At 39.0% G+C, this 72,089-nt stretch overlaps 1 protein-coding gene across 1 annotated transcript; it reads left to right on the top strand.

Annotated features, from left to right (window-relative positions):
• The first annotated feature begins 31,016 nt into the window (after positions 1 to 31,016).
• On the top strand, positions 31,017 to 63,313 carry LOC121979776 (phosphoinositide phosphatase SAC6-like). Its single transcript, XM_042531768.1, has 21 exons — positions 31,017 to 31,170; positions 31,939 to 32,022; positions 34,063 to 34,190; positions 34,283 to 34,374; positions 36,552 to 36,609; positions 36,871 to 36,930; positions 37,015 to 37,048; positions 37,152 to 37,232; positions 37,420 to 37,526; positions 38,156 to 38,242; positions 38,415 to 38,492; positions 42,303 to 42,373; positions 42,500 to 42,598; positions 45,741 to 45,840; positions 47,091 to 47,199; positions 47,265 to 47,337; positions 52,428 to 52,521; positions 54,148 to 54,240; positions 54,778 to 54,844; positions 55,141 to 55,249; positions 63,274 to 63,313. Exons 1-21 carry the CDS (start codon positions 31,017 to 31,019, stop codon positions 63,311 to 63,313), a joined length of 1,818 nt encoding a protein of 605 aa, XP_042387702.1.
• Positions 63,314 to 72,089: the final 8,776 nt, after the last annotated feature.

Raw genomic sequence — 72,089 nt, 5'->3', positions numbered from 1 at the left:
TTAAGAAGCAAGTTAACTTGAGTGACTCGACTAACCAAGTTCAAGTCGGAACTTCAACTCAAGTTGCAAAACTTGAGGAAGAAAATTCCAAATTGAAAGGTCAAGTCGAGCGACTCAAGAAAACGTTGAAAAAGTTCGAACTGGGATCCAAGTGTCTAAATATGGTACTTGGACCGCAACGAGTAGTGTACAACAAATCAGGACTTGGATATAAACCAAATAAAACAAACAAACCATATTTGTCTTTAATAAGTCAAAATGTTAGAAGTCAAGTCCAAGCATGAGTCCAAATAAAATATTTAATCAAATCAATTAAACCAAATCTCTACTTGATCCCTAAAAGTCAGATTCATTACTTAGATAGACCATATCTAAGCTGTGACTCAGGGGGAACAATTAGAAAAACAGTTCAACCAACATGATTAATTAATCTTACACACTTAGGATTAGGTTTACTTTATATTTACAATGGTTAATTAAAAAGGTTTACCAAACCCTACAACATAGTATCAGAATGGATTTGGATGATAGTATGTTAAGGAAGCTTTGTCGAAGGCATGTCTAGGCTGAATCTTGTGTATTCTACCTGATGCACTAGACTTAGCAGATCTGACCGAAGCTACCCTAGTTAAACATGGGCTAGTTAGACCAAAACTTAGTATTAAGTTTTTTGGGCAGGACTATTTTGGAAAGTATTCAGCAAGTGGTCCACCATTGATATACAAGAAGGTCATATGTCTCGCCACTGAACTGAAAACTTATCCTTAGGAAGCTTGTTTGATTAACCCAAAGCTAAGTTTGAACCTAACATAGGTTCAATAACCTTTTTCAAATTTCAAACTTAAATTTAAACTTAATTAATTTCAAAATTAATTCAAACTTAATTAATTTCAAACTTAATTAATTCAAACTTAATTAATTTCAAACTAAATTCAAACTCAATTAATTCAAACTTAATTAATTTCAAACTAAATTTAAACTCAATTAATTTCAAACTTAATGAATTTCAAACTTAATTAATTCAAACTTAATTAATTTCAAACTTAATTAATCTCAAACTTAATTAATTCAGACTTAATTAATAAATTCAAACTTAATTAATTTCAAACTAAATTCAAACTTAATTAATTCAAACTTAATAAATTTCAAACTACATTATTATTTTAAAAAAACTTAATTAATTAAAAATTATCTTAAAAATTAATTAAAAATTATTTTAAAACTTAATTAAAAATTATCTTCAAACTTAATTAAAAATTATTTTAATTAAAAATTATTAAAAATTATTATTTTTAAAACTTAAACACTAAATAATATACAAACTTAATTAAACTAATTCAACCCTAGTATTATATTCAACAATATAACTAAAAAATTCTAAAAATTTACCCACTTAATTATATTCATCCTTTAACCAAACTTTGGTTTAAATCCTATGTTTTGTGTAGGAATCCAAAGCTCTGGATAAATGGATTTTAGACAGTGGCTGCTACAGACATATGACTGGGGATCAACACAAATTACCAATATGAAGTTCAAAAACCTAAGATTAGTTGCCTTTGGGAACAATGATAAACTAAAGGTAATTGGTACAGGTGAAATTTAATTACAATCTAATATATCAATTAAAAAGGTTTTACTTGTTGAACATTTTCATTATAATTTACTTAGTATAAGTCAATTATGTGATTCTGGATTTAAGGTCAAATTTCTTTCCTCTGAATGTTTAATAAATTACAATGATTCAACTAAAATATTACTAAAAGGATTTAGAAATAAAAATATATACTCAATTAATCTACTTAAAACATTACCAAAGTGTTTTTTAACACATCAAGAAGATACATGGTTGCGGCATAGGAGATAAGCTCACACCCATATTAGGAATTTACTAAAATTAAACAAAAATGGATTAGTTAAAGGTCTACCAAAATTATAAAATCTTGAAAATAAGTTTTGTAATTCTTGTCAAAAAGGAAAACAAATTAAATCAACTCATAAATTAACTAATCAAAATAGAACTAATAAAATACTTGAACCCTTACATCTAGATTTATTTGACTCTCATGGTATAACATCATTAAATGGAAGCCTCTACTGCTTAGTAATTATTGATGATTATTCGAAATACACTTGGGTTAAATTCTTATCTAATAAAACTAAAACTTTTGAGACATTTAAAAATTTCTACAAACAAATAGAAAATGAAATAGAAGTTAAAATTAAGAAAATTAGAAGTGATAATGAAGGGGAATTCACAAATCAATATTTTACTATTTTTTGCTTAGAAAATGGTTATCACCATGAATTTTCATGCCCAAAAACTCCACAACAAAATGACCTAGTAGAGCGCAAAAATAGAACTTCACAAGAAGCTACAAGAATAATGTTAAATGAATATAATTTACCTAAATATTTTTGGGCTGAAGCTATTAATACAGCTTGTTATGTCCAAAATAGAATTATAATTAACAAAAGTCAAAATAAAACATCTTACAAAGTTTATTTTAATAAAATTCCTAATGTAAAATATTTTAAAGTCTTTGGATGTAATGTGCATATTTTAAACCTTAAAGATTATTTAGAGAAATTTACTTCAAGGATTCAACAAGGAATTTTTCTTGGTTATTCATCTACAAGAAGAGCTTATAGGATTTATAACAAGACCACCTTGAAAATTGAAGAAACCATCAATGTAACTTTTGATGAAAATAATATCATTACTCAACTAGGTTCAACCAATCAAGAGGAAGAAGAACAATTAACACAAACCAAACAACTTGAAAATTCTAATCCATGAATTTTAAAATCAAACCCTAATCATCCGATTGACCAAATCATAGGTAATCCTGAATTAAGGGTTTAAACAAGATTCACTTTTAGAAATTTAAGTCAAATAGCACTAATATCGAAAATTGAACCTAAAACCATTAATGATGCATTGTTAGAGCCCGATTGGTTAATTGCGATGCAAGAAGAGTTAGGTCAATTTGAAAGAAATCAAGTTTGGGATCTAGTTCCTCCACCAAAAGGAAAGACAGACATTGATACCAAATGGGTGTTTCGAAATAAATTAGATGATCTCAGAGAAATCATACGGAATAATGCCCGACTAGTTGTCAAAGGATTTAGTCAAGTCGTAAGGATTAGATTACGATGAGACTTATGCCTCGGTAGCTAGACTTGAATCAATTAGAATGTTGCTAGCCTACGCAGCATATAAAGGGTTTAAATTATACCAAATGGATATTAAATCCGCTTTCTTAAATGGGCAAATTAAAGAAGAAGTTTACGTAAGTCAACCGCCTGGTTTTGAAGATCTCAAAAATCCAAACTATGTTTTTAAACTAAAAAAGACATTATATGGTTTGAAACAAGCACCTAGGACCTGGTATAAAAGATTGTCTAGCTTTCTAAAATCAAAAGGGTTTAAAGAATGTCAAATTGATCCTATACTTTTCATTAAAACCCTTAATTCTGACATTTTCATAGTCCAGATCTATGTAGATGATATAGTGTTTGGCTCAACCAACTCAAAATTCTTAAAAGAATTTGTGACTTTAATGGAAAATAAATTTGAAATGAGTTTGGTTGGTGAATTAAACTATTTTTTGGGCCTTCAAATCAAACAAACTAAAGATGGTAACTATGTACACCAAACTAAATACACAAAGGACCTACTTAGAAAATTTAGTATGTAACCCTCAAAAGAAATCAAAACACCTATGTCTAGTAACATTAATCTAGATAGTGACGAAAATGGTAAATCAGTTAACTTAAAATATTATCGAAGCATGATAGATAGCCTACTCTACTTAACTGCAAGCAGACCTGACATTTTATTTGCAGTAAGTATGTGTACACATTATCAAACTTGTGCTAAAGAGTCCCATTTATCTTTAGTTAAAAGAATTATTAAATATCTTAAAGGCACAATTAATGTAGGAATGTGGTATCCTAGAACATCACAATTCGACTTAGTTGGATATTCTGATTCGGATTATGCCGGATGTAAGTTAGACCGAAAGAGTACTAGTGGAGGATGTCAATTGCTAGGATCATCTTTAGTTAGTTGGTTTAGTCGTAAGGAATATTGTGTTGCCTTATCTACCACTGAAGCCGAATACATAGCAATGTGTGAATGCGTAGCTCAATTGCTATGGATGTCCCATACCTTAAAAGACTTTAATCTTGAATATAAGAATGTAAAAAACTTACATTGATAATATAAATTCTATAAATCTAACTAAAAATCTCGTACATCACTCTAGGACTAAACATATGGATGTTAAATATCATTTCATAAGGGATCATGTATCCAAAGGAAATATTGAATTTAACTATATTGAATCTAAATCAAACTTAGCTGATATTTTTACTAAACCTTTACCTGAAGTTAAATTTAGTAACTTAAGAAGATAATTAGGGATGTGTTTTATAGAGTAGGCTTCTTAACATGTTTTTTTAAATATACTACTTAGTAGTTTTTCAAAATTATTTTTGTAAAAACCCCTTTTAAAATTTTTGTTTTCAAAATCTTTCAAAATATTTTTATCTTTTTGGATTAGCCTAGGACTTACCTGAGAATTGCATGATCCTATAGATTTAGAAGCCAACATCTCACAAGCACAGTAGGATCCCTTGCTTGTGTATTGTGAAACTTAGAACGGTGTGAGATGCTTAGGACTTAGCCTAAGATTTTAGATGCTTATGTCAGTGCATCGCTATAAATCTGGGCTTTAAACAAAATACATGGATCAATTTAAATTAACTAGCTAGAAAAACCCTAGCTAGTTCTAAATGCTCATATTGATCAACTTTAGTCAATAGCTATTATCTTATGGTAGTTAGCATTGTACTAAGATTGGACATTTTATCATAAGGACATTTTTTTTAGTTTTTCAAACCATGCTTGGACTTTTAGGATATTATCAATTTTAGGGGGAGCTTCAAGCTAAAATTTTAAATTTTACCTTACAAATTTTCAACCTCTTTTCCTTTTTTAAAATCATTTTCAAAATTATTTTCATTACTTTTTGGAAACTTTTTCAAAATATTACTGTACTTTTCAACTTAGTGGCAATTTTTTTTCCAAATTTTACACTTCTCAAATTTTCCAGAATTTTCAAAAGTATTTTTCATTTTGATATAACTTGATAGAAATTTTTAAAATTCTTTAACTTTTCAAAGAATCTTTATATTTTTCAAAATTTTACTCTTCCTATATATTTTTCTCTTACTTCTATTTAAAAAAACAAAATAATAATAATAATAATAATAATAATAATAATAAATAAATAAATAAAAAAGATTTGCTCCACTTTAACTTTGCTAAATTTTTGTTATGTTTTCCACATCTTAACTTTTCAAATAATTTTTGAATTTTATACTTTTCGAAAGATTTATCTTTACTAAAACTTGTTACAATCTTCAAACATTATTAATTCAAAAATTGCCAAATTTTTAAACTTTATCTACTTTGTGAAATTTTAATTTTTCAAACTATTTCAAAATTAAACTGGGTTGTTAAATACTTAAACTTTCACTTTTTGCAATCAAAGGTTTAATTTCCTTTTTAACATTCTTACTTATTCATTGGTTTCTAAGTTTTCCCTTATTTTTAATGTGTATCAAAGGGGGAGAGATAGTAAATTCAGGGGGAGTTAGTTAACTCAAGGGGAGAGTTAAAATTGCTTGTTTATTTAATTTTTGCATATTTTAACTTAACTTTGAACTCAAGTTACCAAACATCAAAAATGGAGAGATTATTGGTACAGATTGCACCAGAATCAAACCTAAGTTTTGATATTGTCAAAGGTTCAAGTCAAGTCTTATTGTGATATAACAAGTTGACTGAGTGTGTAGGATGTTTACTCAATCGGGAAAGGCCTAGTTAGAGGCTAGGCAGGAGAAGTTTTGGCAGATCATGGAACCTAGGTGAAAGTCCAAGTGGGTCAAGAGGACCTGATGCTTGGCAGTGTGATCAAGAGGTCTGGAGGATCGAAGATCAAGAGAAAAGTCCTGGCGAACCGATCAAGGCTAAGTGAAAAGTTCAAACTAGATCTGGAGGATCAAAGTTTGGCAGATAGGTTGAGGTAAACAACTGGAGGAGCGACAGTGAGGTCGGATTCCTGAAGGGAATAACCTAAGCTCGCTGATCTAACTGAAGAAACCGAGAGGGTTTCCAAGTTAAGATCAAGACAGTTCTACTGTCTTATATTACTTATGCATTGTTATATTACTGTGCTAACATATGTTTTGCAGGATTATTGTCTAACATTGTTGTGTAGGTTTGGCTGGATCGGTCGATCGAATCGGAGGATTGGTCAACGGAATAAGACAAAATCAAAGCAGTGTTCAGATCATACTAGAACAGACCAGAGTCCGATCAAAGCTTGATCGATCGACCGAATAGTCAAATCGATCGACCGAACAGTCAGATCGATTGATCGAACCCTTATGACTCAGCACAGACCAGTTCAAGCAGCACCGATTAGAAGCAAAAGGAAATTGAGCTGATCGGTCGACCGAACCCATGGATCGATCGACCGAACAATCAACCATTAATGCAGCAATAAGTATGGATCTCGACAAATCTCGACAAACAGGGAAGGTACCTGTTCGGTCGACCGAACAAGGGGATCGGTCGATCGAACCCTTAATAAACATTAAATGTCGAAGATCGAATCAACATCAAATCTCAGCAAGTAAGGAAAGCAGCTGGTTCGGTCGACCGAACATAGATGATTCTTATAAAAAGAAACTCGAGGTCTGAGGCTGGATAACGCTTTCTGATTGACTCAAAGTTCTCCTCTACGTAAGCTACTCATGCTACAAGTCTTCTACAACTCTTCAAGCTACTCCGTTCGGAAGTACCGACCAAGCTTCAACTTTTATATTTGTCGGTATATTATTTTATCTTACATTGTATTCATTTATCAATAAGATAGTAGGTTGTTACTATCTTGCTCATCTGTACGCACTGCTTCTTTCCGAAGTTTTTGAAAAGAAGAGTTATAATGGATTGCCTATCGGTGCGGTCAAGGATCACCGGCCTTGGACTAGGAGTCGACCTAGGCTCCGAACCAAGTAACCGAACGAGTCTCTTTTTACTTTCCGCTGCACAACTTTGTTTTAATCTCTTAAAAGAAAAGTTTTAAAAAAGCGTGATATTCACCCCCCCCTCTTTCTCACTCATCCGATCCAACACATACAATTTGAATATTGTTTAATAGAAAAACTTGAAATCAATATAATTTATTTAAAATATAATAAACTCTATACAAAATATATTTCTCAAGATTCATAAAAAAAAGTGTAACATTGTACAAAATATGTTTCCTAAGTTTCCCCAAAAATATCATACCTACAAATGCAAAAAAAAAAAGTATGAAATAATCATTGAAAAAAATCTATAGCATTTTGAAAAGTAAAATCATCAATAAGGTCTTCAAAATCAAATTTTTCTAACACCTCATTTTCGATACATAAAATTGTCAAGTCATTTATATTCAAATCATTATCATCATTTTCTCTCAATTCTTCCTGCTCATTCATTGCATGATTATGATCATTATTTTCTCTCAATTTTTCCAGCTCATTGATTGCATGATCATTTAGTTCTTCTTGATTACTTGAATGTTGCTCATTTATTGTATGTGTTGGTACCCCAAGATAATTTTGATGTAATCAAACAAGCTAAGTTAGGTTCTGTTGTGTTTAATCCTGTATCTAAGTGTGCAAGAACTTAGGAGCACAGGATGTCGAGCAAAAGACACAGCTAGCGAGAAGGACGGCACGAGAGAGAGCCGACGAGCTCAGTGCATCTGAGGGATGAGGTGCTGCGGAAGAGTACGCGAGCGGACAAGAAGGATGCGCACGACGTTTCCAAGGGACGAGAAGTCGGAGCGGAAGCTTGTTCGAGGAGAAGTCTGGAAGTTGGGTTTGGGTGAGTCCTATTTCGGATAATCGAGATCACCCAAGCAAGAAGAACCGGAGTAGAAGACTCGGACCGAGGCGAGCGAAATCAGAGCAGAAGGCCCAGACTGAAAAAGTTAACTTGGTTGACTTTCCTAGTCCGGGCGCCCGGAATCGAATTCTATTCATATCGCATTTGACCGAGATCCATTGCAAAGGAGATAAAATTTGTCCCCCTCCAGGCGCCCCGAGCAGGGCTATATAAGCAGCCTTGCTCCCAAACCTAAACAACAACAAGAAATTGTGAAACAACACTTGTACACATCCACTGTTCTATTTTAGCTTTCTATTTATGTGCTTTCATTGTTGTAAAGAGGCTTCTCCACCTGAAGGAGATTCTTAGTGCACTTCAATTTCCTTGGATTAACAATCTCTCCGGTTGTAACCAAATAAAACTTCGGTGCCTCTGTCTTTTAGTTTCCTTATTCTTTCTTATGCAAGTGTTTATTTTATTTTAAGTTATAAGCCAAGAAAGGTTGTTTTTATCTTGATTTGTGCAGGGGCTATTCACCCCCCCTCTAACTGGCCACCAAGGGTGCTAACAAGTGGTATCAGAGCAAGGTTACTTCAGGAGGACTAATCGTTGAACGAAGCACATGAGATGGTCGGACCGAGCATCTACCCACCAAAATTCGAGGGTGAGTTCACGAGCTGAAAAAAGAGAATGGAGGTATTTTCCAAAACAGACTTCGATTTATTATTGATAATGGAATTTGGTTTTGAAGCGCCTAAGGGCAAGGAAAAGTACCAATGGACGAAGAAGGAACAAGCTAACTGTAGGATCAAAAAGAATTTAGATATCTCCACAATTGCATGATATTGTCCACTTTGGCCCTAAGCCCTCATGATTTTGCTCTTGGGCTCTCCCCAAAAGGCCTCATGCCAATGGAGATATCTTTTCTCTTATAAACCCATGATCTTTTCCATATGTTTTCAATGTGGGACTATGTTTGCAACCTTGCAACCCTAACAATCCCCCCCTCAAACAAAGGACCACGGGCTTTCCACGTCTGATCCTCGACCCACCAGGTCTTCCTGCCCTTCGGTCTACCCGACCTACTAGGACTTCCTGCCCCTCGGTCTACCCGACCTATTAGGACTTCCTTGCCTAGCCGCAACTAGGACTTCCTGCCCCTCGGTCCACTTGACCTACTAGGACTTTCTTGCCTAGCCGCAACTAGGACTTTCTGCCTGGTGTCTGGTGTAAAATATCGAAAAAATAGCGAATAATAATAAGGGAATTTTCCGAAATTTTTGGAAATTTTTCGGAAATTTTTCGGAGCTCGTATGGACGAGTTAATGGGGGTAAAAACGGGGCCCGGGAGAGCCTGTTTAGGTTACCCCATCTAAGAAAGGAAAAGTTTAATTATTTTTATTCTTTTCCATTTCTTTTCTTTCTCCCCCAATCGTCGTTTTCTTTCCCTCACTGTCGAACCCGAGCCCTAACCGCTCGAGACAGTTTCTCCTCCTTCTCCCCTTATTCTACCGTAACGCCAAACCTTCTTTCCCTTTTCGTCACCAAGCCCTTCTTCCAATCTCGCTGTTTTCTCTGCCTGAAGCCAGGCCGCCGACGGTGAGAGTCGTCTCTTCCTCTCTTCTAATCGGCGTGCCGATCACCGGCCACAGGAACCCTAGCGCCGGCCGCCGTCACCTGTGCCCTAGCACCGCCGGGTGTCGCACCTCAGCCCTAGTTCTCTGGCCGACTCCTCCTCCTCTTTGGGCTTGCGACACCGCCGATCCCTTGCTGCTGCCCTAGCGCTGACGCCTCATCCGACCCTCCACTTGGCTGTGCCCTAGATCATCACAGCGGAGAGTGTGGGTAGGCGACTGAGGTAGGTTGCTTGAACCCTATCCTTGCTCTTCTACCCTTTTTGCTTATCTCTCTTGTGCTTGGTCTCCTCCACAGAGAAGGCATCGATTCAGAGCAAGAGATCATTGGGTGTCGCTCCTCCTCAGCCAAGCGTCGAGCAATTTTCCCTCTGCCCTAGTTCACCACCACAACACTGTTCCGGCAGGGTAGGTTTTTGTTGTTGGTTGTCTTGGTTCCGGAAGCACCTCTTTGGCTGCAGATCAATAGCAGAGATCTGTGATTTAGGTAAGGGTTAGGGTAAGTGATTCATGTTGTTGATGAAATAGGATAATTGTGTTGTTGATCAGCAATTTCACCTTGCTGCAGCCACTGGATCCGACTATAACCTTCTCTAGCAGTGGGTAAGTATAGATTTAGGTGAGTTTTTGTGTTGAATCTATGATGGATTATGTTATAGTAAGTCCTAATTAGAAGGTGGAACGATTAGGGTTAATGAAGTTAACCCTAATTGATTAATTGGATTAGAATTTAGTTTGGCTAATTGTTGTATGATAGAATTAGCTAAACTAGACATTATGTTTGATACCACAGGACTTTGACGCAAGACGAGCATCTTGATGTCGGATTTGGACCTTTCTATTGGAGGCGGGTACTTTGACTTTATGTCATTTGATATGCATAGTAATGAATTTAACAAATAGCAATGGTTATGTTTTCTATCTATTTCGATTTGTCACTACCTAATCTAATACATGCTTGTTTGTTTACTTGTTTTGCACTACATGTTATTATTTACCTGATCATACATGCTTATAGGCGTAGTGATATAATTATGCTTCACTATGTTCAGGACCTAGGTTTTTATACCTTATCGGATATGTGTACCTTTGATTTGATTCATTGACTTGTGGTGCACATTATATATATTGTGTGTGTGTGTGTGTTGGTGCAATATCCTTTAGGTCAAGGTTGACCTGGTTGACCAATCTTGAGTCTTGGTTTGGGTTTCGATGTTTGACAATATATTGGGTTTAGATGATATGGACAATGCAGGTGCAGTTGTTCATTTGGGGAGATTGTTGATACAATTCCCGCTTGGTCGAGGTTGACCAGTTGAGATGTGAAGGAAAGTCAAGTAGGTCAAGGTTGACCGGATACCTGACTGGAAAGTCCTGGTGAGTGAAGCCAGGCAGAAGAAAGTCCTAGTGAGTGAAGCTAGGCAGAGGAAAGTCCTGGTGAGTGAAGCCAGGCAGAAGAAAGTCCTAGTGAGTGAAGGTAGGCAGAAGGAAAGTCCTGGTGAGTGAAGCCAGGCAGAAGGAAATCTTAGTGAGTGAAGCCAGGTGAAAATCCTAGTGAGTGAAGCTAGGTGAAAGTCCTGGTGAGTGAAGCCAGGCAGTTGGAAAGTCCTGGTGAGTGAAGCCAGGCAGTTGGAAAGTCCTAGTGAGTGAAGCTAGGTGAAAGTCCTGGTGAGTGAAGCCAGGCAGTTGGAAAGTCCTGGTGAGTGAAGCCAGGCAGTTGGAAAGTCCTAGTGAGTGAAGCTAGGTGAAAGTCCTAGTAAGTGAAGCTAGGTGAAAGTCCTAGTGAGTGAAGCTAGATGAAAGTCCTAGTGAGTGAAGCTAGGTGAAAGTCCTGGTGAGTGAAGCCAGGCAAGGGAAATCCAGATGGGTCAAGGTTGACCAGACATCTGGTGAAAGTCCAAGTAGGTCAAAGGGATTGACCGGACACTTGGCAAGAGGAGAAAAGTCCAAGTGGGTCAAAAGGATTGACCAGACACTTGGTGAGAGAATCCTAGCTGGTCAAGGGTGACCATATGCTAGGTTTTATGTACCAACAAGTCATAGTTGACTGGATGTTGGTTTAGGGGGCTTTGGATTTGGTTTGGGCAAAAACCAAGATCTGGATCAATCAGCCGATCGATTAGATCATGCCCAATCGATCGGTCGATCGATCGGGTGAGTCCCCACGACAAAGCTCCTCCCAATCGATCAGTGGATTGATTGGGGAGAAGCATCGCATGAACAGAACACCTCTGGATCGATCAGCCGATCGATCCAGAGCTCCCAATCGATCAGTGGATTGATTGGGAGGCGCGACTTCGTGCGATAAGCCCTGGATCGATCAACCGATCGATCCAGGAATTTTTCCAGAGCACAGAGGCGCTCTGGATCGATCAACCGATCGATCCAAAGCCTCCCCGATCGATTGGGAGCAATCCAATCGATCGGGATTCGACCGTTGGCATCGTTTATAGCTGCAGGCATTCGAGAACTTTGGCAGAACTTCACCGATTCATCTCTGATCTTCACCAGCGACTCCACAGCATCTCTTGAGGTTCAGATCGCCAGTTCTTGAGGGATCTTAGAGAGACATCCAAGTCAAGAGGCGAGAACACAACAAGAAGGAGAAGCTAGGGTTAGGGTTTTCGGTTGTAAAACCTGTAAGATTTCTTGTATTTGTTTTTCCCTTTGCTTTCTTCTTGTATTGAGAGATTGTAGAGCTTCTCCGCCTTTGGTAGTTACCATAAAGGAGTGTTATTCATAGTGGAGGGTGCGTGAGTGTGTGGATCCTTGGATTAGTCACCTCTTGTGAGGTGGATACCAAGTAAAATCCATTTGTTAGCGTTGTTGTATTTTGTTTCTTTGTATTTCCGCTGCACATCTTTGAAGAAACAAGCAACGTCAAGCACGAAGATCACACCGAGCTATTCACCCCCTGATAACCATGATTTTGGCTATATTATCTTGATTCATAATGCATGCTTTTGATGGTTTATTCATAGCTTAATCTCACATATACATTATATTTCATAATTGCATGTGACTTTGGACTTAATTATAATTTAGCCAATTATCATGGTATTTGATGCTAATCTTTGATTATTATTTTGTAGGCATCAAAATGGTCATGGACCCAATCAAATCAGACCGCATTTGGGCTCAAATCAAGGGCTTAATGAGGCGATCAAACCTTGGAGCATTATGAGCCGTCCATTGAAGATTGGAGAGATCTGAGCCATCCGTCAAGCATCTGGTCCATCCGACCTAATGAGGAGCAGATCTCGTCCATTGATGAATATCCAGAAGTTTTAATCCAGATCTGACCTCATCCAGCCGTTGATCAAGGCCCGGATTGTTCTGGACCGTCCGATCAGATAAGAAGGGGTTTAAATCCCGCGAGAAGCTACAGGAACACTTGGGCTCGGCGTGTTCGCGATTTTGCTACAGTGCCATCTTCTTCTTCCTTGCGGCGCCGTTGCTCCCATTCCTCAGATCAGATCCGGTTCGTCTTCTTCTTCACCGACAACGACTTCCAGCTACCGGCGTTCATCTTCCAGTGATCAGAGAGTGTTGAGAGAGGTTTCTCGGACGCGACTTAGGTTCTGCTCACTGCCGCGATCCTGTTGAGGGAGGTTTCCCGAACGGCGATCTTCGCCTCAACCAGAGCTTAGAGGGAGGTCTCCTGAGAGCTACTGGACCTTTTCCGATCGTCATTCCGCAGCGAGGTTAAGTAGATTTGATCAATTTACTTAGCTTTGCAAATCATAGAACCTTTGCTCTGTTTCTTCGGCCGATGAGGTTTCCAGATGGATGGAGCTTGAACGGAGGTTTCCGTTAGCTGTGAGTGCCCTATGGAAATAGCTGAAGCTCGGGAATTGTCTGTTGGGTGCTTGAAAGGAGGTTTCCGAGAGCACTTTTGTTTTGGAGGTTTCCTAGCAGATTGAAGAAGGTTGCTACGGTTTGGTTTGTGGAATGATTAGGGTTTAGATTTCTTTGTTTTGTTTTTGAATTGCTATTGAACTTGCTCAGATCCTCAGATCTGATTCATTTTTCTTGCTATTTCGTTTTGTTGAATTTCTTTCTCAAATCCAATTCTGAATTCCGCTTACAACTTTGTTATTGTTGAGTCTGCAATCTAAAATCTGTTTCAATTGTTTGTAGTTTAGTTAATTACTAACCTTTTTCTTTCAGTTTTGTTTAGTTAATTGTTTGTAGTTTTGTTCCGTTTACAAATTCTAGCTCAATACAATTGATCTTATGACTATAATCTAGCATGAATGTTTGATGTTAAACTTGAGCCCTAGAATATAATTTCTGTTCAATATTGATGTGTTGAGCTTGTGAGATTACCTGTTGCTGTGATTAAGCATTTGAGTTTAGTTTTTGAATTTGATTATAGATGTGAAATGAATGCTAATTTGGGTTCTATGAGTTTGATTGTTGATTGTATTTGTGTTTCTGAATTGTGGATGAATAAGAATCCAAATTTATTTGACACGAAGTTGTTGAGATGAGTGTATCATGTGAAGATGAGAATGAACCTTGTTTGATTTAATTCTTGATTATATAAGAATTTAGTTTGAGTTGTGAATCGAATGGAAGTGCTAGCTTGACCTTGTGGATGTGATAACTCAATTCGAATCAATTTTAGAATTTTCACACACTCACTAGTTATCCTTGGAAAAAAAAATACGACTTGGGACTCCTTACTACACGTGATTACTTTAATTACAATGAGTTCTAATCTTTATTAATTTGGAGCACCTCGTGACATGCAAAAAGGGCGACACCACCCCCCCCGCCCTCTAGCTACATTTTGGTCCCAACAATATGGATTGATTCATGATATGCCCATGCTTAGTGTCATGCACCATTCACATGATTGCATGTTGTGCGATTGTCGGCTCCGTTATTGTTGAGCACATCGCCAGTTACATGTATCTGCACACACGACCACTCATGGGTTAGTGGTATATTCAGGCAGGGTGTGTTGCAGCAGGTGCTCTGTCAAGGGATCCGTTGGTCCACTCATGGGTTAGTGTGACGCAGCGTTGTAGCAGGACAGGGATCCCTTCCCGTCATCGTGTACCGGGAGATGAGAGCATTGAGCTCCCCCATTTATGATTTGGGGTAAGGAGGATAGGTGTACTCCGACAGCATCCCATCCACTCGGTCACTCATCAGGAGTAGTGATGGCAGAGTGCACGGTTGTCACAGCCCTATCCACTCGGTCTCACCATCGTGTGTGAGACGGCTGACTGGAGAGTACGGGTGACCATGACATGTCATTGACATCATATGCATGATGCATTTATTGGTTGTGTTTGTGTTTGCTGCATTTATTGATTGTGTTTGTGTTTGCTGCATTTATTTGCTGCATTTGGATGGATGCATATGATTGACATGCATACAGGATTATGACATTCTCGGTCTGACGACCTTGTTATCCTTATACCTTGGTCCTGGTTAGTACAGTTTTCTCCTGTATTCCTCAGTTGCATTTATCTTTCTTGTATTAGGAAACTGTATGCATGATTAGGGCTAGTTGTTATATTCTTTATTATGCATATCAGTTGTTACCCGCTAAGTGTTGGACTCACACTCTCCTCCGTTGTTATTTTCAGGTTGATGTTGTCCAGAGAGTTCCAGTCGCTAGTCCCCTGCAGTCCACGAGGATGTTTATTTGTCTTTTGGTGTCTTTTACTAGACTATGTTGAGACTTCTCCTATTTTGATATACTTGGATCTTATATGGACATTGTCGATGAGTTTTTATTTGGATTTATTTTACTACATGCCTGCCTGGACGGCAGAAGAGGTAAGTTGATCTTATCGTCGGATTTGAGCTTTATGAGTGTAGTGGAGTAGGAATATATTTTGAGTTTTATGGGTGTAGTTGAGTGGGGTTGTTTTTGAGTCATATTATCACTGTTACAGTTTGTTAAATTATTAACTGCGTGGGTGATTGTTTATATTATTGTTATTGTTCCGGTCGTGTTGGTCGAGGTATATGTGGCCCAGAGGGCGATGTAGAAAGTTTTAGATTGTCCGCCGTACAGGGGAGATACCGCCGAAATTTCTTCTGGCAGGGACTACCTGGGGCGTGACATCTGGTCCTCTTGATCCGAACATAGGAGCCCCCACTTTCTTTGTTCGAGGTCAATATTGTACCCACATGGCTCAATCAGATCATAGCTCTTGTGCACAGTCTGCGGTTAAACCTTCTAGCAGTCCAGACTCTGATACCAATTATAGGATCGAAAAGAATTTAGATATCTCCACAATAGCATGATATTGTCTACTTTGAGCCTAAGCCCTCATGGTTTTGCTCTTGGGCTCTACCCAAAAGGCCTCATGCCAATGGAGATATCTTTTCTCTTATAAACCCATGATCTTTTCCATGTGTTTTCAATGTGGGACTATATTTTGCAACCTTGCAACCCTAACATCTTCGACCGGCGAGGCTTCCAAGATTGGAGCAGTATCCTAAGGTGATTCTGATGGTATAGGGGAGTTATTAGAGAGAGGAGCAGGACCTAGGATGCCATCTTTTCTGACAATATTAGGTGGTATTAAGAAGATGCCACCTGTAACTGGAGGAGAGATCGAAGAAGATACTGAAAAATGGAATAGAGCCTCATCAAAAATAGCATGTCGTGAAATATAAATTCGACCTGTTGGTATATGTAAGCAACGATAACCATGGTACAAATTGTTGTAACCAAGGAAAACACATTGTAGTGAATGAGAGTCAAGTTTGTGTTTAGAGTAGGGGCGTAACCATGGATAACATGCACAACCAAAAATTCGAAAGAAAGTGTAATTAGGAGTTTGATTATAAAGTTTTTCAAAAGGTCATTTATAATTGAGCAATGGAGTAGGGAGTCGATTTATGAGATATACAGCAGTGGTAACAACTTCATCCCAAAATTTACGTGGAACTGATGCATGATGAAGAAGAGCTAAGGCAGTTTCGACTATGTGTCTATGTTTTCTCTCAGCAGAGCCATTTTGTTCTGGAGTGTGAGGACAAGAGACTCGATGAACAATTCCACAAGGGACAAAATGACGATGGAGAGCTTGATATTCACCTCCCTAATCAGAATGAAAAGAAAGTATTTTACAATTAAAATATCGTTCAACTTGATTTTGAAATTTACAGAATATATCCAATAAATCATATTTTCTTTTCATAGGATAGAGCCAAGTATATTTACTAAAATGATCAATAAAGGTAACATAATATTGGAAACCTTGGTTAGATAAAACAGATGCAGGGCCCCAAACATCAGAATGAATTAATTGAAATGGGAAATTAGAAACATAATCGGATAAATAGAAAGGTAGCTTATGACTTTTAGATTCCATGCAGGCCTTACATGAATGAGATGGAGAGGAGGTAATGGAAGTAGGTAAACCATACCTGATCCGGCGGTAAGAACAGGGGACCCCCGTTCTGGGTAGTCAACGCCACGTGGAAGTCAAAGGGTCAGGTGGCCGACCGGAGATGAGTGGGTCGAAGGCCCGGACGGCTGACCGGTGTCTAACTGATGGCAAAAGGCACCCCAGCAGGAAGCTGGGCCCCGGCGCTCATGGTACAGGATCGTAGGGCCGAGCGGAGGGCACGCTCGGCCGAAACATGAGGTAGCATACTGCTAACAGTCTCCACAAAGTACATTACCGAGAATCTTCCAAGTAGACCACTATATGTTTCCGGTCGGGCGTAAGGCAGAGGCTGGCCGTCCGGACGCCCGGAGGCTGGCCGGCCGGACGGCTGGCCGGAAGCAAGGGGAAAAGGACAAGGGACATCTTTTTCTGACAGCGGGCATGTTCTACGTTTAGGCCATACTCCAAATCTTACGACAGGAGGTTTCGCTATCCCATCGAAGACATTCGTGGACTATAGCAGTATGGGGTCAGGTAAGCTCACTGACAGGCCCTTACTGGGGTATGGGCGGAGGACACGTGTACACCTCGGTATGTGTGCACTCGCTTTTCCACTGCCCTATATAAAGGCCCTCATCCTTCACCGGAGGTACGCGTTCTACAACATTTGGAGCCACTTCTTTACTATTCGCTTGCCTGACTTGAGCGTCAGAGGGTCGTCGCCGGGAACCCCTTCCCGACCCGACTTCTGTGCAGGTTCGCCAGAAATTCGTGCGACCAGTCGTAGATCTACGTCAGCAACCTGGAGAGCGCCACGTGCCCAGCGTCCGTTGATTCAGCTTTCGGACAGGATCAATTTGGCGCCGTCTGTGGGAACGCTCCTGCATCCGAACGGAAACAATGGACGAGGCTGGACGACAGCACACGGTGACGCTTTCCACGGAGGAACTTGACGCTCTGATCGAGTTGAGGGCCGCTAAGCTTGTGGAACAAAAACAGAAGGCACCAGCCGAGCGGCCTGAGCAGCAAGCAACATCAGCATCTGGTGGCCGAGCGGAAGTACCCCCAGCCACAGTTCCATTCCATCGAGCTCTCTTCCACACTCCTCCTAAAGCTGCAGCAGCTAATCGTGATAGAGGTTCTTCGTCAGAAGAAGTACCAATGCGGGATAACAGAAAAGGTAAAGCCCCCCGAGCGGATGCCTCGCCCGAGCGGGTCAATCGTCAATTCTCAGAGGCCATCTTGAGGGACCCTCTGCCAAAGTACTATGTGCCCCCGGCGATCGGTGAATACAATGGGACCACCAATCCGGATGATCATTTGGGTAAATTCGACAACACTGCTACCCTTCACCAATATACGGATGGGGTGAAGTGTCAAGTTTTTCTAACCACCCTCTCTGGATCGGCTCAACGGTGGTTTCGGAGGCTGTCGGACGAGTCTATCACAAGCTTCAAGGACTTCTGAACAGCCTTCCTTCACCATTTTGCAAGCAGTCGACGCTACCAGAAAACTAGCGTGAGCCTGTTCTCCATCAAACAAGAGCCAAGAGAGCCGCTCAGAGCTTATATCCAGCGGTTCAACCAGGTGGCCATCGACATTCCAACGGCCACCTCAGAGACAATGATGAACGCATTTACACAAGGCCTTGTGGACGGGGACTTCTTCCGAGCACTCATTCGGAAGCCGACCCGAGACTACGACCACATGCTACACCGGGCCAACGAATACATCAATGTGGAGGAAGCTCAAGCTGCCCGAAGAAAGGAAACTCCAACCGAGCGGGCTCCTCCGGCCGAGCGGAAGCCGCACACTGCTCATCAGCCGCCAAGAGGACCAAGGTCTGAAGCAATCCGCTCCCCCCATGCTAGGTCCCATGTCCAAGAAGTTTCAGCCGAGCGGCCCAAGCCAAAAAAGAAGTGGACCCCCATGTTCTGCTCATTCCACCGGACGGGCACGCACAATACCAGAGATTGTCGGAGTCTTCCCCTGATCGCCCATCCCGTTCCCCGGAGTGGGGGCCGTCGATCACCATCGTCCGACAGGCGACAGAGAACTCATGGAGCCGATCGGACTATATCTGATCGCCGACAGAGACAGACTCCCGAACGGTAGCATACTCTTAGGCGTGAAGACAATCCTCGGATGTCCAGGGAGCGGCCCAGACCGTCCACCCGGGAGGAAGAGAATAGAAACAACACTTCCCGTGGCGAGATCAACATCATAGCTGGTGGGCCTACTGGAGGAGACTCTAACCGAGCACGGAAGGCGAGCGTCCGGCAGCTCCAGATCCATGCAGTCGGCTGCAGCCAAGAGCGGGCGAGTGGACCCGAAATCAGTTTCGGGCCCGGGGACTTGGAAGGAGTTGAAGTGCCCCACGACGACGCTCTGCTCATCAAAGCGGTAATAGCCAACTACACTATTCACCGTGTTTTTATTGACACAGGAAGTTCGGTCAACATCATATTCAAAAGGGCGTTCGATCAACTACAAATTGACCGCGCCGAGCTGCTGCCCCTCTACGGGTTATGAAATTCAGCCGGTCGGACAAATCGTCTGGCTATCTCACTGGGAGAAGAGCTGCTGAGAGGCGGACGACAAACTTCATGGTGGTCGACTCTCCTTCATACAACGTCATTTTGGGACGGCCGGCTCAGTGAGTTCCGGGCGGCCGTAAGATTAAGTTTCCCGTCGAGGACAAAGTGGGAGAAATACGGGGGATCAACTAGCAACTCGGCGATGCTACGTCGAGATGGTCCAAGCAGAAAATTCCGCTCGGAAGTCGCCACGGATCGAGGTGAACGCTATCGAAAAGCCTCCCTCTCTGGTTTATGAAGAAAAAGGAAGTGCAAATTCACCCGACCCGCGGAGGCTACAACATTCGTGGCGTCCGACCCGGAGGCAAGAGGAAGTGATCAAATGCCTCTGGAGAAATTGTGATGTTTTAATGCAGTCGGCCTTGAGTTGCGGAATTTCACGGCATAGCGGCCTGACAGCTACATGTCCGATGGACACTCGGCGATGAGCGGAGAAAAGGGATTTGTTGAGCAGAATGTCATCATCTGGGGAGTAGAAGCTTTGGGGCCGCCATATCTGAGAGGTTCGGTTCCGGGGCGAGCGTAGTATTAGTTTCCAAGCCGGCAACAAGTGGAGAGTCTGCATAGATTTTGGGATTTCAACAAAGCTTGCCGAAAGACTTTTATCCCTTGCCTGGATCGATCAGTGGTGGACTCCACCACAGATGCGAATATATGTTATGTTTGAGGCTATCAGGTGCCGCTCGCCCATGAAGATCAAGAAAAAGTCATCACGGCCGACGGCACCTATTGCTATAATGTGATGCCGTTCGGATTGAAGAACGCGGGAGCCACATATCAGCGGCTGATGAACAAAGTGTTCAAGGAGCAGATCGGGCGAAATCTGGAAGTATACGTGGACGACATTCTCATCAAGTCCGTCCGAGCGGCCAATCTCTTCGACGACATGGAGGAAACTTTCCGAACGCTACGAAAATATGGAATCAAGCTAAATCCTTAGAAGTACCTGTTCGGAGCAAAAGGAGGACGTTTCTTGGGTTACATAGTGACCGAGCGGGGTATCGAAACAAATCCCGGCAAGGTGAAAGCTCTACAAGATATGCCGCCTCCAAGAAATCTGAGGGAGGTGCAGCGCTTGACCAGTCGGATAATTGCTCTGTCCAGGTTCATCTCCAAAACCGCTGACCGGAGCCTACCTTTCTTCAAAATCTTGCGCAAAGCCACTAAGTTTCACTGGGACGAAGATTGTGACCGGGCGTTCGAAGATTTGAAGACATATTTGAACTCTCTACCTATCTTCGACCGAGCAAGCAGTCGGCTCGGCATTAGTAAGGGCGAGTAGAGAAGAGCCTGTATATTTTCTGAGCCACATTTTAAAAGATGCTGAATCTCACTACACCGGACTCGAGAAGTTGGCCTTTGCTCTGGTCCTCGCCGCTCGGCGCCTCCGTCCATACTTCCTGGCGCACACCATTATTGTCAAAACTAATAGCCCGCTCAGACGAGTATTACTGAATCCAGAAGCCTCCGGACGGCTTATTAAGTGGACAACGGAGTTAAGTGAATTCGACATTCAATATCAACCCCGCTCGGCAACTAAAGTGCAGTCCTTGGCGGATTTTGTGACTGAGGTATAGAATCCAGAGCCGGAAGCTATGTGGAGAATATATGTGGACGGATCGTCCACTCGGCTCGGACGCGGGATTGGAGTACTGCTGCTCTCTCCCCAAGAAGAAAAGATGCACTTATCCGTCCGGCTGGATTATAAAGCTACAAACAATGAAGCAGAGTATGAAGCCCTCATAGCCGGCTTGCAGGCAGCTCGGCATGTGGGAGCCGGTCGGGTAATGCTCCATTCGGATTCGCAGTTGGCCGCTCAGCAGCTCTCTGGTACCTTTGAAGTTAACAATGCTCGGCTCAAGCTCTACGCTGAAGCCTTTGAGAAGCTTAAAGTCAATTTTAGAGAAGTCATTGTCCAAAAGATACCCAGAGCGGAAAATCAAGCGGTCGATGAGTTAGCCAAACTCGCGAGCTCAATAACGCCAGTCGCCATCCAGCAGCCAATTGAACAAGTATCTTTGGTGGCGCATGTCGACCGGATGGAAGGCCTCTCGTTTCAGAGCGACTGGCGGACACCCATCATGGAGTTTCTCCGCTCTGGTGCCACACCGTCCGATCGGGATGAAGCCCAGCTACTAAGGAGGAGAGCCGGTCGGTTCACACTCATTGGAGATCAATTATACAAGAAGGCTTTCTCCCGCCCACTGTTGAAATGCGTGAGCTCGGAAGACGCGGCGTACATCCTCCAAGAAGTGCACCAAGGATCGTGCGGAGGACATCCGGGCGGGCGATCACTGGCTAAAAAGATACTGCTGGCCGGATACTTCTGGCCAACTTTATAAGCAGACGCCGCTCGGACCGTCGCGACGTGCCTTTCTTGTCAAAGGTACCATAACTTCTCCCACCGACCGGCAGAAGAAATAAAAGCAGCCACTGTGTCCTGCCCCTTCGACCAATGGGGAATGGATATTGTGGGTCCATTCCCTATGGTGACCGGGCAGCGGAAATTTTTACTAGTGGCAGTCGATTATTTTTCCAAATGGGTGGAGGCCGAGCCGCTAGCCAAGATCACCGAGCAGATGGTCAAGAAGTTTATCTGGCAAAACATCATCTGTCGGTTCGGCATCCCCCGTCAACTTATTTCCGACAACGAGCGGCAATTCGCAGGAAAATTGCTCAAAGATTGGTGCAAAAGCTACGGCATCGAGCAACACTTCATGTTCGTGGCATATCCCCAAAGCAATGGTCAAGCCGAAGTAGCCAATCGGGAGATTCTTCACATTTTGCGGGCTCGGCTCGACCATATGGGAGGAAGCTGGGTGGATGAAGTGCCAGGCGTCTTATGGGCCATCCGAATGACCCCGAAGGAAGGACCTGGCGTCACGCCCTTCCATCTGGTGTATGGCGGCGAAGCGGTTATTCCTGTCGAAGTTGGCGTCGAGTCCGCTCGGATCCAAAATTATGATGATGACAACGCCGAGCGGAGGAACATGGAGCTGGATTTGGTCGAAGAAGAAAGAGCCAAGGCGTCCATCCGGCTGATGGCGTATCGTCAAAGAATGAAGTAGAATTACAACCGGCGCGTAATCCCCAGATCATTCCAGGTCGGCGATCTTGTCTGGAAGAAAGTGAAGCCGGTCGGCGACGTCGGTAAGCTAGAAGCTCCTTGGGCGGGCCCCTTCAAAATCATCGAAAAGCTCCGCTCGGGCGCTTATTATTTGGAGGATGAAGACGGGCGGCAACTGGATAGACCTTGGAGCGCGAATCATCTCCAGCCTTATCGAGCTGGGTGAAAGGTGCACTGATGTAACTGATTTTGTGTATATTCTAGTCGGCCATGTCCTTGTACTGCAGGAAGCAAAAATGATTCTGTGTCAAAGTTAGCCTTTAAGGCCGTCGAGCTCCGACGTTAAATATCGAGAGACGAGCCGGCGTCTATAAACCTTCCGAGCAGAAGACCGTCGAGCTCTGACGTTAAAATCGAGAGACGAGTCGGCGTTTATAAACCCTCCGAGCGGAAGACCGTCGAGCTCCGACGTTAAATATCGAGAGACGAGTCGACGTCTATAAACCTTCCGAGCGGAAGACCGTCGAGCTCCGACGTTAAATATCGAGAGACGAGCCGACGTCTATAAACCCTCCGAGCGGAAGACCGTCGAGCTCCTACGTTAAATATCGAGAGACAAGCCGGCGTCTATAAACCCTCCAAGCGGAAGACCGTCGAGCTCCGACGTTAAAAATGGAAAGACGAGCCGGTGTCTATAAACCCTCCGAGCGGAAGACCGTCGAGCTCTGACGTTAAATATCGAGAGACAAGTCGGCGTCTATAAACCCTCCGAGCGGAAGACCGTCGAGCTCCGACGTTAAATATCGAGAGACGAGCCGGTGTCTATAAACCTTCCGAGCGGAAGACCGTCGAGCTCCGACGTTAAAAATCGAGAGACGAGCCGGCGTCTATAAACCTTCCGATCGGAAGAGGCCAATAAAAAGAAGGCAATTGTCCAAGAAACTCGCCGTCAATATCGTTCGATTGTCTCTACGTTCCGCTCGGCCCAGTACCCAAAGGTACTTCATCAGTGTCTAACGAGCGATCTCTACTATCAAAGCGGAATGTTACGTATTCGAAATATTACATATTTAGCCGAACGGAAGGCAACGCCAAGTACTTCGTAAAAATCCTTTCAAATATCAGAGGTGTGATAATAGGCGAGCGGACAACACACATATTAACTAGCAAAAGGACAAAGTACGCGAAAAGAAAACATTGCATTAAAATTAAAACTTTAGGCCGAGCGGCCTAAGTACAAAAAAGGGTCATTTTTTGGCCTAGCGGCCTAACTACATATACAGACGTCTACTCAATGTAATCATAAAGGTCCTTGGGGATGTTGTCCAGGAGCGCCACTTGATCGCCGGCCGGAATAGTAGTGGACTCCGGAAGAAGACCTTTAGACTTCAGATACATGGTGGTGGCGGTTATAGCCAAGTCGAAGGCTGTGTACATCCGCTCGCAGATTTTCTCCGAGAATTCAGGCGAGCGGATGTAGCTCTGTCTTAGGGCAGCGACTCGACTCGGCTCGGCCTCTTGATATTCTTTGAGGGCCGCCTGGGAGGCAGTAAGGGCCTTATTCAGATTTTGAAGCTTGTTCGCGTCGGCCGAGCGGCCCGCCTTCTCTCTATCAAGCTGCTCCATCAGCTCCTTTACCTTCAGCTCTAGGCCCCGAGCCTCCACGTTCTTTTTCTCCAGATTGGAGATGGCCGTATTTTTTCGAGTGGTGGCCAGGGTTAATTTTGTGTCAAGCGACTTGACTTATCGCTCGGACTCGGCCAGGGCGTGGGCCTGATCGGCCGTCTTCTTCTGCTCGGCCGCCAGCAGACCTTGAGCTTTCTTCAGCTCCTTTTGCAGCTCAGAATATGAAGGGCCTTGAGGGCCGGACGGACCGACTGCCGCCTTCAGTTGCCTCAGTTCTTCATCTACTAAGGCCAGGCGGTTGGAGACAGCAATCTCCTCCACCCATCTCTGACAAAAGAAAGAAATTGTTATTGGCCGATCGGAAGGAATGCATACAAAACTCAGAGAAAATAAACTTACCCCTGTGGCCTGCTGCATATGACTGTTGGCCAAATTTCGGAGGGGGATGAGCGCGACGCGTGCCCGAGCGTCGGCCCACATCTCAGCTAGGGGGCCCTTCAGAGTGATGGTATGTTCGGGCGTTGTCGGTTGGTCGGCCTCTGGCAGCAGCTCTTCAGTTGGAAGATGAAGAGTGACTCGTATTGTGCGGCCATGACCTGGGGTCGTCCGACCGGCATCCGATAGAGGATCAGAGGCCGGCACCGAAAACTGAGAGTGGATGGTTGAACGCCTGACTGGTTGAGAGGGCGGAAGGGTGCTGACTGGAACAGCCTCAATAGGGGCCACCGGGTCGTCCCATTCCGAAGGAGTCCGATCGGACGAAATGGCTTCGACCTCCGGAGCCTTGCCGTGAGCACTTGCAGTGGCTCGGGCGGAGGGTTGAACAACAGACGTGGCTGAGCGGACTGGAGTCTCCACTCGGCGCCTTTTCGGGTGAGGCTGCTCTTCTTCCGGAGCTGAGCCGTCGCCCCGAGCGGAGGGTTCTTGGCTGATCGTTGCCCCAGCCGCTGGCTCGGGGAGCGAAGCCTGAGCGGCCGACTCCCCAGCGTGTGTCCCGCTCTCTTCTTCGTGTGAGCCGACCGGCTGGATACCAAGCGCTTCCATTTCTTTGGCTGCCGCGGCTTCGAGCATCGCCGCCTTTCTCTTCAGAATGCCGGCCATTACCGACTCCATGACGATGTCCGCTGCAAAGGAAAGGAGAAAAATCAGTTAGCAATCAAAGCAAACGCCCAAGTAAAATTCTTACCGAAGCCGCTCAGAAGAGGAGTCCGTATGGGACTCAGACCGAAAATGTACATCACTCCTTCGTGAAGAAGCTTATTGATGTCGAGCTGCAGACCGGCTAGCATATTTGCAGCATGGAGGTAGTCCGATCGGGTTTTGAACTTCTTCAACTCAAGAGTAGGGGGTAGGTCGACTTGCCACTTGGTCCGGAAATTAGCCTGATCGGGCATACGAATATAGAAAAAATATTCCTTCCAATGTTTATTGGAAGAAGGCAATTTGTTAAAGAAGACTAGCCCGGGCCGAGTTTGGAACATGAAGGTGCCCGGCTCGGACTGCTTGGGGTAATAGAAATAAAAAAAGACATCCGGTCGGAGGGGGATGTTGTGGATTTTAAACAGAACAACAACCCCACAGAGAAGGCGAAAAGTGTTGGGTACTAGACTGCCGAGCGGAACGCCGAAAAAGTTACAAACATCTATAATGAAAGGATGTACAGGGAAACGCAGACCGGCAGTAAACTGGTCGCGGAAGACACAGAAAGCTCTGCGCGGCGGCCTATGTGGCCGAGCGGAGGGACCGGCTAAAAGAAGTTCGAAGTCAGCGGGGATTTCAAAATTATCTGTCAGAACATCGAAGTCACGCTGGTCGAATCGTGTTTGCATGGTAATGTACCATGGGCCGAGCGACTGGTCTTCGGGATGAGAAGAACTAGCCATGGTCCGAGCGAGAGAAATCAAAAAGGCAAAAAGGCAGAAGAAAGACGACAGCAAGCGAAAAGAGTACCCTGGAAGCAAAAACTGGGGAAAGAAAAGCAAAGAGAGCACCGGAAACGAGAAAGAAAAGAGAATCCTACGAGAAAGAGGAGGATCGAAGGAAGAACACCTGAGATCGACGGAAGCAGAAGAATACGATCGCCGGAGCTTCAGAACGCGAGGGTTAACCAGGAGCACGCGAAGGAAGGAGTAAGGCGACGGAGGAGAAAACGAAGGTTTTATAGGGCGGAGGCCGGGCGGCCTCCACCGTTGGATCCAGGTCACGGGAATCAAAGCGTGCATCGCACCGTCCGTTTCGAACCGCTTCGATCCCATCAAAGCACCACGCCATCGCCGGCGTACGATGACGACAGTGCGCCATGTGGCATTCAGCCATTCGAAGCATTTAATGAGCGCATGCTCAGCCTTAATGTCAAAGATTGGCGCAGATTACGAGGAGGTTCAAGGAATGTGGCTGTTGACTAACCTTAAGGCCATCCCTGTGGTATGCCGAGCGGAGGATAATGGCACGAAGACGCCGCCCGGCTAGACTCGCAGTCCAGTCAGTCGGACTAATCGCCTCCTTCGACTAGACTTGAAGGGGAGGCAAGTGATCCGGCGGTAAGAACAGGGGACCCCCGTTCTGGGTAGTCAACGCCACGTGGAAGTCAAAGGGTCAGGTGGCCGATCGGAGATGAGTGGGTCGAAGGCCCGGACGGCTGACCGGTGTCTAACTGATGGCAAAAGGCGCCCCAGCAGGAAGCTGGGCCCCGGCGCTCATGGTACAGGATCGTAGGGCCGAGCGGAGGGCACGCTCGGCCGAAACATGAGGTAGCATACTGCTAACAGTCTCCACAAAGCACATTACCGAGAATCTTCCAAGTAGACCACTATATGTTTCCGGCCGGGCGTAAGGCAGAGGCTGGCCGTCCGGACTCCCGGAGGCTGGCCGACCGGACGGCTGGCCGACCGGACGGCTGGCCGACCGGACGGCTGGCCGACCGGACGGCTGGCCGGAAGCAAGGGGAAAAGGACAAGGGACATCTTTTTCTGACAGCGGACATGTTCTACGTTTAGGCCATACTCCAAATCTTACGACAGGAGGTTCCGCTGTCCCATCGAAGACATTCGTGGACTGTAGCAGTATGGGGTCAGGTAAGCTCACTGACAGGCCCTTACTGGGGTATGGGCGGAGGACACGTGTACACCTCGGTATGTGTGCACTCGCTTTTCCACTGCCCTATATAAAGACCCTCATCCTTCACCGGAGGTACGCGTTCTACAATATTTGGAGCCACTTCTTTACTGTTCTCTTGCCTGACTTGAGCGTCGGAGGGTCGTCGCCGGGAACCCCTTCCCGGCCCGACTTCTGTGCAGGTTCGCCAGAGATTCGTGCGACCAGTCGTAGATCTACGTCAGCAACCCGGAGAGCGCCACGTGCCCAGCGTCCGTTGATTCAGCTTTCGGACAGGATCAATACCTATTGATGATTGACTGGACAATATGAAGAGAAGGATGACCAAGTCGAGCATACCAAGCTGGTTTATTTGTGTGTTCACCAACAAAAGCTTTGATTGAAGAACTTTGAAGATAGTAGAAGCCATTTTTTATTCTCCCATGAAACACAATAGCATTTGTTCCTTTATCTTTTATAAGATAATGATTATGATGAAACTAAAAAATGACATTGTTATCAAGACAAAACTGACGGGTAGAAAGTAAACTTTTAGTGATAGATGGAACATGAAATACATTGCGCATGTGAAAAGTTCGATTAGATAAATGAATATATGTGTTTCCAAGATTAGCAATTTGCAAACCTGAGCCATCTCCTACTTGAACCGTATCTGAGCCATAATATGACATTACGTCTGTAAGGATATTATATTCCGATGTGACATGATGAGTTGCTCCAGTGTCAATATACCAATCAATAGACGAAAACTCTGAGGTCAAGTAGGCACAAATGAAAGAGCTTTAGGATATGCTTGTGAAATAGACGGTTGTCTTAAGGCTATAGAACCACCAATGAAATTTGAGGCAAATCTTTTAGGGTATAGATTTCTCGGATGACCAATGATGTGACAAATTTGACATTTTACCTGAGAGCAATCAAGTCTTTTAGGGCATAGATTTCCAGTATGACCTATGATGCGACAAATTTAACATCGGACTGAATTTTGTTTTTTGGCCTCCTTGATAGTGTTGAGTATTTGACATCTAAAGTAAAATAACTTATCTTGTAGAGAGACCGGATCGTCGGAAAGGGAGCCTTTCACCTGGAGAAACTCTCCTTGGAGGAAATAGAAGCGTTGGCTGGAGCAACCACTTGTTGTCGACGTCAAGGTTTGACCGGCGTTCGATGGGCAGCGGCGGTAGCACAAAAGGAGAAGCCCTTTTGTCGTCTTGTTTTGCGGTTTCAAAAAAAAAAAAAACTCCTCTTTTGTCTTGGGCGGCGGCAGAAAAACGAAGAGAAGATGATTTGTGAGGGAGAGAGAAGAAAAACAGAAGAGAGGAAAGAAAAGATTAATTAAAAGAAAAATAATAATAATAATAAGAGAATAGAAATAGAAACGTGATAATGTAAGCAATGAAAGGAGACAAACATGGTTATGGTGGGAGAATTAAGAGAAAGAGAAGGAACGAAGGATCATGACTTTGATACCATGTTAAAAGAAGAATAGAAAGAAGATAAAAATATGAGAGTAATAATTAATCTTATTGTTCATTTATACTTGCCCTCAAGATAATACAATATTAGGATTTAAACAAGTACTCGATCAATTAATCAATTAATAAATAACAGAATAATTTTAAAAATTATTTTGAAAATTATTCTAATAATTATAATAGAATTATTAGAATAATCCTAAAACTAATTTGATTTGATTTGATTTGATGATTTAATCCGATCAATTCTGATAATTTTTTTTTATCTCTTTTATCTCTTCCTCTTCTTTTTTCTGTTCTTATTAGTGAAAATATTGCAACGTCCAATAGTTGATTCTTTCAATATCCAGCTCTTCATTTTCATCCCTTCTTTACCATTTGTCGCCATCATCAAAGTTAGAATTAGGAATAAATTAATTAGTCACACCATGCTAATTAGTTATTCAGCTGGAGGGCCGCAGTAGGAAGTGAAGTACAGAAATTGATGCTTAGCTCTTTGTCTATCACAGTTCTACAAGTGAGCAGAACCTTCAGCGATAGTTTTCTGATAAATCTGTTTCAGTAACGCCTACTGAAAAGGAATTTGAGAGATATATTCAGAGGTACAATGTAACCCCCGTCAGATGCAGTAACTCCTACTGAAAAAGTATTGCCGGAGTTTTCAGAAATATTTGTATTTATTTTATTTCTTCATATATTTTTTTTAAAAAAAAATTCATGTCTTTATTAATTTATTTGATTATAACATAATTTAATGATCTTAATTTCAACTCTATGTTATTGATCAGTCCCTACCTTTTCGTTCATTTTTATATGTGTATAAAGTTTTAAACAAATCTAACTGAACCTGAATGCACTTCTATTTAACACATCATACCAATTCTATCCATCTAGAGCTATATATCTAGCTCCACCCAAATGACTCTGGAGAACATCACTTCCCATTCTATATTGCTATTATTTGTCTATTTTATTGTCTTTTAAAGGAAAATATTTTCTTTATATTTGTTTTGAACAATGAAATCATGTTGATCAAGGTAGACGCCTCAAATAAATATAAGCCTTGGCAATAAGGTAAATGCACTGAATAAGGGACCACTTGAGTGCATGGGACAAATAACAGAACAATGTAAAGGCGATTTATTCGCCCAACACCTCTATTAATTTGTCTCTATACAAATACTTATATAAATACGGAGAAGATAAATTATGAATGACTATTAACTATTAATATAAATGACTAATATATGAAAAAATATATTTAAACGTATTGAATTTTGACACTAATACCTCATGATAATAAATAACAGAACAATAGTAGTAAAAGGTGGAATCGGCCATCTCAATGATCTCACATGATCAACCTCACAATTATTTATGAGGAAATAAATTAGGAAGTTATAGTTGACCAATACGAAAGAAGATTTTTTTCTCAATTTTATCAAAATTCAAATCTTTACTTAAAATAATAACTCTGTTCTACACTAATCAACTGAATCTTATCCGGGCAACAAATAACAGAACAATAATTCATGAGTGGGTGGTTATATGGTATAATTTTCAAATATATATATATATATATATTTTGTCCAAAACCCTTCCGCTGACTATAAAATAAAAAGGTGATCCGACACTTGGCCATTCTCCACAGCTCCACTGCGAAGCGCACGCCCGCCCGCAGATCTCCTCTTCTTCTCTGGTCCTCTCCTACGCTTCTCCGCTCTGTCATCCCCCTCTTGCCGCCATCGCTTCCAGGTACAGGAAGACTCAATACTCTTAACTTGTTTAACTACGAACATGAACATACGTGTAAATTTCAAAATCTTATGCTAATTGTATGTTCTCTCCTCCTTTATTTTTATTGAGATCCATCATCATGCAAAAATTGGCATTTAGTCTTTTTTTTTAAATTGTTATCTCTTTGAAACTTTGAGGGCTCTATTCTCCTAATCCTCATTCTTTTGAAATATGTGAATGCTTTAAATTTGTACTTTCCACTGTTAATCTTCTTAGTTTCAGTTATAGGCATATTCTCATGCAAACTATTATTTCTACTTTGCTATTACAATCTTTGTTGGATGATTTTGTCATGCCATATATTTTACATTTTAATAACTCATATGCATGTTGATTTTTAAGATAGGCAGAAAATATTCATCCTTCCTTTCTATTTCCTAACAATACAGTGATGGATCACATTATTAAGGGTGATCAAGAAAGAATGCTATATGAACGGTTGGCGTTATGGCAATTCCCAGACAAGTATGTCCTTGAGGCAATTGATGTTGCTTCTAATTCTTGTTTGTCAATCAGTCGTTATGATGGATCAAGCAGCTTGATAGGTCTGTTCCCTGCCCCATTTGTTGTTGTCCAACCTAGTTTCTTATTTTCTATATTCAAATATGGTTTCTTAAATAACATAGATATGGATTAAGGACTTTCTAAATTTTGCTGATCTATTGTTTCTGCTTTTTGATTTTTTGATTAGTTGAGAATTAAAGTGGTGAGTGGTAGATTACAGGTCCACCAAAATTTACTTTCTACAATATGAAGGGACATTAATAACCTATTTTTTAAAGCTTAATGGTGTGTATGATCGATATATATGTGTTCCCAAATAGTTGGGACAATAGAACTTATTGAACCTTATTGCAAGCCTCCTTTGTTCAATGTCATTCTCTTCTTCCTAGGCTTAACCTACATGGCTGAGAAAAAGCTTTCATTGCAAACTGTCGATGATGCCGGTCTGAAGCTTGGATGATAAAGGTTGAGGGTTTGTGTTTGGTGGATAGTTAGCTTTAAAGAAACATTGGCAATTCTTCTATGAATGTCCCCATCAAACTATTGTGCTAATATAATTTAATTGAATATTTTGTACTTCAATACAACTTGAAAGGTTATATTGTTTGAAGATTGTTAGCTAGGTATACCTCTTATGAAGTCATAACGTTTCACTAATTAGGTCATCAGTTGAACATCCTGAAGTCATTTCTCTACCTTGTTAGCTAACTTGTTTAAAGAAAATTTGGCTTTGAGTTCTAGAGAATTACTACCTTTAAGCTATCAGGAAAAAGTTTCATCTAATTTTATTTGTTTTGTATTATGTACAGCTAAATTTCCAAAATGCAGTACAACATGCCCTCCAAGTGTTTGCACTATTTTTGGTGTGATTGGCATGCTTAAACTTTTAGTAGGTATGTGCATTTTGTTCCTAACATTGTGTTATTAGGTGTTATTTTGTTGTGTTGTCTTGCTGATTGTTGAACCCATTTTAAAAGACTGGTGAGATCAGGATTTTAGTGCTTGTTTCAAGAATGATTGGTGAAGAAATCTATTTAGTTTGTTGCAATTGCTCTACCTGCATGAGACTGATCAATTCTTTGACCAGTAAATGAAGGTCCAAGGGTCATAAAGGTTTGAAAATATATGATCACAAGCCTATATACATAACATAGGTGAACTTATGATCAATGAGACTTTTATCTGGCTTTGTTAAATGGCTTTTTATTTGGTTTGGGAAAGACATTATATGTGTTATACTATGTATAGGACTCAATATAGACTCTAAAACCAAAGGTTTCAATGTTGAACTAAATCTACTTCATATGACTCATAATACCTTAATCACTCCCCATGTAGTTAGAAGTAGATACTATCTATGTCTATCTTGTGGCGTAAAGAACAAAGGTCTTATAATGGTCAGATGAAACACATCTTTCTATAGATAGGAATAGGATTTAGAATTCTAGTGACTGTTTCAGGTGGAGCACAACTTGTTGGACACAAACAATTTTGTGTATGCAACCTGGATCTATGTATTTTATTCACAACTTGATCAAAGTTCATAATTGGATGGATAATCGCCCGGGGAAATGGTGCAGTGGTTAGGCCCTCCAAGTGGTTAACCAAGTATCTAATGGTCAAATCTCAACTGCGGCGCGCTATAGAGATTTTCCTTCAGTGGGACGACAACCTTAAGAACGCTAACTGCTTGGATGGATCTTCGCGAGCGCTTCTCGATTTACCTTGGTAGCCGGTGGAAAACTTCCGTGGGGTTGGATAGGTCACCTCCAGGATTAGTCATACCTATATTACACACACAAAAAAAAAATGGATGGATAATCTATTAGCCTTCAGCTGATACTTTGTCAAATTGCTTCAGCAACTTGATATGGTTTCTGACACAGAATACTAATGTCAATTCTTCCATTTCTTCCCATGTCATGGTGGCAAACTAGCAATTGCTATCTTTCATGAAAGACGAGGTGAAATCTCTAACTGAGTTGAAATTTTATTCATTATCTGGGAGATGGTTTTAGTGTTCTGATTATATGCTTCTTTCTAAGTTCTCTTCTTTCTTCATTTTGTTAAGAGATGATTGTTGATCATTTTCTTGTAGGTTTTGTGCTATTCCTCATTTGTGTTTTAAGATTGGATTAAGTTGTACTCTGTGCTTAAGTTGGGCTCTGCTGTTTTCAGATGATACTTTCTTTTTAGATATTCTTTCACTCTAGTTTCAGAAAAATTGAATGCATTATATATATATATATATATATATATATATATATATATATATATATATATATATATATATATATATATATATATATATATATTTTGACACTACCTTGTAGCTTTTGAGGATAACAAAATAAGTGAGAGAATAATTAATATGGTTCAACAGAACATCTCTACTAGTCACAATTTTAGATATCTTAGATATTTTATTCAAAAATGAGGTATATATGAAAATATCATTAATAGGATAAAAAGTTGGTGATCAATATAGAGAGAACCTTCTAGAGTCTTCTATGGCCATTTAAGCCTCATATAAAAAATGAAATATTTTGCATTATGTGGTATGACCATTTATACTTTATGGTCAAGTATTTGTTAGTTCGGAAAGAGCATATATAAAAAAATAGTTAGCAGAGTTGTTAATGCTAAGATGGATTAATGATTTATTAGAAAACAACAAAAATATACTATTCAGAAGAAATTTGGTGTAGTTCAATGATAAAATTAGAGACAATATGTTAAAATGGTATGTAGGGAGACTAAAGAGATCTTCATTTAATATATATTATTAAAAAAAAATTGAATGTTACTAGTAGTATAGTTTTATATTATGTTTAATGAAGGATAAGATTCTCAAACAAGTAGGATTTATCTTGTTATACTTTCTAGCTTCTAATAGTATGATTTTGTTACTAACTAATATATTGATGCCATAGGATCATATTTGTTGGTCATTACAAAGCGTGAATGTGTTGGATCTTACTTAGGACATGCCATTTACAAGGTCTCAGGCATGCAGATTCTTCAATGCAATAATTGTCTGAATAATTCCTCTGCTGAGCAGGTTTGGTTTGGAGGTGTTTATCATATTTTTAGATTCATTGATAATATTTATTTATTTATAGCAACTTATTTGGTTAAAATATTTGTTGACAGAAAAAAATAGAAGCTGAGTTTTCTATTCTTCTAGATACTGCACAAGGAACGCCAGGCTTATACTTCTCTTATGATGTCCATTTAACACTCTGGTAAGTTTTTTTTCTGATTTTATCTTTGCCAAAATTCTTTCCTTTTGATACCATAAAAAGAATTTGCATCCAACTAATAAAGCTTCTCTATTAGCCACTTTTCATCGTGGCTTAGTTTCAGTTCGGTGTTAATTTGGTTCAGTTTAAATCAAAATTTTAATTAATAAAAATCACACACAAAATGCATACTAACTAATACACTATTAAATAATATATTATTAAATTAGTAGCTACTAATTATTATACTCTTTACTAATCATGCTAGCATTAACACAATAGTTTGATAAATTCATACATAAAATATTTTGCATGTGTTTTATGTTGGATGACAATCTAATGCAACCCTCTTTCTTTAGTTGGGCTTGGGACCGATTATGCCGGAGTTTATTCACCATAGACGGGGTTCTACTAATCATCCTAAAAAATAAAAAATATAGACAATAATCAAATACACACTAAATCATTTACTATTTACAATTATTACTAGAGCTATTGTGGGTTATAGTATATATATATTTATACTTGCATAATTATTAATTGGTTTAGTTTGGTTTTATGACATAAATTGAACCGAGCCTCAAGATGTTGCCTACTATGCAACACCAAAACAAACCTAAAATTCAAAAAATTGAATGTTTTTGATCTAATTCAGTCTAGTTTGATTTGGTTTATTGGTTTTAGACTAAATATACTTCATATTGCTTTATAATAATTACTAATGTGAAATTCTCTACGTCAAAAATCTCATTTATATAGGATCGAAAAGCGCTAGGAGGGTGAATAGCGCTCTTGGCTAATTCGTTCGTTTCGAGTAAAACAAGCAGCGAAAAAATAAACAATGCAAACACCAAGAATTTACTTGGTTCGGAGCCTATGGCGACTCCTATCCAAGGCCCGCACGTAAGAGTACTTTCGATGGGCAATCACTATAGCTTCGGAAATATTACAAAAAGAGTACAACAATTAAAGTGCTACTATGTATTATACCGACAGTAAAGAAATATGAAATTAAGAACTTCTGGTCGTCGGAGTAGTGTTAGGACTTCGCTGGATCGATTTGTTAGCAGCACACAGAAGAAGTATTACAAGTATTGATTATGGTTTGGCATCTGCTCAGACCAGCCTTATATAGGATGTTGAAGGCGCCTTCCAACTCCATGGAAGGCGCTCCAACTCAGATCCTATCCCTTCCGCGTCCGAGATGATAGCTTCCGCGGTCTGCACTGCTTATCCACCCGAAGGCGCCTTCAAGCTCCATGGAAGGTGCCTTCCATCAGCTATCCAAGGCGCCTTCGGCACACTTGGAAGGCGCTTTCTGCCCTGCTTCCTGCGCAGTTGCAGCTAAGGCACCCAAGGCGCCTCAAACAGCCCGAAGGCGCCTCAGACACTGTTCATCCGAGAAAAACATGCTCAATTCGCTTCCTACAAAATACGTTAGTCCAAGAAATCAATCATACCCTGCAAAACAAAGTTAGCACAATAAAATACAAATAATATAAGTATTTGACAGTCATCGGACTGTCCGATTCTGACTTCGGATTTCTCGAAAACTCTAGGTCGAACCGATGTTTACTGTTTCCTCACCGGGGAGCGCGTCCTCACCTACTCCTCTTAGGAGAGTTTACCTGTTGTCAAATTGATCCTCCAGACCAACTGGACTTTCTGCCTAAGGTTACCACCCCTAGGACCTAGGGTTACCATCCCCTAGGGTTTTCCTCGGCCTAGGGTTACCGTCCCTTAGGATCTAGGGTTACCGCCCGCTAAGACCTAGGGTTACCACCCCCTAGGGTTTTCCACTTGTCTAACCTCAATTAGGACTTTCCATCACCTAGGGTTACCACCCCCTAGGACTTAGGGTTACCACCCCTAGGGTTTTCCACCTGCCTAGAATCCACTAGGACTTTTGCCTAAGAACACTTAGAACTTTCTTGCAAGCTCATTCAAACTTGTTAGATCACAAATAACCTTAACTTTGAACCTTTTGCCATTATCAAAACTCAGTTCGATCGTCTGATGCTTCCCGTACCAACAATTTATACTACTAACCCATTTTTAACTATGCATTTAGTGAAATAATCTTAACTCTTTTTTTTATACATTTGTGGTTTAAACATAGAAGCTTCAAAATTTCTTTGTTCTCTATTTTCTAATGTCCATAATGATAATTTGTGTTTCAGCTTTCAGAAGTTATATCAGATGTCAGTTGAGAGAAAAATCCAACCCCTTTGGCGAGAGGTTCAATTTTTTGACTCCTAACATATAAGTGAAATTGCTTGTACCTTTTAGTAGTTTGTAGTAATTTGGAAGGGTTTTGATTAAGAGTTAATGTTTAATTGTTAGAAAGTTTGAAATTTATTGACGGTCTTTTGAGGCTTGTATGTTGTATTTGGTTAAATGAAAAAAAAATTGCATTCTTTCTATTTTTTTTCCCTTTTTTTGAACATGCCATATTTTCCCCTTTTAGGAGGGGATGCTTTAATCAAAGCTATCTTGCAGGCAAATCTTAGATTTGTTTGGAATAGCTATATGTTGGAAGCACTCATTGATAAAGAAAATGTGAGATGTGATTCTCTGAAATTGTTTCATTGAGTTAGCAAGAGCTTTCAGATCAATGTTAATGTGTTGACTTTCATTTTGCAGCTAGATTCTTACATGCTACCCATCATCCAAGGAAGTATCCTGATATTGTCTTTTGCTTGTTTACATGTTTTGTAATCTTGTTTTGCAAGTTTAAAGTAATTTATTTGGTCATTGCAATAGCCTTAACTGGATATCAGGTTTCCAAACTTTTCAAGCTACTATAGGTTCACAAATTATTAATGTTACCTTAATTGCGCGTAGATGCATGATGAGAGCAGGTTTCTGTTCATTATAAAATCCGTTTGCTTTTTTAGTTATGTTATTTATTTGAAGTGTAACTGACTAAGTAGAAGGAAATCGAAGTACAGATCATAACATGATATTTAATATGTTTCATTCATTCTAATTTTAGTCTCTTGTTTTTCAAGAAATTCTTATACCATTGAATTTGTGTTTTGCTTAAAGGTACTCGGATGTGGAGAAGAGGAGCTGATTCACAAGGCAACGTTGCAAATTTTGTTGAATCAGAACAGATTTTGCAAACTAATGGATTTATAGCATCCTTTGTCCAAGTATTACTTTCTTTTCCTCTTTGTCTTTATAATGTTAGATTGAATTTGATTATTTCATGTCTACCAAAACTTGTTTGCTAGGTTTGTTTGTCTGTGGTTGTAGCTTGGTTGATTATAGAAAACTTTGAAAATTATCTTATGCTTTTATAGGATGTACTTATGTACATAGTGAATTGAGATGCTTCTAAGCATTATCAAGAATTTAGATTGCTCTTCTACTTAAATGTATCTGTGGTCAAAATGCAGAACTGGATAGATATTTTGCTGTGCTAAACCACTTGACTATACTGAAAACAATTGTTTACATTAAATAGGGTATTTTTAGTGTTTAATAAAAGCAAGAAAACAATCTATGAGGTTCTAAGACATACCATTGCTAAAGCAGGTGACTTTCTCTTTCTAATGTATGATAGGATAATGAAGCATTAACAACATGTAGGTTAAGTGTCTATCAAAAGAGCTGGCTTTCACCCCGATTCAACATTCTTTATATTATCAAATTTATTTAAGCATCTTGTTACTTTATTGTCTTTTCTATGGGTGGTTAAAGCGTTTTAGGAAATGATATATAAGGGTATGTTTTATAACAAGCCTTTTTGAAAGAGGATTTATTATGTCAATGCTTGCAGGTTTGTGGATCCATGCCATTTTTGTGGGAACAGATTGTTGACTTGACATACAAACCTAAATTTGAGATTGTTAGGCCCGATGATGCGGTAAAATTCATCTATTATGTGTCTCTCTTAAACAGGCTCTCTTGTGTAGTGCAATATTTCTCTCATTATCCTCTTTTTCTTTGACAGTCTTGAGTGGTGCAAAGACATTTATTAGATTTAAGGAGAACATATGATGCAATATTTCTCTCATTATCCTCTTTTTCTTTGACAGTCTCAAGTGATGGAAAGACATTTACTAGATTTAAAGAGAACATATGGTTCAGTTGTAGCGGTTGACATTGCAAATAAAGTAATTATTAGTGCAATATCTTTCATTCTATTGTAAATTATGTCTATGCATAGTATTTACTTTTGTAAATATGATGTTGTGGCCTACCTTAATTCAATGATTTTTTTTAATAAACTTTAGTGGCATTGCTCATCTATATTGGAGTGACCGTTCTGTACCAACCAGTATGCATCCTAGGGATTATATCAGAATGTGTCTTTAGTGAAAATTTTGTGATCATCAATGGAAAGTAGTATTTTCCTTAGCCTCCTTATTAAAGAGAGGTTTTTACATAGAACTATTGTTTGGTCTCCACTTGTTTGCTCTATATGCATATGTGTTTGAACTATTTGTACAACGTTAGTAGGTATATGTTTTATGGTCACAATTATATTTTGTTCACATATATTCATAGATATTCTTTCTATTAGATAAGTTTACTATGAATAATATGTGAAAATGAGAGATCCATTATTTTAGTGAATCAACTTAAATAGATTTTTGCCTGTGAAAAAAGGAAAATAATCTAACTTGGTTATGTCTTTGTCTCCGTGTGTGAATGAGTCTGTATGAGTTTTTATGTGCATTGAAATTATATTTGAGATTAATCCAAGTCCCAAATACTATGCTAATGTTCTCAAGAAAACTTGATTTTTGAATTTCAAGGATACTTATGGGAAATGAACTTTCTTAGTACAATAAATAAGGTGGGCGAAGTTAATTGAAAGGAGCCTTTTGATTTATCCAATTAATATGAAAGTTAGATAACAACAACAACAACTAAGCCTTATCTTACTAGGTGGGGTTGGTTATATGGATTCTTCTTCGCCATTAGCTACTATCTTCTAATATATCATTATTTATATTTAAATATATTTTATTTTATTTAATTATTGTTAATGAGTCTTTTTTGGTCTTCTGCTTTCTCATTTAATGTGCACATTTATTATATTTTCACATTATGGAGCATTTATTAATCATCTAAGTATATCTCTATATCATCTTAAATGTGTCTCCCGACGTTTTTCCTCAATAGGTGTGACCCCGACTTTCTCTCTAATATTTTCATTTCTTATCCTATTCATCCTTGTTTGTTCGCATATCTACCTTAACATTCTCATCTCAATTCTCATCTTCAGCTCATGTGTTCAAGTCATAGTCCAACATTCAGCTCTATATAACATAGCAAGTTTAACTATCATTTTATAAAACTTAAAGAAGTCTTAGAGATACTTTACGATCACAAAGAACACTCTTCTCTATTACAACCATTTTGCTTGTATTCTATGTAAGATATCTCTCAAGCCCTCCATCCTTTTGCAAAAATAATCCTAAATACTTACAACTCGTCTTCTTATATATTTTAACAATTGTCTCATTACATATAATATTGCTAAACTTAAATTTCATATAAAACCTTTCACTTCTAAAATATGAAAGTTAGTTGCCCAAACATAAAAATTATTTGAATTACATTGTGTATGAGAATATCCTAGGTTACACAATTTGTTTATAGAGCAAGATGATGAAGTATGTAAGTAAAAGTGAAATATTTGAAAGAAAAAAATGAAATATTTGGGGATCCCACAAGAAGCGGTGCTCCTCCGACTTTCTGATTATAGCCCCCTACTTGACTCTCTGGTCCGCCGGATCAATGCTTGGCCAAAAAAGACTCTATCATATGCTGGCAAGGCACAACTAATCACGTCAGTCTTATAGGGGGTTGAGTGCTTCTAGCTATCCATCCTTCCTTTGGCCCTTGGCATTGTTGATCATATCTACAACATTTGCAGGTCTTTTATGTGGACATCTAAGCATCCTCCAGTATTATGGGTAGATATGTGTAGACTGAAGGATGAAGGAGGCTTGGGATTTAGAGACTTGTGAGCTTGGAATTTAGCCCTCTTGGCTAAAGTACTTTGGAGGATACATGCTAAAGGAAAATACACTTTGGATAAAGTGGGTCCATTACATTTACTTGAGGCGTGCGGATTTATGGACCTGGTAGGTAGCGAACATAGATTACCCTCTAGTCAAACGGTTGCTGCAGATATGGAATCTCATATTATTAGTTGTTGGGTCAATAGAGGCGGCTGGACAGAAGCTAGCATAATGATTTTCTTAGGATGGTGGGGTGGCTCAAGCATATGATTTCTTTATGCAATCTAGTCCTAAGAAGTCATGGGTCGGACAGTGTGAAAGACATATGTACAGCCGAATTATACAGTGTGAAAGACATCTCCCTTTGGATGTTGTCACTGAAGAGGCTACCCACAAGAGATAGAGTGGAGTACCTGGAGGATCGACAGTGCACCTTTTGTCGATAGGGTGTTGGAGTCACAAGAGCATATATTCTTCAAGTGCCCCCTATAGCGGAATTATGGAAGAGGATGAAAGCTTGGCTGCAAATGGGACGGGAGATGTCCACATACTGATGGATGATGAGGGTCTTTAGGAGATATTATCGTGAGAGTAGAATGTTGACAAAGGCTCGTCATCTTGCTGTGTCTTCTATGGTACACCATGTATGGAGGGCTAGAAATAAAAGTTTATTTAGTGAGTGCTAGTTAGATTGTGAGAAGATTTTTAGGAGTGTGTAAATTCATGTATATGGGTCCATGGGAGTATACTCTGATCGGACTCTTTATTAGACATAAGTCACTCCTAATGGCCAATTCTTATACTCTTGGTTAGAACTATAAAATTTACTTATAAAAAAAGTGAAATATTTGAGAAAATACGTAAATACCACAAACAATTAGAACCATACATACATAGTCCTAAAATCTACATAAATGCAAATTAACCCATCTTCTCATGGTCTTTCTAAGTCGATGTTGTTTTCTTCACACTCCCATGCAGATGTTGTTGATACACTCTTATCATGTCCTGCCATGGTGAATTGTCCTCTTGTAGATTTTTAACAATTGTGTAATAATATAGATGGATTCCTTTGAGTGCCTTGGGATAACCAGTAGGGCAAACTCAGAAGGAATAGGATTGTTCAGGAATGGAAATGCTAAGATGAGTGTACTAATAGGTTCCTTAATGCTATATCAAGATTAAGTCTACATCTTTCACACTTCCTCCTATTTTGACTTTAGAGCTAGTCTAGCAAGAAATAGTTTTGTTACAAAAGTTATATTCATATCTGTATAAACTCTTCTTGTCTGTGGTGATATATTCTTGTTTGATGCTGTTGTCTTTCAGTTGTAAACTATCCTAACTTTTTCCATTGTTATCTTATACTGGCTTAGTATCCAAGTAGTCATGCTTATACTGGCACCTATTAATTTTTCGAATTTAGCTGGAAAAAAGAACCTATAATGGTTTACCTGAACTTCATATGAAATAATATGGAGGTGCATAATTGACAACATATATCTTGATATGATAAGGATTATTTGACTTTTGTAAAGTGTTTTTTTTTTTTAATTTCATTTGTTTTTTCTTCCTTCTGAATGGGAGCTTTGGCGCAACAATAAGATTGCTGTCTTATGACCGGGAGGTCACAAGTTTGAATATTAGAAATAGCCTCTTGCAAAAGCAGGATAAGACTGCGTACAGTAGATCCTTCTTTGAAACCTGCATAAACGGGAGCTTCATGCACCGTGCTGCGCTTTTATTTGTTTTTAATTCCTTCTACTCACCGCTTGCATGTTAAATCATAATGTGACAACAGGTGTTGAATTGTCCAAGCAAGCTTTTAGTGAAAGTTGTTGCTTTTATTATTGTACATGTGTTACAATGCTATTTTTTTTTCATATAGAATAGACAAATTTAACTGTACAGATTCTAATCACGCTTTCTTACATTTGGCACAATTATCAGCATGGGAGTGAGGGATGTCTGAGTGAAATATTTGCAAATGTCATGCAATCCTTCCCAAATGATGTATTTAGGTACATACAATAGTAATACATGCCCATATTATTTTTGATATCAATATGTACTCGTTAGCTCGTGTGCAAAAAAGCATAATGATATAAAATTGATTTTTGTCTTTAGCTAATATCTGTCTTCTCAAGGTACATACATTTTGACTTCGACAAAATTTGTGGCCATATACAATTTGAGCGCCTTTCAATCCTTTATAGACAAATAGAAGATTTTCTGAATAAGCATGGGTATGTAGTTTCCTTTAATATCTTAATTTTTTATTTAGAATCAACTTGATCTTCATTTATGCAGACAATGTTTTACTTGTTTAGTATTTTATGGGAATTGGATAATTGAGTTAGTGGTGGAGATTTTTTACAAAATGGTTTAAGAATAGAAAGAAGTTCCACTTATAGTGGGCTCATGGCTACAAGAAAACTCAGAGTCACAAGGTTTCTTGAGTGGAGCACTTGCTTGTTACCTGAAACATCAGTTTAACCATATGGTATTTAGGGACAAAAGTTAGAGCCTTACTTCCTCCTTGAATAATAAATCGTGTCAAATGGTTAAAAACTTAAAACTGGATGTTCTATATTCTATTTAATTTACTTTAATAGTTTAATTTTATATATTTTTTGGGCTTGTGTGGATCCAACAAGATCAGGAAGAATCAAAATTAAAAATCATCAACATAAAACGTGCTATGCTATGATTGATTGCTCATTCAATCTTGAACATGCAACCAAGGGAAACATTCATTCTATTAACAATACCAATTAATGCCCAAATAATATAAACATATTATTCATTAGTTCGATCCAAAGGTAATCATCCAATGCTGTCAATTCTTAGCTTTCTCTTTATCCTGAAAAGCATGTTTTACTTGTATGAATGAGCAAAATATGAATGAAAAAAAGATAATACTCATCTTCTTTCCTTAATTTATCCAGTCACCAGTCTCATGTCAAACTTCTAAACTGGTATTTTCTTCTTACTCAGTTACTTCATTAGCTTGCATCGACCAGTTAGGTTGTTCCAACACCAACCTTGTTCCTCTGATCTATCCTATAAACTTCTCATTTTTGAGAAAGGTTAGGCATTCTATGATCTCGTGATCCTTGACATTGGAGGTCAACACAGTTAAGCTATTGAGGTGCCATTATCCTTGGATTAGAAACAATGTATCCATCTATTTATTTAGGCAGATGGAGAGCAGGGTGGATTACTTAACTAATCAATCTTTTTTATTTATTTACTTGGAATAGAAAGGAGGAAGGCGAAATTAAATTGTCAAAATACTAAAAGCCCCTCATAGCTACCCTTTTGTGTTTGGATTCTGCCCTCCTTTTATCGGTCAGATTAACATATCAACTAAACGATCAAAATTAGATCTAAAGTTGGAAAATGAAAACAGTAGATCTCCAAACACGATTGCTCTCCCTTGAATGGAAATGATATTGAATTAAGGTGTTGGGACAGCTAGTAGATCTCCAAACATGACTGCTGAAGAAACTTTTATTCCGCCTCAGGATGAGACTCATTAATACACTGCTATTACTTAGCCCAACTCTTTCGTTGTTACTGCAAATGATCACTTGTATCCTATGTGGTCCTTTCATTGTTTGGTTTCATTGCTTATATGGTACTCCATTCTAGAATCACACAATGTGGTTTGCATCTTGACTTTCTCAACATTGTTTCCTCACCTACAAGTTGTTGCTTCGCTGCTTGAGATAAAAATTCTTGTCGTTGCTTTGTTTCTTGTTGTTTTTCAGCTTGTTTCTCATCAAGTAATTCCTTAAAAATTTGAGGGACTTGTGAGTATTTTAGGCATCCGACGATGTTGAGATAGCCTTTTGCAAGTTGTTGTTTTGTTCATGTAAGATCTATGTCATGCAATATCATATTATAGTGGTTACACTTCCAATGGTGGTGGTTCTCACATCGTGTAGTGTTTTTCCATGTAGGATCAATAACATGATATTTCAACACCAAAGAAGAAATTTAAAAATTAAAAATATAAAATTGAGAAATATAAAAAATTAAGAAAGTGTGTGAAGTCTTTGGGAGGTAAATATACTAAAAGAGATGACAATCGATATGAGAGGGGAAGTTTATTGGTATATATTGTCCATACTGAGTTTTTAACACTGCCAAATAGATGGATTAGGAATGGCAATGGCGGGTTTGGATCTAATTTCATGCCCTCCCTCTCCATCCTCATTTATTATATCCATTTCCATCCCCATCGCCATCCCCATCCCCATCCCCATCCCCATCAGGTATTCAACTTTATCTCCATTCCCATACCAATCGGAGGATCGGATATCCATCCCCATTAGGGGTGTCAATTCCGATGGGTCAGGTTGGGTTAGAATTTTTTTATAAAAAAATCCAACCCGAACCTGAATACAACCCGAAACCACTAAATCTGAACCCGAATCCGCCCCGAATAACCCCATTAAAAATGACTTTTTTTTGGCTATTTTCCAATAATTCTTCACTTTTATCTCAATACTCCATCATTATCATACTAACATTGATATTGATATAAATAAAAGTATCTTAATTTTTAAAATAAAATTTGATTTAACCCCCAAAAAATCCACTAAAACTTAAATTCGGGTCAACCCGAAAACCCTCCAACTCGAACCTGATTTTTTTGGTCGTCGGGTTAGGTTCATTTTTGACACCCCTAATCCCCATCCCCATGCCTATTAGAAGATCGAATATCCTCTATACTAATTTGTAATTTATCTTACTTGTTTCTCATTTGATAACCAAACCATTTTCAAAAATCAACAACATTTTTTTGTTTGGATTTGAGAAAAAAATATTTCTTTAATATATATATATAATTTAATTGGGTATTTGGGTTGAGTATGGGTAGGATTTTATCATATCCACCTCCATACCCAATTCCGAAAATCCTCATACCTAATTATCTGATCGGGTCCAAAAAAAAATCTCTCCATACCCTTCTCCATTCGAGTAAAATATTGGATCCTCCATTGGGTTTGGAGAAAATTGTCATCCTTAAGATGGACCTTGCCCAAAATGGTGGTCTATTGCTACATGCCAATAAATACGAGCCATGCCTAGTGGCGTGGAATATTTCAAACTGAAGGTTGATAGGAAACGTGGTCTTGAAGACATTAGAGAAGTGAATAGTGATGTCGTATATATATGGGATCCATAGTATTATTTTGTTGTACTAAACTTTTTCATTATACCAAGCACACAATATGCTGTATGATATAGACATGTAGTGTAGGTTTCCACAGACATGTACTGGTCTGTCTCTCAATCAGTGCCTATATCATGTTCATATAGCTTTAATGGAAACTGGCCTACTGATGTTAATAAATGAATACTCTGTTGTTTTTTTAGGTACTTCCGAACGAATGACAATGGTTTAAAAGTTGCACTTCAGACAGGAATTGTGAGAACCAATTGTGTTGACTGCTTAGATCGAACAAATGTTACACAAGTGAGTTCATTTTAATTATTCAACAGATTTTTATTTTTTTTTATTTGGTTGGTTTATGCACTCTAAACTTACCAAAGGCAGAGTTAAGTTTATTAAAACAAGTAAAACAGTTATTATCAATTATTCTACTCATTTGTTCCTTTTGAATTATTATATTTATTAGTAAATAGAATCTGTCCTTGTAATAACTCATTATGTAATGTTTTTTTTTAAATGTGAACTTAAATGAGTATTTAATTTGAATCTATAAGCAGATGGAATTTGGAAATTAGAGCATGGAACTTCGGCAAGATAAAATAGCATCCGTGAAACTATTGAACCACATTTACGTTATACCAAAGTAGCTAAACTATTGCAGGCTAGCACTTCGGCTTTTTTTTTTTTTTTTTGCCACTAAGTAGCTAAACTATTAAACTATATTTATGTTGAAACTTAGAAGTTGGTAGCTAAACTATTAAACTATATTTATGTTCCAATTTAGAAGTTTTGGCATCATTGTTAGTAGTGGCATCATTGTTCGTAGTTAGTGCTGTATTTCAACTTGAGCATATCAGTTCAAGTAATGTCTTTAAATCTAAGTTTTTCATTGCTCTCACCACTCTTGTTTGCATCCACTTCCAAAATTTTTATGATGTCCATTTTAAATTTTTCAACAAAATGTCCATTAAGAATGCTTGACCAAGTCTATTTTTTATTTCATCAACTTTTCATTCATTTTCTTTTATCTTTATGTGTTAGAGATGCATCTTTCCTCTATTGTTCTATTTCTTTGCTGTCATATTCAAACTGATAGGGCAATATGAACTCTACTTAGTTACCTTTGATTTACTATGCACGCTTCTTTTAGGTCCTAAGCCAAGCAAGTTGAATAAGAAACAGCCTTTTCAACTGCTTTTCTTGTCCCGAATTCCAAGTTATGTCAAGGCTTTATGCTTAAAGATATTACATTATGTGATTTAATTCAGCATATTTTCCAAAAGGAATGATTCCAAATCAATTATTGTAACACTTTATTTATTTTGCATTGTATTTTCTCTTGAAATGCTGGGAGTCTTCATTATTTATTCTTTTCAGAAGTAAAGATATTTTTATTATGACATGTTTTGATACAATATTTTTTGTTTGAGTCTTGCTAATTTCAAATGGGAACTTTATTTTGTTTTCTTTAGTTGTTTCTTTTAGCATGTTCAAGGTTATTTTTTTCCTAAAAGTGTTGTTCACTACTAGATGATATTGCCTTGTAATTACAGAGCATGATTGGCCGAAAAATGCTGGAAAGCCAACTCAGGAGAATTGGTCTTTTTGGTCCTGACGACACAATTAGTGTTTATCCAGATCTCGATGCAAATTATAAAATTTGTGAGTTTCTGAAAGCTTTGTGCTTTTTTCTAGACAGTTGCTAATACTGTAATTACTACTTCCAGTATGGGCTAATCATGGAGATGCAATTAGCATACAGTATTCTGGAACTCCTGCATTGAAAGGAGATTTTGTGAGGTGAAATGCTCTAAACAATTATTAATCTTTTACCAGTTTTATTTCAACTATGAGGATGGATGTTTTCATGTTTGTAGTATTTTTGTGTGCCAAATTTGCTTAGTTCAATTAGTATTTTATTGCTCCAACTAATTATTGACTATAGCAACACAACTTGATAGGAATCTTAAAGCGAAGAACTGTTTAGTATTTAATTTTTAAGATTCATTACTGAGTTATGTACTTACTCCATAACAATATTTCAAACTAGTTTTGGAATGGTTACCAATACTTTGCTTGTCCTACTTCATCAAAGTTGATCCATCCTTGCTATCTAATTTGACTATTGATTAGAGGATTTAATATTGCAGGGATAATCAAGCCATCAAACTATTTCTGATTGACTTTCAATCATGGTTTAAAACCTCGACCCGTATCGAGGTTTCAATCCTGAAATGGAATGATACAGTTTTGATACTATATCGCGTCTGCCGATATGATTTCACTATTTTTAAATATAAAATATATTAATTAAAAATTTAAATAATCTAAATATTTAAAAATAAAAAGTATAAAAAATAAAACATATATATATGTGAAAATATATGATACAGACCGTTCACTGTAGAACGGTCCGCAACAAATTTTTCAAGGCACCTGGAATTAATCCAATTGCCTCGATTCATTTTTTTAAATTTTTAATCGGGGCGCCTGAATTTGATCCAGGCACTCAGTTTTTTTTAAAAAAAATCATAAATTTCTTAAAACATCCCAAATACATATATTATATCTCACGAGCACATAAAATTATTTATCTTGAATACTATAACCCAAGAGGGAAGCCTGAACCCTAGAGAAAAATCATATTAGCTTAAACCAATTATAATCCAATCCTTAAATTTTAAAATCTTAAACCCTAAATGCATATAATATACCCTGTAAGCATCTAAAATTTTTAATCTTGAACACTATAACCCAAAAGGGAAGCCTGAACCCTAAAGGAAAAATCCTATTGACTCAATTCCGTTATAACCCAACTCCTAAATTCTAAAATTTTGAATCCTAAATACGTATGATATACCCCAAAACAAAAAAAAAAATTAAAAAAAAAACTTAAGAGAAGAATCCATGCACATAGATTCATTCTAGGCACCTAGACTCATTCACACACGGACGCGTGGATCAATTCCAGGCGCCTTGAGTTCAGTCCGACAAGTCCGCAGGATAAGATTCGCAGGATATATATATATATATGTATATATAGGATAGTTCTATTAGGCTTTAATTAACCCATTCTAAATTATCTCAATCGAGTTGATTAGTCTTATTCACTTAAGTTTTTAATTAAACTCTAACTCCCTCATGTCCCGCCATGTTCTACGACTCTCCCGGGATTGCGCGACGCCTCAGGAGGCGTGCCGAGCTCACGTGACGCTTCTGGAGACATTGTCGGGCTCACACGACTCTTCTAGAGGCCTCGCCGGGCTCACGCGACATGTTCGGGCACGTCACACTCTTATTCCATTGTGTTCCTCGATGCTCCTGGGCTTGATCGACGTGTTTGAAGGCGTCATCGGGCTCACACGAAGTGTCTGGAAGCGTCATAGAGCTCGCGTATCGCGGGGCTCGTGCAACACTTCTGGACGCGTCTGCGGGCCTCGGGGCGTGCAGGCACCGAAGGAGTGTCTGTGCCAGTCCGCTGGCAAGACGAAAAGTTTCACTTGTATAGGACGAAATGGTTCACATTTTAATTAACGCTTCCAACTATTTATTGGAAATTGATGTATGTATTTCATGCATAGTTTTTGGTATTGTTTTGCATTCATTTTGTTTCATCACATGAGCATATTTTGCACATTTTTATCTTTTTGTATTGTTTTTACTTTTTTTAGTTCAGAAATTGCACTTTCCACCTTTTATTGATAGGACATGAAAATCTTGACGTTTGGAACAAATTGGAGGCAAAAAGCCAAAGAAATACGCATTACAAGATGATCTATGGCCATCCCGTGCTGTCCAATACGACCGTGGATCATTCGAGAAGAAGAAGCAGTCAAAAAGCATCAAATTGGAGCGTCTAGAGTGGAACATAGCCAAGCCGTGTTGGCTGACACAGCCATGTTCTTCGCTGCCCCATGATGAAACATGCGCATACAACAAACCAAATTTCTAAGGAGCATAACTTTTGACTCAAGATGAATCACGGGGCCCACAACCTATCAAATCGAAGCTGATTTCGAGATCTACAAGTTGGTTATAGGGTTGGACCCATAAAAACCTATTTTTATGCCCTAAAAACGTTGTTTTCATGGCAGTTGTGGGGGCTCTCCCTATTTTTATGGAAATTTGGAAAGTGCCCTAATATTTTAGGATGGTTTGTTATTTTTGATATCCTTGGAGGCTATAAAAGGACCAATGGGGGCATCTATTGGAGACATCAAGGGATTAAGGGGTTCTCCCCTCCCTAGGAGGGAGGGTTTCCAGGTTGACGCAATCTGTACCTACATGGGTGGTTGTTCCATTAAGTCTTGGGGTCAATTTCCAGCGGATACAAAATGTCTTGTTGGGTGTTTGACCTCCCCAATGCAAAGGGCCCTTGTGCTAGGGCAAATGCCCCCGTGATTTATCCCTAGGGATGTAAACGAGCCGAACCGAGTCGAACAATATTAGGCTCGAGCTCGGCTCGTTTAAGTTATATTCGGGCTCGAGCTCGGCTCGAGCTCAAATCGAGCTTTTATCACAAGGCTCGAGCTCGGCTCGTTTTAGAATTATCAAGCTCGCGAACAGTTCGAGCTCGGCTCGTTATTAGCTCTATTATCAAAATTAACGAGCCTAACTCGTTAAGCAAGCTTGGGCTCGTTTAGAGCTTGTTTTTGGCTCGTTTTAGAGCTCGTTTTTTGGCTCATTTTAAAGCTCATTTTAATGCTCGTTTTAGAGCTCATTTTTTTGGCTCGTTTTAGAGCTCGTTTTTTGACTCGTTTTAAGGCTCGTTTTTTTGGCTCGCGAGCCTATAAACGAACATGTTCGCAAGCTCACGAGCCGAATATCCTTAAGCTCGAGCTCGGCTCGATAAAACTGTCGAGCTCGAGCTCGGCTCGAGAAAATAAACGAGCGAACTCGAACGAGTTTTTTACCGAATCGAGCTCCGAATAGCTCGCGAACCGTTTGGTTCATTTACATCCCTATTTATCCCCTTGGGTTCGCCCTGTGGACCGCTAAGGTGACGCCTTCATCTTTTGCTCCAATAGGTAGGAATCACCATGCCATGACTTGGACAATACATATCATTTTAGCATGTAATTACCAACCATGTTTCATTTTCACAATGCATGCAAACAAGATTTGTTTCTCTGTCTTGTAATGTAAACTTTTTCTTGAAGAGATATGACCCAAACATATAGCACCTATAATTGCAAGAATAGAAATTTTTAATTTTCTCACTAATAGAGCTATTATTCTCCTTTAATTACTATATGGTACATTCCTTCCACCTCACCAACTTTTTAGGGTCGTTGCCATCATTTAAAATACCAGACTCCCCAATGAATTTACTGGGGTTTGTAGGGGCCTAGGGGGGCAAAGCAGGAGAGGGTGATGTGGGGGCAATGCTCTTATTGCTAGAACAAATTTGTTTATTTCAATTCAAATCTAAATTAGTCGTCTGGTTTATATTTTAAATTTTAAATTCTTATTATTATAAATTACATCATAGTTACAAATATCAACAAAGGAATCAAGATTTGCTTTCCTCACTTGAAATTGATGTATGAGTATCCGACATGGATGTATATTCCATCGTAAAAGTTGCTACATGTGCTCAATGGGGTTGTTAAGTGCCATCTCAGAGTGTTATGTTGGGTGCTAGTGTTTGACACCGCTACATATGGGATAAACAAAGATCCAAGTAATAGATAGATGAATAATACTCACTGAATATTGCTTATGCTTGGTATGCCAAAGGTGTTGAGTTTTAATTCACATTATCCCTTATGCTTTTAGTCTCACATTATTAAGTCAAGAAGGTTGGAAGGCCTTATATATGGAGTCCTTCCATCCATGCTTAGAAATGTTAAGGGGACTTACACGCATGCGCGGGCTGAGCCCAAATCAGGTGGTTTTGGGGGTTCGAGCCGAAAATCCATAAACCGGACACGACGCACGCGATCATCGCGGCAGGGGGGTGCAAATCCCCAGCTCCTGGTCTGTTTTTGCCAGTTTTGTTGGTCCGGTTTGGTTCTGGACCTCGCACCTGGGGTTCGGAGTGATTTGAGAAGGAGCAGAGGAAGTGTATTTATACACTTGAAGCAGCGCACCCGCGCGTGAGATGAGGAAGCAGAAGGAAAGCGTGCGTCGCTTCCACTGCGCTGCTTCAAGTGTATAAATACACTTCCTCTGCTCCTTCTCAAATCACTCCGAAAAAAGCAAAGCATTCCTCTGCTCTCTGCTTTCTTCTTCTTCTTCTTCTTTCCAAGTTCCGAGGCTTGGAGTGCACCTACGGGGATTTTGCCGGAGAGCCTCTACACCGTGGGCGGCAATAAATTCTCTAAAGACAGTCGGCAAGCCCGACGCTTACTCTTATTACCGTTTATTGCATGCTTGTCATTTATTGGTGCAATTATAGATTACTGTGTTAGCATAATCATATCACACAAATTCTTAACCTTACTCTTATTACCGTTTATTGCATGATTGTCATTTATTGGTGCAATTATAGATTACTGTGTTAGTGTAATCATATCACAACAAAAGGTCCACTTAGAATTACTGCCCGTGCTGGGCAGTTTGTGCAAGATTTTCTTTGGTCGACACTCCCTTCTTGTTTTTCTTGTTGTTCTTTGATGTAAAATATTTATTGAAGCCTGTTTTTCAGAGTTTGATGATTATTACTTAGATCCTCTACTTACTTTATAGTAAATATTTGATGCATTTTTTTTCCTTTCATGTTTCTTTAGTTTTCAGAATCGCCTATTATCATGTTTTGCATTGACATCATCTTTCTATAGAACTCTTTGCATTAAACTTAGCGTGGCGTGCTTATGTCCAACACCATATGCATGCTACTACATTCGTGTCTAGCATATTAATTACTTACTCTTATTTGATTTTTCCAGATATGGAACACGAACATTTCAAGGAATTGCAAATGATGGATGGAATGCTATTGCTCGTTATTATTTGAACAACTTTGCTGATGGAACAAAACAAGTATGGTCGAGTTGCAATTGTTTATCTATAATTCATTTGATGGCTAGATTTCTAATTTAAGCACTTGTTGAACATCCTTTGATTGAAATCCTTTAGTTCCTTTAATATTTCATGATTTGCCACACATATATATCTAATGGCCTCCCCACGTGAGAGGCGTCCACGTGTGTCGCCCAGACAGTCCATGCAGGTTAACATAACTATATATATATATATATATATATATATATATATATATATATAGTTATGATTATTGTCGCTCTTTACCTTCTCAAAAGAAAATTATACTGAAAAAAATCTCAAAGAAGGAAGTAGTTTGTGGTCGGGGGCATCTGGTTTCATAGGCAGGGCGTGTTCTCAACACTTTAGCCGTGAAAATCTTAGAAGGGAAAAACATTTGGTTTAGGCTATAGAAAAGCAAAGTATAATATAATTTCATTACTATAAGAAAAAGAGAGTAATTCTCACATTCCTGCAACTGTGAATGTGCTGAAAAAAAATGGAAGTCTATTTACTAGATCAAACAATGAATAATATAATAGAATTTTTGTTACTATATTTAACAGATAAAATAATAAATAATACAATAGAATTTTTGTCAAACAATAAATCAGAAGATCAACATGCCTCTTAGCTTGTTAGGGAACATTTTTTAAGAAGTCAATAGCAAAGGGCATTGATATTAAATGTACATTTCTTAATGGTAGGATTCTAGGTCCCATTTATGGAAAAAACTTAATTACCAACTTTTATATATATTACTAACTTTCAAACTCCCTGATTAAAAGTGATCCCAAAGTTTAGGCTGGTGGTGTAAAATTGTTATACACCAAGGGATAACATTAATTGCTTTCGGGTGAGAAGTGTGTGCCCAATCGAAGCAAGTTATTGAATATAATAAAAATAATGATAAATATTTGGATCAGTGAAACAAAGAAACTACTATATATAATAATACCTTAAAACCTATCCTAGTTGACAAACAAAATTCAAGATCAATTTAGTTCACTTTTAGTTCAGCTATAAAATCTCCAATTTAAATCCAATTTTTGAGTCTTGTTCGAGCCTGAGCCTGAGCCTGAGCCTGAAGTGAGATTAGATTGATTCCCACATAACCATGATATCAACTGGCAATTGTAACACCCAACTGATTCTGAAGCTAGTTACCATCCATAAAAAATATGAATGATCATTTTCCATAGAGTAGTTCAATAAAATTAGGCCAAAGTCCAGCAGCTTTTGTGGAACCAAAAATGTAGCAAGCGATGTCAATGACGCTTTGATACCTTATCCTTTGTTTTTTTGTGGCCATATGTTACCGATGTTTTATAAAGTTGATGATTTATATGCTAAATCTGAACTAGATATTTTCTGTTGCTTTTACCATTAGAGAACAGGATTGTCCTTCAGTGACTGAAAGTTTTTCATTCCTTTAGGTTATCTTTGTATGTCTTATGGTAGTGGAATGTTTTATATTTCACTAATGTTTTTCTTGTTACATGTACTGTTATGTTTGGAGGTCTTCATACTATTATTAATCCAATCAATTATTACTTATTCATGGCGCTCCATTTTATGAGATAATACTTTTTTTTTTTTTTTTTTTTTGTCTTTTTGGCTTACAAGGACACAATAGATTTGCTCCAAGGGCACTACATTGTGTCTGCCAATCAAGATTTGAATTCTTCCACTAAAGCAGGAGTCTTAGAGACAAATGCGGTAGGTTAAGACATATTGAATTATTTTACATATTTTTTATCCACTGCATTTCCTATAAATTTTAAGAATTAAAAATGACTAATATAATAAGAGTATATGAAGTATTCCTTGTCTTAACTAATGATATTTAGAGAAAATAAAAGAGAAATAAGATTATGAAACTGAAATACAGCCTTTGTAAATATTTATGTGCTAAACTTATTATATCTAAAATATCAAACTAAGACATCAAAATTAATAAGAGGAATAGAAACAAATTAGTTTGAAAATCTACCTACTCTCATTTACAAAGTTTTTTTTGACCTGAAAATAATATAGATAGAACATTTTGTTAGAAAGAAATTAAGAAAATCCTCCAATAGTCACAGTTTAGAATGTTATTATTTGAAAAGTCTCATTGTAAAGAACTATTCAATCAAAGAAATCTTAATAACTATATCTCTCTATCTCTCTTATTTGGATGAAAATTGAAGCTTGAATTCAATTTTTCCCATGATATAGAAACCTAATTTTTTTTAGAAATATTGTCATTTGTAGTCCTTCCGATCGACCTTGGCACTGGTGTTGTGTGGGATCATTTTTGCATACCTGTTTCTTCAACAAGGTGAGATTTGTAATTGTAGTATCTGAAACTTTTGTGATAGCTTAAATAAAACATTTATTTTTTTTATCTTTACAAGCTAATATCTTAGCAAACTTTAGATTCTTGTATTTTTTTTAACATTTATATCAATTAGATTATCTCCATAATCAAAATATTTTGCATCCCTTCAACATTGTGGTTTAGGTTGGAGACCTCGAGTTCCCTGAATAGCGAAACTTTATCATTGTTTGCTTTGCTTGAATATAATAAAAATTTCTTCTGATCTTTCAGTTGTTGACTTGTAATTTCTTTGGCAGCCCAAAACAATTCTTCAGATCTATTTCTTTCACTTATTTGGGCTGGCTCGAGTCTAGGAATTGCAGCATTCCTTCGAGTCAATGGTCGAGTTTTCACCAACAGGCCCCGGTCTTACAGATCAGGCCTTGGTTTTACAAATCAAGGCACTAAAGAGGATCTTCTTGAATAGTGTAGTATTTCTTTTTTTCTATTTGAGTTGGAAGTTTTGGGTGTATTTTTTATCTCAATATCTTCACCTGCAATGACTTTGAATTCAGCTTGTATTGTTTTCTTTTCATCTCTTCAGCAAATTAATATTAGGAGCAAAAATTTGAATTTCTTATATCTGAATAACCACTAAATTCAACATTGGTTTGCATTCTACAACCCACTTTCTTTGAAAGCTCGATCCCAAATATTAAAACAATACTTAATCTTATAAGTAGCTATGTATTAATCAACTAAAATGACCCAAATATCATAGATTCATAATCTCTCTCTCAGTATCGGTCTAGAAAATTATCTAGAGAAATGCTATCATGGATTCATCCCCAGATTGCTCCAACAGTTATGAGATGGTTGTAATGACAACTTCCTCTTAACTCCGACATTAAGGTTTAAAAATGCTTTTTGCCCTTTTCTTTGGTTAAACACTTTTCTTACCCTTGCACTCATAGTATTCAATTAGTGGTTGATATTGTACTATAAAAATAGTAAAACTCCCGTTGGGGTTCCAAGCGAGCATTTAGTCAATGTTCCTTGCTAGATAAAAAAAAAAAAAAAAAAAAAAAATCGCAAAGTACAAGTCTAATTATTTGGTTTTCTTTAGAGTTACACACACTTCTTTTATCAATCAAATTTTATATTAATTAGTCAATATGCTATAATTTATAAAATATTATAATTGGTAACTACATAGAGATCAAAAAAGATAAAGAAAAAACTATATCTGGAATATATATATGAGATTGTAAAGGAATCATTATGAGTTATCTAAACATTGTATCTTGAACTTCAATTAATGACTTTAACAAAGTAGTAGAAGTTTTTTTTTCGTTGTTGATGGCATCGATGCTCATTTTCTTTTAACAAAGAAGGAAACAGATTTAATTATTTGCATGACGTCATTGTTTGGCTTCCGATTAGCATACAAACCTTTTCTCTGGAAAAGCAACTCTCGTCTCTAATTCTAAGAATAAAATTCTCCTCAACTATTCTAAAAAGTTAAATCTTAAATTACCGTAGGGAGAACGCATCATGAGAAAACAAAAATGGATAAAAACATTAAAAAATAAACATGAAAAAATAATTAATAATCAAGTCCAACTAGATGAGATGGATTATACATATCCTTCTATATTTTTAAACCCTATTTACTACTATATCCTATTATACATATCCTTCTATATTTATACTAGCTATCTGGTCGGCCCGTCGACTTAGCTGAATTTCGTACACACTTAATCAAGTGGTTAGATCACAACATAACCTAACTTAACTAAGGTGTCATCCATCAAAACCCGAGTTAGACCATTAGTGCAAACCATACTAATAATAAGTCCAAATGGGTCATAGTTGACTGGACACTTGGCAGTCGAAAGTCTAACAGGGAGTTGACATGAGATGATAAGTCAAAGTGGGTCATGGTTGATCGGATACTTGGCTATCAAAAGTCGAACAAGGAATTGACATGAGATGATAAGTCTAAATGGGTCACAAACTAGATACTTGATGTGCGAAGGAAAATCCAAATGAGTCATGAAGGACATGACATTTGGCATGAGAAGTGAAGTCCAAATTAATTAAGGTTGACCAGACACTTGACATAATATGAATAAAATCTAAGTGGATTATGGAGCATTAAACACTTGGCATGTGGATAGAAGTCCTGACAAGTGAAGGATGACCGGATGCTAGACCCGTGAAGTCCCGACAAGTCAATATTGACCAGATGCTGGGTGATTCTACTTGAGAACGAAGATGTTTGACTTGCCAATAATGCACTGTCTTTATTGGTTGTTAGGAGAGTGGCATGGCTTCCGTTCTGTGATGAAGAATATTGACAGAAAACGAGTAAGAATGACACCTAGGGAAGTCCCTGGCGAGGCCACTCCGACACTCAACTTTTGGTGGAAAAGAAAGTAGTTGCTAGAAATTATGGTTCTGAAAGTCATATACGCTTACCTTTGCTTATGAGAGTCGACTATCTTTTATAGGATCAGAACTCTCCGCAACGTTCTTCCTGTACCTCTTCATTTCCAGCTATCGTGGCCACATTCCTCAAAATAAATGACCATTACGACCGATTTATGTCGGGTTGAATAGCTACATTTTCTGTCTTTCTTGCGATAATGGTTGCATTAGAAGAATAATGATTCATTTCTTTAATCTTGACAGCTGGGGCTGTTGCAGCTTAGTTTGAGAAAGCCTAAAACGTGAGTCGAGAGTCAGGAATTGGTTGTAGCCGAGAGTCGGGAGTAGTCGGGAGTTGGGAGTAGCAGGGAGTCGGGAGTAGCCGGGAATTGTCCCTTGTTGACCACACCTGCCATCCAGGTTCAATTATTGACCTTCTTGGCCATGTGACCCTTGGGAAATATCCCTACATCACTAATCCTCCCTTTAAGTCTAGTTGAAGGAGGTGCAAGTCCGATTGACTGGACTGCAACATTATGTGACTAGGTCTTGGTTTGGTTCGTTGTATACATGGACAAGAAGAAAATATTTAACGTATCTTTAATGAGATCCTTGCTTTAATTATTAACACACCTCATAAATTCTAGACATGCATTATCATCCTTACCTTCTTCTCCCAAAGAATACCCTTATTTCTAAGGTTGTATCAAATTAATATGGTGTGACCTTTAGCGAAGAGGAATGACCGCCTATCTCCAGCATAATGATTATTCCATTCTCTTAGTGTGAGCTCTATCAAGCGACTAATAATATTTCCCTACTCCTTCCCTGATCCTGATCCAAGTGTTCCGATTAAACACTACCTTGTATAAGTATGGTGGAAAGACCCTTATCATTTTATGCAACCCTGTTCTTGTGTCCGCCGACCTTCATCTTTGCTCCCACTTCAAGTTCCTTACATTTTCATACTAGAGTAAGTTCCTAACTTTTCCTGTTGTTTGAACACTCACCGATCTACCTTTAGTTCTCTATTATCGCTTTAGCTTTGATTTTTGTGATGGTGGCAAGGTCTTCCTCCTCGTCTATTCCTTGATACCAATCCATAGAGTCTAGTTTTAGTAGCACCTCCTTAGTTCACCTAAGGACCACCTAGGGGATTTCGAATAACCACATCCAGATACTTCCTAATGGTAATGATCGTCCAAATCGTCCACCTCTGGGATACGTCACCTTCTTCCATAGTCACGTGATAACGGACTATGTTTTCCTGTTCATCCTTTTTTCTCCGAAATATCATAATATTTTCGCATTCCTTTGTCCCAATTAGGGCCTAACTCCTTCCGCATTTTGACTAGGATAGTTATTTTGTTCCGTCTATATCACCTCCCTTTGAGTGCTCTCATTTTTCATTATTTCTTTTACCCCAAGAAGATGGAAGATAAGGTATTTTTCTCCTCCTCCTGAGTGGTCATGGTTTGCTTAAGAACCTCCCCACTTCTCATAAAGGGTGGAAACATCATTTTTTCTTCATTCAGCCTTCCATTTCAGTGTCTTGGCCAAGTTGTTGGCAACAGGATTTACTTGCACCTCCCTCTGTAAAAGATAATCACTTGGTGTGAGGCTACTTTCGTGCTTCTAAGCATCTTTAGAATATGAAGTTTGACAACACTTTTTTACTCGAGGAGGGATGTTTCATATGTTCAGACTGAGCTCTTTTCCAACTACTCTTTGACTATCTTTTGGTGCCATCTTACCCCTTTCCTTGAATCTTATTTTCTAACTAAAAATATTTTTTTATTGTTGCTTCCACCATGTTGAAGGCTGCCTTTGATAGTGCCCTCAAAATGATTAACGTTGAATTAGAGGCACGGGGTGCCGAGATTGTTGATCTGACTAGGGCAGAGATAACTGCAGATGCCGCGCTTGCTCTAGCACCTGTCACCACAATTGCCCCTCCCTTATCTCTAGTGGAGGCTACTCTAGCCCCCCCAAAGGGGATACCTTTTTCCCTACGGCCATCCTACGAGAGGCGATTCTCGCTCTTGCAATTCTTGCTCCAGCATTATTTGTAGGATCATAAGGAATTTAGATATCTCCACAATTGCATGATATTCTCCACTTTGGGCATAAACCCTCATGATTTTGCTCTTGGGATCTACCCAAAATGCCTCATACCAATGGAGATATCTTTTCTCTTATAAACTCATGATATTTCTCATGCGTTTTCAATGTGGGACTATATTTGTAACCTTGCAGCCCCAACAATCCCCCCTTAAACAAAGGACCACAGGCTTCCCACGTCCGATCCTCGACCCACTAGGTCTTCCTGCCCCTCAGTCCACCCGACCTACTAGGACTTCCTTACCTAGTCGCAACTAGGGCTTCCTGCCTGGTGTCTGGTCCTCTTGATCCAAACATAGGAGCCCACATTTTCTTTGTTCGAGGTCAATATTGTACTCATATGGCTCAATCAAACCTAGCTCTTGTGCACAGTCGGCGGTTAAACCTTCTGGTAGTCCGAGCTCTGATACTAATTGTAGGATCATGAGGAATTTAGATATCTCCATAATTACATGATATTATCCACTTTTGGCCTAAGCCCTCATGGTTTTACTCTTGGGTTATATCCAAAAGGTCTCATACCAATGGAAATATCTTTTTTCTTATAAACCCATGATTTTCCCATGCGTTTTCAATATGGGACTATGTTTGCAACCTTGCAACCCCAACATTATTTGGAGAGTTTAGGACCACTCTTCGCATAACTCGAAAGAGACGTCACTCCCTGTGGATCGCTCACCAATCTTCTACACCAGCTCAGGCCATGTCGTCGTCTCACTCCAAGACTTCTTGAGTAGAGGCTTTACCCTTAGGTCCTACGACCTTGGCGATGCAGCCTAGGCTTGCTCCTACCAGAGACTCCACAGGCATCTGTACTTCACCACCAATGACTAATATTGCCTCCAAGGCCTCCACTCTGATGTCATTTCGGTGGGTAGATCCAGGTGCTAGTACCTCTCACCCTCCTGTCGGGCCCTCTGTTTCCTCCGTACACTAGGGTGCTAGCCTTAGTGGAGTGAAGGCCTCCCCAAGACCTCAAGGCCTCGAGGATTTTCAATGGAGTTGGAGGAGAACCCCGACACTGCTTTGTCCAAAATTCATCGACATCGATCAAACCTCGCCAATGGAAAGGCGAATAGCTTATGGGCTCAGCATGAAGCGAGCTAACGATAAGTACAAGTTGACACCCTTGAGACTCAAGCTAAGGAGTTGAAGCTAGGGAAGAGGAGGAAACGAAGAGAGATAAAGAATCTGAAGCTCCTGGTGGCAAAATAACAAGCCAAATTGGTGGCAGTGATGACGGATGTCAACATTGCCAAGGAGGGGTTGGAGGTCTGCTAAATGAAACTTAATCTCCAAGAGGTGGAACTGGCTACCACTCAGGAAGAGGCAAAATCTAATAAAGTGTGGTTGAGGACCACTTGCGCGAGTTGGAATCGGCCCGTAGTGAAGTAGAGACAACCCTAGCTAGAGTTGAGGGCAAGCTACGAGGAGCCCTAGAGTCTACACATCAAGCAACACAAGCTGCCTAGGCGATAATCGAAAAGTAGCTTCTCAAGATAAATACCTCCCGCTCTAAAGCCAAAATCCATTAGATGAAAATTGCTACTTTGACAATCTCCCAGGCAGAGCTGCAGACCACCCTTAAGGCTCAACAAGATCAATCAACCCACCTAACTGCTGAGCTGCAAGAGTACCGTGGCATCGAGGTCGAGCGCTAGTCTTTAAAGAAGAAGGAATTCCTCAAGTTTGAGGAGTTCTATGACATGATCAAGACCTGCCTAGTGCGAATGGTATAACATGGTGTGGATGAAATCTTAAAACATCTACAAGAATCTGGCCATCTTCCTGTCGACCGACAATTTCTACTTATCCAGTTCTCTAGAATCTCTGACAGCATTCCCGAGGGGGACATGGTTGACTTTACATAACTTTTGCTCTTCGATATATTCACTTTGTAACTAATATTTTACATGTATATTTGACTCTGAAGGCGTGTTTGGTTGGAGGTTATCGTTGATAACCTTGGTAGGTTATCAACAACAACCTTATTTAATTTAAGTAATCAGTGATTCTCGATAATGCAACATTCTCTCCACATCAGCAATCAAGAAATATAATTCAGAATAAAAAAAACCTTGGAAATATTAAGTTTTTCATGACTCTGGGGTTATCAATATTTTTTTTCAAAAAATTACCCTCTGAGACTAGCAAGAGGTGAGCAAGAGCAAGCAGCGATTGCAGAGAAACACCAGCAACTGCGAAGCAACAGTGGTAGCTAGCAATGACGACGACAACAAACAAGCGGCGATGGCAAACAACAGTGATTGTGAGCAGGCGACGACAATGAGCAGGCAGTGACTACGGAGCAATGGTGGTGACAACGAGCAGGCGGCGATAGTGAGCAGGCAGTGACTATGAAGCAACAGCGGTTGAGGCTAACCATCGTCAGGATGGAGATGGTGTCGGATGTTAACGGAGGAGGCGACGTATCGGTGGCTTGCGGAGGAAGTAGCACCAATAATTACATGGGAAAAGATGTCGACACATTAAAAAATCGAGAGAGGGAGAAGCACGGTAAAAAGTGAAAAGAATTAAAAAATTTAATCACATATCAAAATTTATTTTAATAATATTTTAAAATATATATAAATTTATTTTAAATTTTAAAAATTATAAATCAATTATATTTATTATATATATTATCAACTTATTAAATAATATTATAATAATAGTAATAATTATTAATTTAATTTATTCTAAAATATTTATCATGTGATTTAACAAGGGTAATATAGTAAATATAAAATTAGATTATAGCATTACTTAGATTTAATCAAACAAGATTAGGATTATGTTTTATTCCCTATAAATTTGGTTATGTGATTAGCTGGTAATTACATAATTAAGGTTATGTACGATAACTTAAATCAAACGCATCCTGAAGGTTTCTCAATCCTCTTCCGAGTTGGTATTAAGAATTTTGGCGCTTCCATCACTTCTTCATGTTTTGTTTAATTCTTAGGCTATCCACAATGAGATGAATTGTGCGTCGATCCAAATGTCACATCTCAATACGCCTCAGTGGGTATCCTTTATAATATCATAAGAGGGATTTCAACCCTGATTGTGTCTGAGTTAGAGAAGTTTGGACCATATAAAGGATGTTGGCGATATGATATATACTTGACCCCTTAGGAAGGGGTGAGGTTGATACCTCAGCCGGAGAGATCTCTGTTAGGATAAGAGTTGAAATTGTCAACTTCAATAAAGCCTATTAATTAGGATCTAGTTTGATCTTTACCCTACGTGGATTGCTTTCTAAAATATTATCTCATTGTAAGGCTATATAAAGACAATGGTCTATTGATTTTTTTTAGTGAAAAAAGGAGTTTTTCATCTCTAACATCTGGTATCAGAGCCAAGTTCGTTGTTTCTTTTTTTTTTTTCACCTCTTCCTTCGAAGTTCCTTTCTTTCTCATGAGCAGAGAAAGTATATCTTTGGGTTCGTTGTTCTTGATCCGAGTGGTGTTGCTGCCTGGAGTTCGAGCAAAGGAGGGTTCACTAAAGGAAGCGTCGAACTCAACAGTCTCAAGGAGACAACAACATCTACGGCAACCTCGAAACTGACCAGCGCAAAGTTTCTTGAAGGATGACTGATAATTTTGTTCAACCTGCAATTCCTAAATTTGATGGATATTATGATCATTGGTCTATACTTATGGAAAATTTCCTACGCTCAAAAGAATATTGGAGTTTGGTGGAAACTGGAATTCCTGTCGCAGTAGAAGGAGTGGAGCTTACTGAAGCACAAGGAAAATTATTTGCAGACCAGAAGCTAAAAGATTTGAAGGTCAAGAATTATTTATTTCAAGCCATTGATCGAAGTATTATGGAAACAATTCTCAACAAAGACACTGCCAAACACATTTGGGACTCTATGAAGTAGAAGTATCAAGGTTCCACAAGAGTCAAAAGGGCACAACTCCAAGCCCTTAGGAAGGAGTTTGAGATTCTACATATGCAAGAAGGTGAGAGTGTTGATGCATACTTCGCTCGAACTCTTACTATAGCAAACAAGATGAAGATTCATGGTGAAAACATGCAGCAAGTGGTGATTATTGAAAAGATCTTACGATCAATGACCTCCAGGTTCGATTATGTTGTAAGGTGACCTACGATAAGATTGGTGGAGATGCAAGGAGAGGGAGAGGTAGAGGAAGAGGCAGAGGTAGAGGGAGAGGTAGGCAAGCATTCAATAAAGCAATGATTGAGTGTTATAAATGTCATCAATTAGGGCATTTTTAGTATGAGTATCCTAAATGGAAGAAAGAACCGAATTATGCAGAGCTAGAAGAGAAAGAAGAATTATTGCTGATGTCATATGTCAAGCTTGATCAAGCAATGCGAGAAGATGTTTGGTTCCTTGACTCGGGGTGTTCTAATCATATGTGTGCACACAAGGAGTGGTTCTCGGATCTTGATGAAGAATTTCGAACTTCTGTGAAGCTCGGGAATAATTCCACAATGACTGTAATGGGAAAGGGTAACATTAGGCTGGAAATTGTTCGAGCTACTCAGGTAATTACCGACGTTTTCTACATACCTGAGTTGACAAATAACCTGTGAAGTATTGGACAACTGCAAGAAAAGGGTGTATCTATTTTGATACAATATGGAGTATGCAAAATCTATCATCCAGAGAAAGGGCTTATTATGCAAACAGCAATGTCTGCAAATAGGATGTTTATACTACCTGCAAAAATTCTACCGAAATAACCCATTTGTTTCCAAACAACTCTTGAAGACCATACTCACCTTTGGCACTGCAGATATGGGCATCTAAGTTTCAAGGGTTTGAGAACGTTGTAATACAAGCAAATGGTGAGAGGGTTGCTACAACTGAAGGAATCATCCAAAATTTGCACTAATTGCATGATAGGAAAGCAACATAGGAATGCAATTCCAAAGAAGAGTTTATGGAGAGCATCACAAAGATTACAGTTGGTACATGCTGACATCTGTGGACCCATCAATCCTGCTTCCAATGGCAAGAAAAGGTATTTCATAAGTTTTATTGATGATTTTAGTCGTAAAGTGTGGATATATTTTCTTGTTGAAAAATCTGAAGCTTTTACTATATTCAAGAATTATAAATCCCTTGTTGAGAAAGAGACAGAAGTTTTTATTCGTTGTTTGCGCACAGATAGAGGTGGAGAGTTTACCTCTCATGAATTCAATTCTTTTCTCAAAACTAATGGTATCAACAGGCAACTCACAGCAGCCTACACTCCCCAACAAAATGGAGTAGTCGAACGCAAAAATAGAACAATCATGAATATGGTTAGAAGTATGTTATCGGAAAGGCAAGTTCCAAAGACTTTTTGGCCAGAAGCAGCAAATTGGGCGGTTCATATACTCAATAGAAGTCCTACATTGGCGGTAAAAAATATGACACCTGAAGAGGCTTGGAGTGGTGTCAAACCAAATGTTGAATATTACCGGGTTTTTGGATGCATTGGTCATGTTCATATATCAGAAGTAAAAGAAAAAAACTAGATGATAAGAGTCTTCAGTACGTGTTGCTAGGGATGAGTGAAGAATCTAAAGCATATAGACTATATGATCCAACATCCAAGACAATAATTGTAAGCAGAGATATGATTTTTGAAGAAAATGAATGTTGGGAATGGAGACGAAATAATGAAGAAGCAGGACTTGATATACTTGTGCAGGAAGAAACTAATGCAGAAAGTGCACATGATCAAAGTGAAGAAAAATATGAAAATGTAGCAATTGAAGAAGAAGAAAGAGAGGTCAGTCTATCTTCAAGTGAGTCACCTGAAGAGAACTCTCCAGAAAGAAGGCAGAGAAGAAAACCATTTTGGATGGAAGATTATGTAAGTGGGGAAGAATTCTCTAAAGAAGATGTTGAGCACAACAATTTGATTTTGTTTACCTCCACCTCAGATCCAACAACTTTTGAAGAAGCTATTCAGAGTTCCAAGTGGAAAGCTGCAATGGATTTGGAGATAGAAGCAATCGAAAGAAATGAGACTCGGGAGTTGACAGACTTGCCCAAAGGAATGAAAAGGATCAGAGTAAAATGGGTTTACAAAACTAAACTCAATGTAAATGGAGAGGTCGACAAATGCAAAGCCCGACTAGTGGCAAAAGGGTATGCTCAACAACATGGCATAGATTATACTGAGGTATTTGCACCTGTGGCTAGATGGGATACGATTCGTATGATAATTGCTCTAGCGACTCGAAATAACTGGAGTCTATACCAGCTTGATGTCAAAAGCACCTTTTTGCATGGAGAGCTAAATGAAGCAGTATTTATTGAGCAACCACAGGGCTATGAGAAGAAAGGTGAAGAGTATAAGGTGTACAAGTTGAAAAAGGCATTGTATGACCTTAAACAAGCTCCTCGAGCATGGTACAGTAGTATTGAAGCATATTTTATCAAAGAAGGATTTGAAAGATGCAACTGTGAACATATATTATTCATCAAATTGGGTGGTGAAGGTAAAATTCTGATTGTTAGCTTATATGTTGATGATTTAATTTTCACTGGCAATGATGAAAGTATGTTTGTTAAGTTCAAGAATTCTATGAAACTTGAGTTTGATATGACTGATTTGGGAAGGATGAAATATTTTCTTGGTGTGGAGGTGCTACAAAATCCTAAAGGCATCTATATTAGCCAAAGAAAGTATGCAAAGGATGTTTTGGAGAAGTTTGGTATGGAGAAGAGTAACAGTGTGAAAAATCCCATTGTTCCTGGTGTTAAACTTATAAAGGATGGAGAAGGATCCAAAGTGAATGCTACCATGTACAAACAATTAGTTGGAAGTCTTATGTAACTAACTGTTACAAGACCAGATTTGATGTATGTGGTATCTCTCATTAGCAGATTTATGGCAAGTCCAACGGAGTTACATTTGCAAGCTGCGAAAAGGGTACTAAGATACTTAAAAGGAACTGTGGATTTGGGAGTCTTCTACCAAAATGAGGGTAATGGAGAGCTAATGACATATACAGACAGTGATTATGCAGGAGATACAAATGACAGGAAAAATACTTCTGGTTACGTGTTTTTGCTTAGTGGAGGGGTTGTGTCATGGTCTTAAAAAAAATAGCCCGTAGTTGCTTTGTCCACTACTGAAGCAGAATTTGTAGCAGCTGCCTCTTGTGCTTGTAAGGGGGTTTGGATGAGGAGGGTATTGGAGAAACTCGGTCATTTTCAAGGCAAGTGCATCACCGTATTATGTGACAACAGCTCTACCATTAAGCTCTCCAAAAATCCAATCATGCATGGATGCAGCAAACATATTGACGTAAGGTTTCATTTCTTACGTGATTTGACTAGAGATGGAATTGTTGAGCTAAAGCATTGTATCACACAAGATCAAGTTGCAAATATTATGGCAAAACCACTCAAGCTGGATGTGTTCTTGAAGCTACGTGAATTAATGTGTGTACGTGTGGTATCACAACAAAACTGAAAGCATTACTGCCATCAGTTTAGGGGAGGAATTGTTAGGATAAGAGTTGAAATTGTCAACTACAATAAAGCCTATTAATTAGGATCTAGTTTGAACTTTACCCTACGTGGATTGCTTTATAAAATGTTGTCTCATTGTAAGGCTATATAAAGCCAATGGTTTATTGATTTTTTTTTTTTAGTGAAAAAAGGAGTTTTTCATCTCTAACAATCTCGATCCTGACTATGTTTGAGCTGGGAGAGTTTAAGCCCTAAAAAAGGCGAGGGCAATACGATATAAGCTCGACCACTTGGAAAGGGTGAGGTTAATACCGCAACCGAAGGGATCTCGACCCCGACTATGTCTGAATCTGAGGAATTTAGGCATTGAAAAGGATGAGGACAATATGATAGGTGCTCGACCCCTTGGGAAGGGGTGAGGTTGATACTGCAACCGAAGGTATCTCGATCCCGACTATGTTCAAGTCGGGAGAGTTTGGGGTATGAAAAGGATGAGTCAAGGGAGTTTGGGCTCTGAAGATGACAAGAGTGATATGGTATATGCTTGAGCCCTTGGGAAGGGATGAGGTTGATATTATAACCGAAGGGATCTTGACCTCGACTATGTCTGAGTCGGGGGAGTTTGGGCCCTAAAAGGACGAGGGTGATACAGTATGTGTTTGACCCCTTGGAAAGGGGTGAGGTTGATATCACAGTCGAAGGGATCTCGACCTTGACTATGTTCGAGTAGGGGGAGTTTGGGTCCTGAAAAGGACAAGAACGATACGGTATGTGTTTGACCCCTTGGGAAGGGGCGACGTTAGTACCACAACCGAAGAGATCTCGACCCCGATTATATTCAAGTAGGGGGAGTATGGGTCCTGAAAAAGACGAGGGCGATGGTATGTACTCAACCCTTTTGATACAATAGTTGAAGGGATCTTGACCCCGATTATATCTGAGTCGGGGAAGTTTGAATTCTAAAAATAACAAGGAAGATACGGTATGTTCTTGACTGCTTGGGTGAGATTGATACTGCAGCCGAAGGGATTTCGACCTCGACTATGTTCGAGTTGGGGGAGTTTGGGAAATCAATTTGGAAAAATGTTCTTTCATTCATGCTTAACTGGTGAGTACACATTGTAATAAAAGAAAATGACCAAAAGATAATAACTAAAACATAATGGTTAAACGAATGAGGGTATTGAGCTGGCTTTAAAAGTAGTATGACTTCAGATGATTGACATTCCAAGGTCGATTCATCTTTTTATCATGAGAATCCATCAGGTAATATGCTCCCGAGTTCACCTTCTCTACCACTTTGAATGATCGTTTCCATCGGGGTTTTAGTTTGCCAACATCCTTGATTGACTTTATTTTCTTTCAGACTAAATCTCTAACTTAGAACGATCAGGGTATTATGCACTTGCTATAATTAAAACTCATCCTTTGGCGATATGCCATGAGTTGGGTAGCAATTTTCGTCCTTGTTTTTGAAATCAGATCTAAGCTGAGAAGACGTAACTTGTCATTGTCTTATCCATAAGCACTTCTTCTAACAGATTCTTCACCGACTTCCACTGTCACAACCTCCTCGTCACCATATATGAGATGGAACAGAGTCATTATGATGCTCTTCCAAGGGGTTGTCCGATAGACTCATAGTACACTTGGTAACTCGTCTATCCAGCTACCTCAAATATGATCTAACTTGATCTTTAACCCTCAGATTATCTCTCAATTAATGATTTCGACTTGTCCATTGCTCTATGGATAAACTACTAAAGTGAAAGTCTGCTGAATGACAAGACTCTCACACCAATCCTTTAGTCGTCGGCCCTAAATTTGTTGACCATTATCTAAACCAAACTTGTGGGGTGAGCCAAATTGGCAAACAATATTTTGTCATAAGAATTTCATAACTTCTTGCTCCATTATACGAGCTAGAGAAAGCTTCTACCCATTTGGAAAAGTAATCAATAGCCACCAATAGAAATTTCTTTTGTTGTTTATTAATGGGGAAAAGACCTACGATATTCATACCCCACTAATCAAAGGGGCAGACCACTATAGAAATTTTTAAGAACTCTGTAGGGCAGTGGGAACAAGCAACAACGAAGCGGGTTGAGTCCATCTGCATGGTTGGCCAAAAATGCCCTACAAGCAATACTTTTCATGCCAATGTTCTTCCTCTTGCATGATTACCGCCAATGTCTTTATGAATCTCCCACATGACATAGTCAGCATCTTCTTGACCCAATCCTTTAAGAAGAGGTCATAAAAAAGACTGTTTATACAATGTATATCCGATAAGAGTAAATCGAGGCACCCTCATTTTAATCAATCGGGCTTGTGCCAAGTCGGCAGGAAGAATTCCTTGCTCCAAGAAAGTCTTGATGGGCATCCTCCAATCAGGTGATATACATGGATTTGTGATTTTGGCTAGCCTAAGAGATTAACAATACTTGGGATATGCAAGCTTCAATTCTCCAGCATGACAATGCACCTGCTAACTTAGCTAACTTGTTTGTCTTCTAATTTTTCACTCTAAATATTTTCTGAAGACTAATCTCTTGGAAATGTACTTAGAGTTTTTCAAAAGCCTTGGCATAACCTTGTAACTTTTCACTTTTGATCTCAAAATTCCTAGATATTTACTGAGCCACTAACTAGGAGTTCGAGTGGACTATGACTTGAGAAGCTCCTACTTGTTTCACGGCTTGAAATCTCGACAATAAAGCTTCATACTCGGTCTCATTGTTAGAGACTCAGAAATCTAGCCGGATAGAAAGAGAAAATGCTTCCTCTTGAGGAGATATCAATAGGACCCCCAATCTACTACCCTATCGGTTGGAGGAGCCATCCACATAAATTCTCCAGGTGCCTTCAATTATTTGCCCTAGTCTCCGTAAGAAAGTCGGCAGGGCTTGAGCCTTGATAGTGGTCCTCAATTGGTATTGGATGTTGGATTCTCTTAACTTAGTGATTCACTTGATCAATTGTCCCGAGGCCTATAGGTTGGTGAATACGCACCCCAAGTTTTTCATGTGGATAGTAATTGGGTGGGCTAAAAAGTATGATCTTAACGTACGAATAGCTAAGGTAAGCCCCCATATGCCAACTTCTCCAGATTGGTGTATTTGTTATCTGTCTCTTTTAGCAAATGATAAAAAAGTAAATGGGGTTATTGTACCTTATCCTCCTGTCTTAATAAGACCATGATGATTGTTCCCTTATAGGTTGACAAATATACCCACAACATTTCTCTTGGTACCCACTTGGAAAGTAGGGGCAATTGAGATAGGTTTTCTTTTAACTTGATGAAGGCTTGATCGTATTTATCATCCCATTTGAACTTAGTCATTTTTCTTAATATTTTAAAGAAGGGTGGACTCCAGCCGGTTGAGTGGGATATGAATCGGGACATGCCATGATACGACCCACTAGCCACTATGCTTCTTTAAAATTACGAGCGGCAACATGCTTTGGAAAGTTTGAACTTTCTCAGGATTGGTCTCAATTCCTTGTTTAGTGACTATAAACCCTAAAAATTTCCCACTCTTGACTCCAAACACACTTGTGAGAATTTTGCTTAAGTCCATACTGCCTGAGGGTGGCGTAGGTCTCCTCAATATCCACAATGAGGGTATCGGTGCATGTATATTTGATTAGGATATTATCAACATATACCTCCACGTTTTTTCCAATCTAATGCTTGAAAACTCAATCCATGAGTTGTTGGTAGATTACCCCTACATTCTTCAGACCAAAAGACATAACAGTGTAGCAAAATGTTCCATTAGGAGTGTTAAAGCTGACATTTTCTTGATCTTCATGAGTTAAGGATTTGGTGATACATTTGGTAGGCGTCCATCATGCAAATGATCGCACAGTCAGCCATTGTATCCACCAATTGGTCAATACAAGGAAGGGATAGCAATCTTTCGAGCAAGCTTTGTTAAGGTCTTGGAAACTACTTGCCTCCCGATTTAGAGACCAACACCACATTCAATAGTTAGGTCCAAAATTAAACCTCTCGTACATACCCAACTCCCAACAATTTATCTACTTCTACATGGATCACTTTGTTGGTGTAGTTAGCACCAATGGTTAAACTCAGATTTTAATAAATGATAAATGGATTAAAGTTAGGTGTTATGTTTGTCTAACATCTTTACCTAGTGTATGACAATTGACGGGTCTAGAAGACTACACACTAGGCTAAAGTTGATGTGCATAAAATATATCTATTTTTATACATATTTTAATACACATTTACTTGTTTTCCTTGTGTATGTTTGATGCATTTTACCCCTATTTGTCGTATTTTTAACATAATTATTTCCTTCATCGAAGATCTATTTTTGTTTAGTTTTCTGTTAACATGATGGATTTTTGGAGTGAAAACGGTGCAAAACGTGCTTCGGAGAGACAAAATAAGAAGAGCATAGTTTTGTCTGTGTGGTTTCACACGACCATGTCTCTTCACCCGTGGGCAAGCATTACACAATCGTGCCAAAAAGAATGACCATGCCATTCATCCAGAGAAGAGGAAGGCTCTGGCCATATAATTTCACATGACCATGCCATCTCACCAGAGCTCAATCATGTTGGAATGTATACTGAAAGCCTAAGCTTTGTAAACATTTATTATGAATAAAGAATCACATTTGGTCTAATTGTCTACATTTGTTTGTAGTTGTTCATTTAATTTATATTGTAGATAACATAGTATGTGGTGTCACATACAGAAGATGATGTTATCAGTACCTTATAAATTATAAACAGTAGCTCACGACCAAAATGGAAAAGGAACAAACCATTAGAAGGTCGTAGTGTAATTAGGTATTAGTTTATCTTGACTATATAATTACACTAGTACACTCAGAGTGTATTGAGTAGGACCATTTGAGGTCGTTTCTTTTATACTGACTTTATAAAGGAACAAAGACCTCAGTTATTATGGAAGTGTGTGCTCTTAATCCTAATATAATAACAAGCACATATATTTGATATTTATTTCTTTAATTTATCAATGGGTGAGATTTAGTTCGTTGAATCAATAAACCCGATAAGTTGGGAAATGATATTACTTATAGTGTGTGTTGTTGATTATAGAAGGAAACTGTGTCCTAGAGATACTAGGTTGATAATGTCCTCAAGAGGAGCTCATAAAGATTGTCATGTTAAACCCTGCAGGTGGACTTAGTCCGACATGACAATAAGGTTGAGTGGTACTACTCTTGGACTTAGATATTAATTAAATGAGTTGTCGGTAACTCACTT

The sequence above is a fragment of the Zingiber officinale genome, chromosome 5A (assembly GCF_018446385.1).
Source record: "Zingiber officinale cultivar Zhangliang chromosome 5A, Zo_v1.1, whole genome shotgun sequence".
Taxonomy (NCBI): domain Eukaryota; kingdom Viridiplantae; phylum Streptophyta; class Magnoliopsida; order Zingiberales; family Zingiberaceae; genus Zingiber; species Zingiber officinale.
The sequence above is the reverse complement of the archived record's forward strand: the minus strand, read 5'-3'. Positions and strand labels throughout refer to the sequence as shown.

Excerpts from the sequence above, each read along its gene's own strand:
- LOC121979776 (XM_042531768.1), top strand. The coding sequence starts at position 31,017 with ATGGATCACATTATTAAGGGTGATCAAGAAAGAATGCTATATGAACGG. Across the intron at positions 37,049-37,151 it reads GCTACCCATCATCCAAGGAA|GTTTCCAAACTTTTCAAGCT; the intron begins GTATCCTGATAT and ends ACTGGATATCAG. Across the intron at positions 42,599-45,740 it reads GATTTTCTGAATAAGCATGG|GTACTTCCGAACGAATGACA; the intron begins GTATGTAGTTTC and ends TTGTTTTTTTAG.